This window comes from Oryctolagus cuniculus, chromosome X (genome assembly GCF_051225735.1).
Source record: "Oryctolagus cuniculus isolate XC-2025 breed Fujian yellow rabbit chromosome X, ASM5122573v1, whole genome shotgun sequence".
Classification (NCBI taxonomy): domain Eukaryota; kingdom Metazoa; phylum Chordata; class Mammalia; order Lagomorpha; family Leporidae; genus Oryctolagus; species Oryctolagus cuniculus.
The window spans coordinates 13,835,150-13,907,238 of NC_142888.1; the positions used below are offsets into that span (position 1 = coordinate 13,835,150).

Here is a 72,089-nt window from a genome sequence, read left to right on the forward strand (position 1 = left end):
ATCATAGAGGCTTGCAACTCCCAGGCAGTGCCATCTCTTACTGTGGAACCTCTCTAAAAACCACATTCCCTTTCATAATTTTTCACCCAAACACTGCAGCTTAGAGACCTCTTCAGCTCCCTGGGTGCCTCCACAACACTCTCAAAGTGTTCTCAGATCTGCTAGTTGGGAGAGTCTGACTCAGTACAAAATCTATTGCTATTAAATCTCCAAATACAGATATAATCCTGAAGTAGAGAGGAGGCTTTAGAAAGCAGATACAATTCAAAGCAAGGTGGTTTTAGTCTGATGACCTTTTCAATCTTGCTGCCGAATTCATATACTAATAAAGGAGTGTAAGGAAGTGACAAAAACCAAAGGCAGCCTCTTGTCTTGGAGGAGAAAAGACAGAGGAGATCACATGCAAAAACTGTCTGCAGGGGCTGAATTCTTACAGACCCTGTAGACTTTCCAGGCAGTTGTAGTTGTCTCTGACTTTTGTCACAAATTATTCTCACTGTGGTATGAAGGATGGAATGGTTCTGTCGGATTCTGTACTCAGAGTATCACAAGGCTCAAACCAAGCTTTGAGCTAGTGGTCCCTTTGGAGCCAGACCCTGACATGATTCGGGTTATTGGGAAAACTCCAGCTCCTTGCAGTAATAAGAGTGAGGCCTTATTTCCTTGCTGACTCTTAGCTGCCATAGTTTTTCAAGACTTCTCTCCAGTCTCTGCATATGGGCCCACACACTTTGAATCCTCACCCCACTTGTAGTCTCTCTAACTTCTGCTACAACTCTCCACTGCTCCCAGCCATAGGAACTTATCTGCTTGTAAGTCCCTTATCATATGATTGGGCTCCCCTGGATACTTCCGTATAGTATCTTTATTTTAAGTTATTTCATAACATCACTGCACATTCAAAGTGTCCTTCCCCATGAAACATAACATATTCATGTTTCAGAAATAAGGGTATTAGCATCTTAAAAAATGATTATTTTCACTGAGTTGAAATGCAGAGATTCAGAAAGAGACAGAGCAGACAGTGAGAGATCTTCCATTCACTGCTTCACCTATCAAATAACTACAACATCTGGGGGCTGGGCCAGCCTGAAGCAAGGAGACTGGAACTCAATCTTGGTCTCCACATGTGTAGCAACAGTTAAGCTATCATCCGCTGCCTCCCAGCGTGCACATTAGCAGGAAACTGGAATCAGGAGTGAAGCTGGACTCAAATCCAGGCACTCCAACATAGGATGGAGGAATTCCAAGCAGCACAAAATACCCGCCCTGGTTTGGGCATCCTTAGGGAACAATATTTCAGCATATTATGGATGTAGAAAATGACTTCCTGGCAAGCATGTCAACTTTGACAAGAGAAGAAAAAAATAATTCACCATTATTCTTACTCTTTTTTTCTATCGGCCCCAGAGGAAAATCCTGACATTTTGTTGTGCCTAAGGGCTCCTGTAGGAGTGTGTTCAGGCAGGTCATCAAGTGGTGTGTAACAGAGACTTGAAAGTTGTGATTCAGACCAGATACTAAGTGGAAAAAGAAAATTATCCATCTATGGAGGTTATTACAAAGGCCAGTGGAGAAAGGTGCTATTTAGTGGTAAGAGGCAAACCCTCCCTGCTGAGTAGTTTAAATGGTCTTTTAGAAAATGTTCGTTATACTACATTTGAAAACACCTAAAACACAGTAGACACTAGAAAAAATTTGGCAAATTTTAAGGCTGTTTTATCCTTTGCAGAAAATTCTACAAGAATAAAGAGGTTGTTGTCATAGCAAACGTTTGTAGTTGCTTCTTTAGTGGGCACCTACTATGTAACAGTTTGTAGGAGAGATTGCCAGTATCCATAGATTTCTTGTTTTGTCCTTCTTGGACACATGAAGAAACTACATTCCCAATCTACTTGTTATAAAGGGTCTTGTGAATACCCATGTTACTGACATAGGAACAGGACCAATGTTCGCCATTTCCAGGCCAAGGCATTTGTGTGGCATCACAGGTGGCCGCTTAATCTGCTGTGCCACAACTCCAGCTCCAGAGTCTCTTATTTTTAAGCATATTCTAGACTTTTTCTTACATATATGTGCTAGGAAAACATGTTGTGATTTTTTAAACTTACCTTTATAACAATGTACATGCTGTTTTGTCTCTCACCCTGTTACCAAATAAAGTGAACACATGAGCTTTCTGTGAGAGCACACATAAATCCACACTTTAACTACTACCAGGAATACTAAAGGGCATATATGCTATCATTAATTTAACCATTTTCCTCCTGATGGACACGTAAGTTGTTTCCCATCTGCTACCATGATTAATAAGACTGAAATAAATATCCATGAACATGAATTCATTGGAAAACATGGATGTCTTCTTTGAAGGAAGATGCACAAAGGTGCAAATTTAAAGTAAAAAGAGTGTGATGATTGTAAATTCTAAAAAACAGTACTAACATTTCCTTTCAAAAATGTTTTTAATAAGCATTTAAACTGATCAATTTTTAAAATTGGTGGAAAATTTTTGGAGAATTATATTTTCTTACTGTTATTTCTATTTTTATTTAACTGCTTTCTAAGTAAGTTGAACAGAAAATGAACACAATCCTTCTTCCATACAAAACAGGATATCTGCAGTGGTGTCTTGAGTACCAGAAATCGTCTGGGCACAGGTTTTAAAATTCCATGTAAGTAAAAATTTTCTCTATATTTTGAGAAGAAATAATTTGGTCAGAATGACCAGGAAAAGGAAACAAACATAAACAGGACAAATTGAGTTAATATGGGACCTAAAAAGCTGGGGATAGAAATTTCCAGGATCCACAAGAGAGATCACATGTTAAACCAAGTACAGAAAGGCCAGGGCAGATGGTAGTCAAAGATCTGTATCCAGAGTTCAGCACAAAGTAAAGAAAGGACCAGAAGAAGAAAAGATGGTGACATTGCTGCTGACTTGAGCAACTTTTACAGATAGTTTTGGGAGTCTAAATTCTCATTATTAGCATGAAGTTATAGGGGTATCTGAAGGGGCAGCTTTATTGGATGAAAGGGTAAGAGGCACACCATAGACCCCCACATGCCTTGAGAATTTCCCCTTCTCACTTGTCAGACACACTCTAGCTAGCTCCCCTGCATCACCCACAGTTGGTATTGATGGATCCTGGAAGAGCCTCATCTCTTCACTGCTCTGGTGATTCAGTGCATCCTTTTTCACGTACAAGGGCTGAGAGTTGTCTTGATGTTTGATAAGAAATGGTATTTTGGGGGGACGGCACTGTGGGGTACCTTGTAAAGCTACTGCCTGCAGTGCTGCTCCACTTCAGATCCAGCTCTCTGCTATGGGAAAGCAGTAGAAGATGGCCCAACACTTTGGGCCCCTGCACCCGCGTGGGAGACCTGGAAGAGGCTTCTGGCTCCTGGCTTTGGATCAGCTCAGTGCTGGCCATTGCGGCCATTTGGGGAGTGAGCCAGCAGATGGAAGACTCTCTCTCTCTCTCTTTCTCTCCCCCTCTCTGTAACTCTGCCTTTCAAATAAATAAATAAATCTTTTTAAAAATTGTATTTTCGACTGGTGCTGTGGCTCACTTGGCTAATCCTCTGCCTGTGGTGCCAACACCCTGGGTTCTAGTCCTGGTTGGGGTGCCGGGTACTAGTCCCGGTTGCTCCTCTTCCAGTCCAGCTCTCTGCTGTGGCCAGGGAGTGCAGTGGAGGATGGCCCAGGTCCTTGAGCCCTGCACCCACATGGGAGACCAGGAGGAAGTACCTGGCTCGTGGCTTCGGATCAGTGCAGCGCCGGCAGTAGCAGCCATTAGGGGAGTGAACCGATGAAAGGAAGATCTTTCTCTCTCTCTCTCCCACTGTCAACTATGCCTGGCAAAAATAAAAAAGTAAAAAATTAAAAATTGTATTTTCTTTCCTTCTGTGTATATAGTCCTCCCACCACTAAGATTAAAGCTGTATTTATGGGAGGGATTGGTGATGAGCGACAGTTAAAGCAGGAGAAAGAATATCAAGGAGTGAGGAGGACATTTTTCTTGGCCTGTTGCAATCAGATATTGGGTGGAGTAGAGGATTGCCTACAGTACAGATATTTCCAGGGTGGATCAAGAGCCACTGTAGATGGTATTAAATTTATTCAGGGTGGGGTGATGGATTTATGTGCTGTACAAAGTGATAGCTTCATTGTTGTGATAATCACAACTTGAAAGGAATTAAAATAAGAAATAGATTCTGCTTTAGCCGTTTTCAGTAAAGATGAAGACTCTACGTGGTTATTACAGAAATCACCCGCATGGAAGGCACAGCAGTCCACCCCTGCTGTCAGTTCTGGGAGATTCCTGCATGACTGTGAGGCTTTGAAGCCCTTTCACTTCACCTTCTAGAAACTGAATGGTGAAGTGCTGGAGGGCCTTGGTTTAAGACAGGCTAATTCAAGTTACCACAGGGAGGAGTCCCAGCTAGGAATCAATAAAAGTCCCGTATGTGAGTTCTAATAGAATTACCCGTGTTGGAACTGCGTCAATATCACCAAGCCCCGCCCCTTCCTCAGCCCTGAGGGAACATCCGGGACGGTCTGGCGGAAGTGGTGAACCCGGATGTCCACCTGGACGTCTCTTCGAAGTGAAGGCGTTGATAGGAGAGGCGCGATACCGAGCTGGCTGAGAGAGGAGTTCCAGAACTTGCCTGGAATTAGGTAAGGACAAAATTAGGTGTGAGGGGATTCTCTAGCCCGAAATGGAGGGTTTCCCAACAGTTCGGCCTCTGTTGTTAACTTTACTAGAATCGTCTGACGTGCCGACCTTCGAGAACCTTCTACATTTTTCTGACTGAGGGGATGAGGTTATTTGACAAAGGTGTTGGCTTCAGACTAGCAGAGAGCGGTTCCCAAGTTTTATGAAAGAAGTCCCTGAATGAAATCTGGTAATCACCCGCCGAGAATAGAGGAAGCGTTAGAGAGCCGTTAGTCTGAGGGGCTGCGTCGGGATGAACCGAAATGACACACATTGCCGTGTTGTTTGAAGGAAGGGAGAGATTTGGTAAGGGGGGCAGCATCCGTTCAGTCGAAGGGGCAGCTCTGAACGCTGCCTGGAATTGGGTAAAAACCCAGAGTTAGGAGTGAAGAGACTTCCCAGCCCAGAATGGAGGGGTTCCGGAAATGTTTTCCCTGCTGTCTGTTCTGGCGTCGTGATCTCTAAAAATTTTCTAAATTCTTTCCAAAAAAAAATGGCGGGGGCGGAGAGGGAGGGTGGGTGGTGTGATAGGTGCCCTGGGCATAATGGGGGTGGCGAAGTGCGGGGTTGGTATCAGTATCGGATCCAGGTGTTGGCTTCAGATCGCTACAGGGGACAGGGGTGGCAGGCGCGGATGATTCCAGACTCTATCAGAAGTAAAGCATATACTTTTGGGCCCGCGCTGTTGCACAGTGGGTTAAAGCCCCGGCCTGAAGCGTCGGCATCCTATATGGGTGCCGGTTCTAGTCCCGGATGCGGCCATCTGCGGAGTGAACCAGCAGATGGAAGACCTCTCTCTCTGTCTCTACCTCTCTCTGTAACTCTGTCTTTCAAATAAATAAAATCTTTTTTTAAAAAAGCATATACTTTTGAAAATTTTATTTAACAAAATTTTTGATTAACGTGATATTGGTAAATTTTCATTGGATGCAATGCAATATTTTAAACAGTATAAACCGATTAAATCAAGTGACTAGTCTTTCCGATTTCTTATCTATACTTTGTGTTTAGAATCTTCTTTCTTCTGTCTTCCAGTTCTTTGTGCAGTATATATTGTTGGACTATAGTCACCCCACTGCACTGTGGAACAGAACTTGTTAATTCTGTGCTTTAGTGATTGGTATCCAACCTCCCTCTACCCTCCCTGCTTCCACCCTTACCAAACTCTAATCATCACTATTCTAAGTTCAGATGGATTTTTTTAACTTCCAGTGCTGAAACAGAACATGTGGTATTTGTCTTTCTGTGTCTGGCTTATTTCATTTAATGTATTGATATCCACTTCCATCTATTTGCATAAATGTCAGATTTCATTATTTTTATGGCAAAATAATACTCCACTGTGTATATATACCACATTTTCTATATTTGTTAATCTGTAGATGAACACTTAGGTTGATTCCATATCTAGGTGAACATGAGAGTGCAAGTATTTCTTTCACATGCTGATTTCAATTCCTTGGGTTATATATACCCAGAAATGGTATAGCTGAATCTTATAGTAGATCTGTGTTTAACTGTTAGTTGTTCATAATTGTTGCACAAATGTACATTCCCACAAACAGTGTATAAGGGTTTCCTTTTCTCTACAGCCTTGCTAGCATTTGTTACTTTTTGTCTTTTTTGATACTAACCATTCTAACTGGGGTGAGATAATATTTCATTGTAGCATTTCCCTGTTAGTGATTTTGAGCATTTTTTTCATGTGTTTGTCAGCCATTTGTATTTCTTCTTCTGAGAAGAGCCTGTTCAAATAATTTGCACATTTATTAACTGGATTTGGGCATTTTGTTCAGTTTTTTTTTAAGTTCCTTATATATTCTGGGTACTAATCCTATTTCGGATGAGTAGTTTGCAAATATTTGATTCCAGTCTTTCAGTTTTCTCTTCATTTTCTTTTTTAAAGATTTATTTATTTACTTGAGAGGTGGAGATACAGAGAAGGAGAGAGAAAAAGAGAGGAGAGTGAGAGAGAGAGAGAGAGAGATCTTCTATCCACTGGTTCACTGCCTAAATGGCCACAATGGCCAGGGCTGGGCCAGATGGAACCAGGAACCAGGAGCCAGGAGCTTCCTCTGGGTCTCTCACATGGGTGCAGGGGCCCAAGGACTTGGGCTATCCTCTGCTGCCTTCGAGGTGCATTAGCAAGGAGCCAGATTGGAGGTGGAGCAGCCAGGACTCAAATTGTTGGCACATGGGATGCTGGCACTGAAGACAGTGGCTTAACCCTCTACCCAACAGCACTAACCCCTTCTCATTTTCTTGATCATTTTCTTTTGCTGTGTAGAAGCTTCTTAGTTTGATATAATCCTGTTTGTCTATTTTTACTTCCATTGCTTGTTTTGGGGCATTTTACCTGAAAATTTGTTGCTTATGCCAATGTTTTGAAGTGTTTCCACTGTTTTCTTAGTATTTTCATAGTTTTAGGTCTTACACTTAGGTCTTTGATTTTTGTATAGAGAGGTTGGAGTCAAGCTTGAATATTCTGTATGCAGTTATCCAGTTTTCCCAGCACTATTTATTGAAGAGATTGTCCTTTTGCCAGTATATGTATTCAGCGCCTTTTTCAAAAATCATGTAGCTGGAAACATATAGATTGATATCTGGGGTCTCTATTCTGTTCCATTGGTATAAGTATCTTTTGTGCCACTGCCATATTGTTTTTGGTTACAATAACTCTACACAATGGTTTGAACCCTGGTACATGATGCCTCTAAGCTTTGTTTCTTTTTGTTCAAGACTGCTTTGGCCATGTAGGATCTTTTGTGCTTCTGTTTAAATTTTAAGATTGTCTTGTGTAGTTCTGTGAAGAGCCTCATTGGTATTATGGAGATTGCATTGAATCTAAACTGCTTTGGGTAACATGAACGTTTTAACAATATTAATTCTTTCAAAACATGAGCATGGAAGGTCACCCCATTTTGTGTGTCTTCATTGATTTCTTTTATCAATGTTTTGTATGTTTTCATTGTAGAAGTCTTTTGCACCCTTGGTTAAATTTATTCTAAGAGTTTTTAAAGAGCTCTTACAATTTCTTAGTGAGTTCATCGTTGGTGTATGAAAATGCTACTGATTTTTGCGTGTTGATTTTTTATACTGTGACTTTGGTGGATTCAGTTATCAGTTCTGATACTCTCTTGGAGTCTTCAGGTTTCTCTTCATATAGAATTATGTTTTCTTCAAATACGGATAATTCAACTTCTCCCTTTCTTATTTATATTACTTATATTTCTTTCTTTTGCTTAATGTCTTTGACTAAAACGTCCAGTAATGAGAATGGACTTTATTGTGGGGTTCCAGAACGTAGAGGAAATGCTTTCAGATTTTCCCCATTCAATGTGATGTTGGCTATGGGCTTGTCATATGCAGCCTTTATTACGTTGGGGTATGTTCCTTCTGTATCTAATTTGTTCAAGTTTATTTTAATGGATGTATGTCGAATTTTAGTAAATGTTTTTCTGTATCTATTGAGAGGATTAAATGGTTTATAGTCTGCATTCATTGATAGGACATATTACATTTTTTTGATTTGTGTGTATTGAATTATCCCTGCTTCCCTTGAATAAATCCTCAACAGTCATGAAGAATGAGCTTTTTGATGGGTTTTGGATTTAATTGCTAATATTCTGTTGAGAATTTTTAAATCTATGACCATTAGGGATATTTGTCTATAGTTCTCTTTTTTGCTTGTATCTGTTTCTAGTTTTGGAATAAAGGTGGTGCCAATCCCATAGAAATAGTTTGGAAGGGTTCATTCCTTTCAATTATTTGAAGTAGTTTGAGAATAATTAGTGTTAGCTATTCCTTAAGAGTTTGATGGAATTCAGCAGTGAAGTCATGTGGTCCTTAGCTTATCTCTTTGAGAGACTTTTGATTATTGATTAAATCTCATTACTAAGTAATGATCTGTTAAGATTTTCTATGTCTTCTTGGTTCCATTTTTGTAAGTTATCTGTATCCATTTATCCCCTAGGCTTTCCATTTAGTTGGCATTTCATTGGTCCCTAATTATTTTTTTTCTTAAAAAAGCCCTATTTATTTGAAAGGCAGAATTGCAGAGAGAGAGAGAGAAGGACACACACACACACGGTTGGGGGGGGGGGGACAGGGAGATCTTTCATCTGCTGGTTCACTCTCCAAATGGCTGCAATACCTGGTGCTGGGCCAGGCTGATGTCAGGAGCCTGGAGCATCATCTGGATCTCCCATGTGGGTAGCAAAGGCCCAAGGACTCAGGCCATCTTGCACTGCTTTCCCAGGCACATTATCATGGAAATGGATGAGAAGTACAGTTGATGAGACTCAAACTGGCATTCCAATATGGGATGCTGGCATTGCAAGCAATGGCTTAGTTCACTGCATCCAATGTTGGACCCTTTCTTTTGTATATCTGTGAAATTATTTTATCATTTCTGATTTTATTTATGTGAATCTTCTTTTTTCTTAAATTATCTAAAAGTTTATTGACTTTATTTCTCTTTAAAAAATCAACTCATCATTCCATATATCTTTTGTATTTTTTAGTTTCTATTTCATTTATCTCTGATCTAGTCATTTTTAAAAATTTTTTATTTGTGTGTATCTCATAAATACAGCATTAGGAACATAGTAGTTCTTCCCACCGTATCCACCATCCCACCCCACTTCCTCCTCCCTCTTCTGTTTAGTCCAAGAAAGAAAAAGAAAAAGAAAAAAAGAAAGAATGGAATAAAAAAAAAAGACAACTGTTCCTCAACAGTCTATAAAAGGGCTGTTCTGTTATTGCTTCTTGAAGGTGATTTCATTTTCCCCCTTCTTCTTTTCCCTTCCTTCCTCCCCCTTCTTTCCTTTTAGAAACTTAATTATCTTTAAAGAAGAACCTAAGGATGTTACATCTTTTGCGGGCTCTTAGACATATCTATAACTTTTGAGATTTAATAATATCCTCCATTTAATACACTAAAAGGAATTGATACAGTAAAACTTGATCTAGTCTTAAATTAATTCTTTCCTTCTATTCTAGATTTGATTTGTTCTTGCTTTTCTGGGTCCTTAAGATGTATCATTGTGTTGTTTGTTTGATATCTATTTTATTAATGTAGGTATTTATTCCTATAAACATGGTGGTGCAGTGGGTTAAGCTGCCACCTACGATGTCAGAATTGGATATTGGAATGCTACTTCAAGTCCCAGTTGCTTTGCTTCCAATTCATCTCCTTGCTAATGCACCTGGGAACACATTCAAAAATGGCCCAAGTACTTTGGCCTCTGTCACCCGTGTTGGAGTTCCAACCTCCTGGCTTCAGCCTGGCCAAGGCCTGGCTGTTGCAACCATTTGAGGAGTGAACTAGTGGATGAAAGATCTCATTCTCTGTCTCTCTCTCTTAGTTACTCTGCATTTAAAATAAATAAAAATAAAATGAAAACCTTAAAGATGTATTTATTTGAAAGCCAGAGTGACAGAGAGAGAGCACGTGTGAGAGAGAGACAGAGAGAAACGGACAGAAAGAGGGATCTTGTATCCACTGTTCGCTTCCCAAATGCCTGCAAACACAATGAGTGGGCCTGGCTGAAGCTGGGAGCCTGAAACTCCACCCAGGTCTCCCATGTGTGTGGCAGGGACCCAAGCATTTGGGCTATCATTTGCTGCCTTCCTTCCAGGGGTGTTGGCAGACAGCTGGATGGAAACAGAACAGCCAGGACTTGAACTGGCACTCTGATATGGGATGCCGGCATTCTAAGTGGCAGCTTAACCTGATGCTCCACAACATCAGCCTGTGACTAGGATATTTGAAAAGGCCTGTCTTCAAATTTAGATATTCTTTTTTTTTTCTGCTTGACCTAGTCCATTGTGGCTGTTTCCAACTATATATTTTTTTAATTCGACTTACTGAGTTCTTCATTTTCAAGATTTCTGATTGTTTCTTTTTCAAGATCTCTTTCTTCTGAATTTCTCATTCATATCTTGCATGTTATTGCTGATTTCATTCAAATATGTCTGTATTGTCTTGTATCTTTTTGAACATCCATTTGCCTGATATTTTGAATTATTTATTTTGAATTATTTCATCAATGTCCTTTTCTTTAGAGTTTGTTACTAAAGCATTATTATGTTCCTTTGTGGGTGTCATATTGCCTGCTATTTTCCTACTTCCTATGTCCCTACATTGGCATCTTCACAACTATCTAATTAGATTTTTTATGACTTTTAGTGAGTGGCTTTCATGGTCAAAGACTTTAGACTTTTTCCTGAAGATGTCTCTTCAGTGTTTGTTTGAGAGGCTGTTTTAGCCTTTTTTCCCGGTTGGTGCTATAATATAGTTTCCCTGGATCTTCTTCCACAGTAATTAATAGCAGAAGCAGTGGCATGGGGTGCCCCTTTCAGACCCAGCATGAGTTCCTATGTCTTGACAGCAGACCACGAGGCAGGGTCTGAGAGAGTGGGGACACCAGCCCTCAGTTCATTCTGGCTGGTATTGTGGGGACACCAGCTACAATCCTGGAGGGGTTGCTTGAGTGCCTGTGTTGACAGGGGCTTGGTATTGCAGGAAGAGATGCGTATGTCCCCACAGTGCCAGCCTCAGATTTCTATGCAATGTCTTCTCAACCACTTACCTTTTTTTCCCTCAAGCAGATAAGTACACCGTCTATGTCTATGTTATTATGCCTGTGATTGGAGGAGGAAAGGCGTGAACAACCCTGCCACCTATGTGGTAATGCCAGGTCACATCCAGGGCCCACAGTCTCCCAAGACTGGTGCAGCACAGGATAGGTCCAAGGAATAATTCGCTATGGGCTACCTGTCATTGAGGTGTGCTTATAGCCCAAGGCTGCTGCACTCATTGTCAGGCTAGGATAGACATCGGATGACTGGAGTCACATGTCCCAAGTTGGGATGGGGGCAGGTTCAGGGATTCCATCTATCATCAGTGACCTGGGGACAGAGTCCATTCATATCTGCCAAGTATTGTATAACCAGATCCGGTACACAGTCTTGTGCTCACCTTGGTACCCTATTCTCTAGTGAATGGAGCTTTTCCTTTTGTTATGCTTGCCCATGGCTGAGGGAGCGGTGATGAAGGCAGTTAGTTCCTTGGCTGCCTAGGCTTACATTAAGCTGGGCTGCACCTGAGTCTTGTAACTACAGGGCCTATGCTGTTTTGTGGATGCACACCTGGGCCCTGAGATACTGAGGGTGATGCAGGCTGAAACACTAGTCTAACACACCAGGCACCAGAGCGCAAGTCTCTGCCTGAAGCCAGGATGATCTAGAGGCTGCATCTCTGAGTACTGGCTTGGGGATAGAGACGTTTGGGTTTTATCTTGAGCTGGATCTCACCACAGTGGACTCAGACCTGAGCCTCAGGGCACGGCTCTAAACTCACTTTCCTATACTACTTTCTCCTGACTGGATCCCTGATTTTCTGACTGCCCAAGGTTGGGAGAGGAGCATGGGGACAGTACTGTGGCCACCCAGGTTGATATTAAGCTGAGTCAAAACTGAGTCTCACAGGCACTAGAAACGTCACAGTCTCAGGGTGTATGCTAGACTTGCATGATGCCTGATAAATAATTCAGAATATCGGGCATATGGATGTTCAAAAAGATATAAGAGAATAGACAGATATTAGAATGAAATAAAAGCAATCTTGAAAAAGAAACAATCAGAAATCTTAGAAATGAAGAATTCAGTAAGTCAAATTACAAAAAAAAAAAAAAAAAGTTGGATACAGCCCCAATAGACTGTGATAGAGAAGTCGTAGACTTTGAGTGAAGTCTCAGAACAGAAGAGATCTCACACACCTATGCCCATGCTTTTAGTCCTGAGAGATGGGTGAATGTGCAATTGATGTGAAAAACCCTGACTTCTAACTATGCTATCAGGGAAGTGAGCACCTTCGAATGGGAGCAATGAGGTATCTCCCAGCTGAAATGACCTAACCATTTCACCTTCTATCTTCTAGGTTACAGAGTTAACTTGCCTAAATGCCTCGGGGTCGTAAGAGCAAGCTCCGAGCCCGGGCAAAACGCCGTCAGGCTCAGAAAGAGCCCCAGAACCTGGTGGGTGCTCAGGCCACGGCAGGAGTGACAGAACGGGCCCACTCTTCTTCATCTAATCGTGTCAGGAGTGCTCCCCAGAGATCAACTGCTTCTGGAGCCACCACCACTACTGCTGCAGCTGTTTCACATGCAAGATACAATAACCAAGTGAGAGAAAGGCCAACATCCTCACAGGCCCAGGTTGCCTTTGGGCACTTATGTAGTGCCCCTCTAGATGAGAAGGTAGTTACTTTGGTGCAATACTTGCTGCTCAAGTATCAAATGAAAGAGCGTATTTGGGAGGCAGATGTGATGAGAAATATAATCCGTTTGCCCAAGAGCCACTTCTATGAGATCTTGATGAAAGCTTCTGAATACATGGAGCTGATCTTTGGCCTTGACATAAGGAAGCTGGATCCCAACAGGCATATCTATATCCTCGTCAACAAGTTGGATATAAGCTACGATGCAAAGCTGGGCGATGATGAAGGAATCCCCAAGACTGGCTTGCTAATGACAATCTTGGGTGTGATCTTTGCGAGGGGCAACTGTGCCACTGAGGAGCAAATATGGCAAATTTTAAATATAATGGGGATATATGATGGGAGGAGGCATTTCATTTTTGGGGATCCCAGGAAGCTCATCACCAAGGATTTGGTGAAAGCAAAATACCTGATATACCGGGAGGTTCCCAATACTATTCCTCCACGCCATGAATTCTTATGGGGCCCAAGAGCTCATGCTGAAACAAGTAAGATGAAAGTCCTTGAGTTTTTAGCCAAGGTCCATGATATTGTCCCTACTGCCTTGACATCCTGGTATGCGGAAGCTTTGAGAGATGAGGAAGAGAGGGCCCAAACCAGAGCTGCCGCCAGAGCTCGCATTAGAGCCATAGCTGATGCACGTTCCAGGGCCTTACTCATCAGGCCCTCCCACACTAGTAAAGTTTGATTCATTCCTTGTTTTGTGGTTCATAAAAAAAATCCACATTCTGTGTCAGGGTGGGGGGCTGGAGACAACATAATATATATGACATATTTGCTTTGTTGTTCTGTTCTTTGTTCTTAGATAAGTTTTTAAAAATATTGTTCCCTTTATCAGAAGGTTTAAGTAACTTTAGAATCTAAGTTTATGGATGATATTGCTCAAATATTCATTGCTGTGAATGAAATTTAAGAGTTTTACTATTTTGTAAAACAAACTAGGAAATGGTCCATAATATTTAGTGATTTAGAACAAGATAGTATAACAGTAAATTGAGCATATTGTTGGAAATGTAAAAGAATTCACCATTGTGATGGTTGAGATCAAGAAATGGAGAAAAAACAAAAGATTATAAATTGTTGTTTTCACTTATCACTTTTGGTCCATGAATGTTTTATAACATTCAAACCTGGTTATATTTACTTTATTTAAAAATGTAAGAGAAATAATAATAAAGCAGACCCCTTTTTCAGGAGCTTATTTTTTTAAAACAAATATTGACCATATATTCTTTGGAGAGCTTGTGTTAGTACCTGGAGTGCTAAGATAAACAAGAATCAGACCTCCCACAGAAAATTTAAGTTTTGGAGAATTCATAATGAAAGAAAGATGGTAAGGGACATAGTTCAGGTTTCTATAATGAATTATCATTGACTAGGAGAATTAAACAAGAAGCATTTATTTTCCACAATTCTAGAGGTTGGATGGCTTGAGATCAGGTTGTCAGCTGAAATTCTTGGTGAAAGGCTCTTTCTACTTACCATATCCTTACAAGGTGGAGAGAAAAAAGCTCTGATTTCTTTATCCCTTTCTAGGGACACTAATCCCATTCATGAGGACTCCGTTTTTATGACCTTATTACCAAAGGCTCCACCCCAAATGCCCTCACACAGAGGATTTAGGCTTTACTATATGAATGGAGGGGGCACACAAACATGCAGACTATACAAATGAGATATCTCCTAAACAAACTGATAAGTCAAGAGAAGGTCTGAAGACTTGGAGACTTTAGTTGCAAGAGTGTAACTGCTCTATGGCAAGGTAATTTGGGACTTTGGAAAATGGTAAGGCCTTCAATGTGAGCTAATTGTAAATCAATCTGAATGGTGGGTTAGATGAACCTGTAGGAACGGCAGATAAGGGCCAAAACATCATATGATGTGCCTCATACCAGAAAGAATTCTCTACCCAAGGAAGAAATGGAGAAAGTCCTGTATTCTTGTCTCAGTGCAGGTGAACACAGTGTACAAAAGGATAATTTATATACACCAACACAAGGAAGTGTCTGAGAAATAATGGAGATAATCATATACAGTGGAGGGCTAAGAAACCAGTGTGCTGGAAACTTTTGCAGTAGGCTGAGAGGCACAGTTCACCCATTTAAATGAGGTTACCACGTATGTAACTTGACAAACTCTAAAGCTAAAACTAGGTATTTAAATGGAGGTGAAGTAATTGCAAGTATAAGTAGTTTGGAAGGAAGGGCAGGAAGAAGGGAGGGACTAAGGTAGACCTTGACGCAATTTATAGGAGTTTTGATTTGCATCAAAGTGTGTAAGGCTCCTCCACACTGACCATAAATAACATATCTTCAAAAATGTTCTGCAGTAAATAACTTACATTTTTTTTCCAAATTCACTTGTGAGAAGAGTCAAATTTAACACACTATCTACCGGTTCTTGGGGATATACATTTGAAGTTAGTGATTTTAGAAAACAAATAAGGTTAGAAATGAAGGCAAATTTGGTGATTTATTTGAGACTGGCCACTGAATCCATACCCTGATGAGTGGTCAAGACCCAAAAATTCCCTTAGAAGTGGTAGATGAAGAAGGATCAAGAAGAATATTTAGTGGAGCATTAAGCCTCTGATTTTAATGTAAATTAAAAATATGTAATCTCAGAAACTAGAAGCAAGAAAGGAAAGAAAGAAGGAAAAGGAAGGAATGAAGGAAGGAAGGAAGGGGGAGGGAGGAAAGGTGGGAGGAGAGTGAGGAACAAAATATCATTATATTCTTAGAATTGTATCTATGAACTACATTCTTTTTGTTTCAATACCACACTAATGTGAAAAAACAAAGTATCAAAAAATTAAAAGCAAAGTTACTGTGTAGCAGTCATGTACAGTGGCTGCATTCCAACAAGCCTTGTAATCCTTCTAGGAGGTTACAATAGATTTCTATGGCTGTAGTGACAAATTACCATCAACATCATGTTACAATGGTATACATGTATTATAACACATATGTGGGTGAGAAATGCAGATTGGCTCTGTTAATCTCTGTGCTTGCATTTTACAAGATCCATACCAAGTTATCAGAGCCTGCATCCTTATTGTAAGGCTCTGGGAAGAATCTCTTTTCAAAATCTTTCAAGTTGTTGGTAGATATCAGTCCTTTACAGTCGTAAGATTAAAATAATATTTTCTGGCTGCATTTAGCTGTAGCAACCATGATTTGTCAGTATCTCTCTCCAGTCCTTGCACGGGAATCTAGTTGTCTTGAGTGAGCAATTACATGTTTAATCCTTACCGCTGGAACCTTTATTTTAAAAAAAATTTTAAATGTTTACCTAAATAACTATAAATATGCATGGTTCTGTACCCTTATACAATACCCTTATACAATGTGTGCTGATCAAATCAGGGTTATCAAGATTTCCTGCTGTGACAATACTTTATGATTGGTGAGTTGGAGCTCCTTTCTTCTATTTGCTTATAAAGCATACGATACATTATTGTGAACTATAGTCACCTTATTCTGCTCACTACTGCTTTGATCTAACTCTAATTTGTAACCCATTATTCAAACTCCCTCTATCCCCCTAACGCTCCCAACCTGTATCAATTATTTTTCTTTGTTCAAATTGAGATTTTTTAGCTTCCACATATGAGGGAGAATAAGTGGTATTTGTCCTTCTGTGTCTAGCTTGTTTCACTAAACATGATGCCTTCCAGTTCCATCCATTTTGCTGCATGGAACTGGATTAGCTGGGAGCTGGATCAGAAGTAAATCCACTGAAACTGGAACTTGAGTTGATATATGGGATGCTGATGTCACAAGTGGGATTTAACCTGCTACACCACAATGCCGGCCACTTGTGTCTTAAATATTTTAATTAAAAACTAATAGTTTATATATTTTGACAATATGAATAAATCACAATTTTACTTCCTTACTACATTCTTCCAAAATTCAACCCTCTTCAAGAGTATCCAGAATTGAAAAATGATGTGCATATTGCTTTAAAATATATTCTGAGCTTTTTCTCTGATAGAAGTAGTAGAAAAAAAGGTGTGGAATCTTGGAGGGTCCTGGACAACTTAGATGAAGAAGCTTGAGGAATGTCTGAATTATCACTACTGGTAGGGTAGTCCAAGTGGGCAGATGTACCATATAAAAAGTCTACAGGCATTCCTGATACTCTGCCTTAGAATCTTCTTTACTCACTGTCAGGCAGAGAGTAGCTAGCTCTCCTGTTTTACCAAGTGATGTTTTTATGGAATTTGTGACGGCTACATCTCTTCATTACTCTAGTGGGCTTTACTTCCTTACCAGTGTATTGAAGCCATGAACCATGTTGATGCCTACTTGAGGAAGGTATTTCTTCTCCTGTGTGAGGGTCCTTCCACCACTGTGGTTGATGCTATGTGTATGGGGAAGATGGTGAATGATGACTGTTCAAATGGGCCAGGGAGTACTAGTGAGTGATGGGAGATAGATTGTAGTTACAAGCCGTGAGAAGATGGAGAAGGAATTCCTTAAGGCTCAGTACCTTAGTGACTCTGTAAATGAAGGGCTGATTGTAGATATGTCCTGAAAAAAAGTATCTAGTTGTTAGCCCTGCCTGAGACTATCTCCTTCGGTTCCTCAGTGCTCTGCAGCCATAGGTAAAATGTGCTGTGGTTTTGGTGGTCTGTGTTGCCACCAGATTCTTCCATAGTAGGGCTTTGGCCCAATATAAATATTTTGCAGAATGGGGAGAATTATTGCAGATGGTGCAGTTCATCGTCAAATTGACTGAGGGTGATGGGAATATGTAGGCCAAACCTCTTTATCCCCCACCCCTCACAGCTACCCCCAGTCTCAAGGAGGTGAAGTGACCATCCAGGAGTCAAGTTTAGAAACCTAAGTGAGGACTGAGGCTACTTCCTCCTCCGCAGTAGAAGGGGGGTCGGCATAGAGCCCCACCCCTGCTGTCAGTTCTGGGAAGCTTTAAACAGGAGTGGCAGGAAGTAGCTTTGCAGCACACAATCCACCTCTTGACATTTTAAGGTAGTAAATGAAGGGTTTGGTACGAGTGAGCTGGTGACGAGTTAGCAGCTAGAGAAGTTCAAGCCCTGCAAGTGGCAAAGTAAGAACTTTGCCTTGAGTTTGAGGGGACAGCCCTCAAGATTGCAGGGTGGTGTGGTGGAGGGTGGGGGTGGGGGAAGAGGCCAGGAGGAGTGAGAGGGGCACACCAGACTCCTATCCTTGATTTCAGCTCAGATGGGCCATGGACAGTAATCACTTGATTTAGTGGCTTCTGAATTTGTCCAGCAGGGAATCTGGGAGCCAGGAGTATTGGACAAGGGTGTTGGCCCCAGATCTGTGGGTGTAGTCGTCCAGGGCTTGCCACAGGCCAGATAAGGATCCTGAGTGAGCTCCAAAGGAACTTGCCCCTACAGAACTAAGGGAGCCAACACAACCCTACTCCTCTCAGCTCTTTTTTTTTTTTAATTTAATTAAGTATTTTATTTAAAGCCCTTTATTTATAAATTGATAATTAAAAGTTTTACATTCACAAAAAAGTTGCAAAGATAGTGCAGACTCAGCGTTCATTTCCCCTTATTGTTAATCTCTTACATTAATGATTTATTTTTCATAAGTAATGGCCCAATATTAACACATTTTTATTAACTAATATCCATATATCATTCAGATTTCCTTCAGTGTTCCCAGCATTTTTTCCTTCCTAGGATCCCATTTATGACAACGCATTGCTCTAGTCATCATTTTCCCTAGGTTTCTCCAGGTTGTGACTGTTTTTCAAACGTTGCTTACTTTTAATGACCTTGATAGTTTTAGGGGATAATGGTCAGGTATTTTGTGTACTGTCCTTCACTTGTGATGTGTTTCATATTTTTCTCATTATTAGACTGTCATTATGGCCTCTAGGGAAAAAGACCTCATGAGTAGAGTGCCATTTTTATCATATTAATTTAAGAGTGAACACTATCAACATGACTTATCACTGACAATGTTCACCTTGACCACCTGGCAGAGGTAGTGTTTGACAGATTTTCTGCAATGTAAAGTTATTCTTTTCCTACTCTTTCCATAAAACACTCTTTCAAGAGATGGCACTATCTCAGTCTATAAAGGCTGGGTAGTTTTGCTCCATCTCCTTGAAGGTGGAGTATTCCTCTCCTTGAAGGAGAAATTATTTAGAATTCTTCTTTAGAAAAGATTTTTTTATTCTTCATGTTTTGTTTTTTCACTTATTTATATCAGTATGGACTAATGGATATTAATTTTATGCTTTGGATTATAATCCACTACTAGATTATTTTGTTGTTCAATTTGTTCCCTTGATCCTATAGCCTTGTTGCGTCTCAGTCCACTCAAGAGATAAAGCTTAGAAAATGAAATCTAAACACATGTGTACATATATCTATAATTCATTCTATGTTTGTTCATCTATTGTCTATATTAAGCTAAACATGAGGCTTACTGGTTTCTCCAGGTCTAATATAATACCACATTATTTATTCTATCCCCCCTTTGCTTACCTTTATGATAAAGTTGGCTTCCACTATCCAATATCTGTATACTGATTTTTTTTTCTATTCCATTACATTGATTTCAAATTGTTAACCCATACCCTTGTGAGCAATAACTTTACCAACTACAGTATAGTGCCTATGTACTGTTTCTTTTTTTCTTTAGTCTTAACATTCTTCAATCATTTCCAGAGTTCCAAATGCTTAGGTCATCATCTTTTTTCTCCATCCTCTTTAGTGGCATTACTTCATATAATTGTAACACAGCTAGATCTTTTTTTGTATTCCATCCTGGGATACCCAGCTGTATGAACTTGATTTTTTTCTAATTTGTGTATATTAAGGATCATTATTTATGATGTAATGTTCCATATGCTTTGAAAAAAATGTGTAGTGTCTCATATCTACCATAACAATACTATGCAAAATAGTCTAATCATCCTGAAAAATTCCTGTGCTTCATGTACTCAACCACCCCCTTTCAAACCTCTGCAAACTACTGATCTCTTTTTGTCTCTGTAGTTGTGTCTTTTCCAGAATGTCACATATATTGAATCAGACAGCAAGTAACAATTTTCAGACTGGCTTTTTTCATTTATCAAAATGCACTTAAGATTCATATTATTGGTGCTAGCATTGTTTTGCAACTGGTTAAGCTGCCCCTTCAAATGCCAATTCAAACCCTAGCTGCTCTGCTTCCAATACAGCTTTCTACTAATGCACATAGGAAAGCAGTGGAAGATGGCCCAAGGAGCTCGGCCCCAGCCACCCATCTGGGAGACCCAGATGGAGTTCCTGGCTCCTAGCTTTGGTGGGTTGTGGCCATTTGGGGATGAACCAGTGGATGGAAGTACCCTCTCTCTCTCCCTCTCTTTCCCCTTTCTCTCTGTTACTCTGCCTTTCAAGTAAATAAATACATAAATCTTTAAAAATATTTGTAAAATTGTAGGGATTGATAGTTAATTATTTTTATTGCTGAATAATATTGTATATACCATAGTTTATTTATTCACTCACATATTAAGGACATTTTGGTTTTGAGTCATGATGAATAACGCTGATATAAGCATTAATGTGAGATTTGTGTTGACATAAAGATTTCAGACATGTTGGATAAATATCTAGGAGTACAACTGCTGGATAATGTGATAAAACAATGTTTAGCTTTATAAGAAACTGCCAAATTGTTTCCATAGTGGTTGTATCATTTTGCATCCCCACCTTCAATGTGGGAGTGATCTAGTTGCACCCTCACCAGCAATCAGTAACTTTGCTTCTAATAGGTGTATACCAGCAAGTACTTGTTGCCTTAATTTGTATTTCTTTATGCTCTGCATGCTTTCATATGCTTTTTTGTCATCTGTATATTTTCTTTTGTGAGATATGTGTTCACATATTTTGTCCATTTTTAAAACAGTGATAGATTAGTTTCCTAGGGGGTGCTTACAAGAAAATAAATTCAGGGGTCAGTGCTGTGGCCTGACAGCTTTAGTGCCAGCATCCCTTATGGGTGTTGGTTCAAGTCCCAGCTGCTCCACTTCCAATCCAGCTCTCTGCCATGGCCTGGGAAAGCAGTAGAGGATGGCCCAAGTCCTTGGGCTCCTGCATCCATGTGGGAGACCCAGAGGAAGCTCCTGGCTCTTGGCTTTGGATCAGCGTAGCTTTGGCCATTGTAGCCAATTGGGGAGTGAACCAGCGGATTGAAGACCTCTCTCTCTCTCTCTGTGTGTGTATCTCTCCTTCTCTCTCTGTGTGATTCTGACTTTCAAGTAAATAAATCTTAAAAAAAAAATAAATTCACTCACAGTTTTGGAGACTAGACGTCTGAAATCAGTGTCAGAAGGGTTGATTTCTTTCAGAAAGTCTAGGGGTAAATCCATCCCATGTCTTGCTCCTACCTTCTGGTGGCTATCCAGCAATTGTTGGCAATCCTGGCTTATAAACCCATCACTCCAATCTGCCATATCTTCACATGGCTTCCCCTGTGTGTCTGTTTCAAATATTCTTCTGCCTTAGTCTTATGACACTTGTGATTGGCTTTAGGACCCAGCCTAAATCCAAGATGATCTCAGTTTGAGATTTTAATTTAATTAAATCTGCAGACTCTCCAAATAAGGTCATGTTCACAAGTTGCAGAGGTTACAAAACAGACATACATTTTCAAAAGTCACTATTCAACCCACTAGTAGTTGCTTATTTCATTATTGTTGAGTTCTAATGGTTCTTCATACATTCTAGATACCAGTCATTATTAGATTTGCTATTTGAAAATATTTACTACAATTTGTGTCTTGTCCTTTTCTTAACAGAGTCTTTCCCAGAACCATATTTTTTAATGTTAATAAAACATTAACAGTCCCGGCCATTGTGGCCCTTTGGGGAATGAATCAGAAGATGGAAGATCTTGTTCTCTCTCTGTCACTCTCCCTCTCTCTGTCACTCTTCCTTTCAGATAAACAAATAAATATGCCCTGCCCCCCCCCAATAAAACTCATCACTGAACCTGAAGTCACATGTATTTCACCCTATGTTTTCTTCTAGAGGTTTCAGTTTTGTATTTTACATTTAGGTCTATAATTCATTTTGAGTTAATTTTTGGGTAGATGTGAGGTACTTATGTCTTTTCCATGTGGACAACCAATTTTCTAGCACCATCTGCTAACAAAACCATACCTATCATTTTCTATTTATTTGCCTTTGCACGTTTATAAAAAATTGGCTATATTTATATGGGCCTACATTTTGGTATTCTCTGCTTTATTAGTCTAGTTCACCAACACTATACTGTTTTGATTACTCTAGCTTTATCTTAAAGCTTGCACTTGAGCAATGTGAGCTCTTACACTTTGTCTTTTTAGTTGTATGCTGCCAGTCTAGGACCTTTGCTACTCATATCAGAGTTAGAGTCAGTTTGTTGATATCTTCAAAAAATTTGCTGGGATTTTGATTGTGATTGAGTAGAATCTATAAATCAAGATAGAAAGATCTGGTATTTTAGAAATAGTGAGTCTTCACATCCATGAAGAGGAAATATTGCTCCATTTACTTAAACCTTCCTTGTGAGTAAGTGGTAATTTTCTGTATATGGATCTTGTACCTATCACAGCCTTATGCCTAAGCATTGTTATGTGTGCTATTATAAATGTTTGCATTTTATTTTCTAATTCCAATTGTTTATTTCTAGTACATACGAAAGTGTTTACAATTGCTTATTAGTTTTTTTTTTTTTTTTTGGACAGGTAGAGTTATAGACAGTGAGACAGAGAGACAGAGAGAAAGGTCTTCCTTCCATTGGTTCACTCCCCAAATGGCCCCCATGGCCAGCGCTGTGCCAATCCGAAGCCAGGAGCCAGGTGCCTCTTCCTGGTCTCCCATGCGGGTGCAGGGCCCAAGCACTTGGGCCATCCTCCTCTGCTCTCCCGAGCCACAGCAGAGAGCTAGACTGGAAGAGGAGCAACTGGGACTGGAACCAGCGCCCATATGGGATGCTGGCGCCCACAGGTGGAGGATTAACCAAATGAGCCATGGTGCCGGCCACTGCTTATTAGTTTTTAAGGAAGGATTTTTTTTTTTTTTTGTGGATTTTGGGGGGATTTCTATACAGTCTCTTTCTCTGGCAAAAAAGGACAATTATTATTTATCTTTTACCTATATTACACCATTTGTTTATTTGTTTATAGCTGTGTTGTACTACATAAGACACTCATTATACCAAATAGGTATCATGAGAGGATAACCTTGTCTCATTTTCAGACTTAGGAAAAAACTATTCATTTCTTCATTATTAGATGGAATTTTTACTGTGGGTTTCCTTATACATTCTTTATCAGGTTAAGGAAGTTCCTTTCTACTCTTAATCTCTAAAATGTTTCATCACAAATTGTTATTTAGAATTTCAAATTATTGTTCTACATATATAGATGTAGTAAATTATCTTACATTCAATCTGTTAATGTAAATAATTTCATCAATGGGGCTGGTGTTGTGGCAGAGCAGGTTAAGCCTGTGACACTGGCATCCCATATCAGATCCCTGGTTCAAGTCCCAGCAGCTCCACTTCACATCCAGCTCCCTACTAATGTGCCTGGGAAGGCAACAGAAGATGGCCTAAGTGCTTGCACCCCTCCTTCCCATGTGGGAGACCAGGATGGAGTTCAAGACTCCTGGTTTCAGCCTGGCCAAGCCCTAGCCATAGTAGCCATTTGGAGACTGAACCAGCAGGCATAAGATTTGTTTCTCTCTGTTTCTCCTTCTATCTCTTTCAAATAATTAAAATAAAGCTTTTTTTTAAAAGTTCACTTATTTATTTTTGAATACTGAATCAGTCTTGCATTCTTGGAATTAACCCTTCTTTGACATGATGTATTATTCTCTTTACATATTGCTGAATTCTATTTGCTATTATTTTGTTAAGGATATTTTAATTCATGAGTTATTGGTCTGTAGTAACTTTTCCTGGTAATGTATTTATTTGACTTTGGTATTAGGGTGATGATAGCCTCAAGAAAGAATTGAGAATTCTCCTCTTTTCTATGTTCTGGAAAAGGCTGTGGATTACTGGTAATTTTTCTTCCTTTAATGTTCAACAGTTCACCAAAGAAACCATCTGAGTCAAGTGATTCCTTTATTAGTAAGCCTTAAACTACCAATAAAATATCTTCAAAGAATCGTGGGACAGTCCCACTTGTTATGGCCAACGTGGCCACAGACTCTCTTGTCTTTCTTAGTCCAAAGGAAGGCCACAGCTGTGGACAGGGGCTATTCCAATGCCAGGCTGCCCACACTTGAAGAAATTGCCAGGAGGAAAGTTTGTCACCTTTGAAGGGACCCTGTGGGCATATCTCTTGGTTGTGGGAAAGGATTGAAGGCCAAAAGTTGGAAGGCCTGGGACCGTGCTTGGACCCATTTATTTTTAGTTGGTGTTTTCTCTGTCCCTGTTCTTCCTCTCTATGGTTAAAGATCTTAAAGGCCAGGTCAAGGAGCTCCTTTTGAAGGATTTGAGACCCAGCTTCGAGCTTCTGAAGCTTGAGGTGAATGTCTGGGGCTGACTGAAAGATGAAATGCACATTTATCACAAGAGTGCTCCCTGGGGAGTCAGAGTTTAGTAGGAGCAGGGTCATAAGGTAATTCTATCTTTAATACTTTGAGGTGCCACTAAAATGTTTTCCATAATGTCTACAATTTTGTAATTTCCACCAGCAATATACAAGGGTTCCTATTTCTCCACATCTTCTCCAACACTTAATATTTACCTTAAAAAAAATCAAACACATTCTAGTGTGTGTGAAGTAGTGCTCATTGTGGCTTTGATTTTCATGTCCTTAATGATCAATGATGTTGAATATCTTTGCATATGCTTGCTGACTATTTCTAATCTTCCTTGAAGAACTGTCAATTCAAATATGTTGTCCATTTATTAATTGGGTTGTCTTTTCTTGATTGAGTATAAAGGGTTCTTTATATACCCTTATAAGACAAAGGACTTAAAACATTACTTTCTGCTTTGTGAATTATCTTTTTACATTCTTCATAACATCCTTTCTGTGTAAAAGTGTTTGCTTTATCAACTTTTACAAAGTCCTGTGTATGTATTTTTTTTTCTACTGCAGTTTGTGCTTTGGTGTCTAGTTTTGGTGACTCTAGTTTAGGCTCCAGAATGGCCTCAGAATGTTGTAGGAGAAGCAAATTTCAAAGGCCAGTTTCCTTAAATTGCCAGAGAAAAACTAATTGCCTTCTTAGGTAAATTCTACCAAAACATACAAATTAGGGAAAATTACTAAACTCATTTTAACAGGTGCATTGATCTCAATACAAGACCAAATAAGGATACTCCCTGGAAAAGATCACTTGCGTCAAGCTCTCTCACATAGAGGCATCTATCCTAAATAAAATCATATCATGGTCACACTGCAGCAGTGAATAAGTAGTCTGTCAGAGAAATGCAAAGATGATATATAATAACATTTGGAAAAAACTGTTAATTAGAATTGCTCTAAGTTGATAGATGAAAAGACAGAAGGCATATGATCATTTCCAGGAGTGCAGAAAATGCCTTTGGAAAAACATTTAACACACATTCATGGAGAAAAATAGCTTTTAGCAAAATAGCACTAAAAGCAAATTTCCATTTCCTAAATGTACAGTGAAATTATATAATTGTAAAATGTAATGTATTCCTAATAAAGAAGGACCAGGACACAGATCACAGATGTGTGGGACCATCCCTACTGTTTAGTAATGGGCTGGTATACATAACCATAGCAAGAAAATACATAATAAAGTATATGAGGTAGGAATATTTGAAAAGACAGAGATAATAAATGGTGACAACAGGATCTTCTAGTTTAAAAATCTAAGGGAACCGAGGCATAGACTAGTCAGATGAGTAAGACTTCAGCAGGCTGTTGTATGTATCACTATAGCAAACTCAGGGTGCAGCTGTACAAAATCAATAACTAATTAGGACAAGTAATGGAAAATACCCCAAACACAACAACAGCAAATATCAAAAATTTACCTAAAAGAAACCCAACAAATATGTACACAGTCTTTCGGAGGCGACTATAAAAAAACTTGGGAAAAGGGTATCCCAAAGGATATTGTAAAGATGTCACTTTTCCTTAAATTATTTACAGATTCACTGCCTACTGTGGACTAAGTTGGCCCCCCTTAGAATTCATATATTGAAGCCTTATCCCCCTATGTGATTTTATTGGTGAAATACTTATGGGAAGTAATTGGGGTTAAATGAGGTCCTAATAGTGGAGCTGTAATCCAAACGGACTGGTTTCTTTATATGAAGAGGCAATGAAATCAGAGCTCTCACTCCACAGAGAAGAGGACATGTGAGGGCACAGCAAGAAAGTGGCTGTCTGCAAGTCAGGATAAGAGTTTCTACTGGAACCAACCCTGCTTTTACATTGATCCTGATCCTACCTCCGGAACTGTGAGAAAATGAATTTCTGTCTAAGCCACATTGTCTGTGGTGTCTTGTTATGGCAGCCAGAGTGGACTAATGCATTGCCTTATATGTAGCATGCAAGATGGCAACCAGATGCAGGCTGGTGTTTCCTAAAATCAACCTGGAGAAAACTACATAAAGGAGAATGAAAGAGAACTATTAAGGGGCCAGCATGGTGGTACAGCAAGTTAAGCCACCACCTGCAATGCCAGTATCCTGTATGAATGCTGGTTTGAGTCCCGGCTGCTCCACTTCTGATCTAGATCCCTGCTAATGCACCTGGGAAAACAGTGGAAGATGACCCAAGTGCTTGGGCCCCTGCCACCTATGTGGGACACCAGTTGGAGCTCCTGGCTCTTGCCTTCTGCCTGGCCCAGCCTGGCCATTGTGGTTATTTGGTGACTGAACTAATGGATGGAATCAATTCTCTCTCTCTCTCTGTCTCTCTCTCTCTCTTTCTGTAATTCTGTCTTTAAAATAAATAAATAATCTTTTAGAAAAGAAATTGAATGAATCACACATAACAAGGGTAAGTATTCTTTCATAAAATGTAACAAATACACATACATACTTGTTAGTGATATAAATATCTTTCTAACTATGAAAGAGGGTTAAAACATGAAGTCATTGTCCTGGAGTAGCCAATGCTAGATTAACAGCAAAAAGCAGGCCTTACAAAACCATGCATCTTAGCCTCTTCCCTTATAAAGCACAGCTTTCGGATCAGCAGGTTCCCAAAAGTCTGTTTGCCTGGCAGACAGACTCAATAATTCAATGTATTTTTCTCTCACAAGCCACTACCTACCCTGGGGCCCTGCTTCCTGCGGCAGCTTCCCAATCTCTATCTAGTCTGAAACTTCAACCCATTCTCTGCAAGATTTGCGGTAGGGAAACAGCTAGAATCTTTCGGACAGTTCTTTCCCAGGAAACCATTCAAGAAGCAGACCAAAGGAGGACTCCTTACTCCTCATACCCCATACCCAACCTTGAGGATTGACAGGAAAACTCCTCCCCAACCAACGACCAGCTGGGCGCCCCGTTCTCACTCGCACCCCTGCGAAGCCCAGGGCACAGCTGTGAGCATGACGCACTCTTTGACTTACTCCAAGAGTCTCAGGGAGATGACAGTCTTGGTATGAGGAGGGCTGCCTTAGATCTTTGGAAGAGGGAGGTGATACTGAGTCAATGTGAGGACCCGTAGTTAGAACGGCGCGCGCTCAGCCTGCGCACGCGCCCACAGGAGGCTGTAGAATTCTCCCACGCTGGTCTCGCGCCACCGCGCGCCAGCTGACTGTTAAAGCTGCCGCCCCTACATTCTACAAGCGGGCATTTTGGATTAGCGGACAAAGATCAACAGAGAGAAAAATCCTAAGGATAAAGGAGAGGATCCTGAGTAAGTACTAATGGGACCCTGAACCCTACAACAGAAAGGGACCACACAGACCCCTACCCCTGTGGTCTAAGCGGGGAGGCTCTGGGCGGGGTCCTGAAGCTGAGGAGTTTCCTCTTTCCTTCTGGGAGTTTCAGGGAGGTGAAGGCCTTGTTCTCCCGGAAATTGCTGCAGGTTCTCAGGGGACAGGCTGATGGGTAACACTAAGGTGTTAGCTCTCTGGCGAAGGCACACACACCACTTCCTTGTCCCTCCTTGCAGGTGCCTGCTCTGCTGCCCTGACTCCTTGAGCAGAGTCATCATGCCTCGGGGTCAGAAAAGTAAGCTCCGTTCCCGGGAGAAACGCCGCCAGGCCCGGAGCGAGATTCAGAGGCTCCAGGGTGCTCAGGCCACTGCTGCCGAGGAGGAAGACACCGTCTCTTCCTCCCCTCCCCTAGGCGATAGCGATCCCCAGAGCTCCTTTGCTGCTTCTGGGTCCTGCGGCAAATCCAAGCGGCGGCAGAGAGGCCCAGCCGCCACTACTGCCTGTCGTTCGCGACAAAGATCCAATGGAGGTGCCCAGAGCCAAGATGGGGAAAGAGCAAGCACTTCCCAGGCGCTGTCCACTACTGATAGTTCATTCACAACCCGTCTAGATCAGAAGGCAGTTTTGTTGGTGCAATTTATGTTGCGTAAATACAACAAGAGAGAGCTGATAACAAAGAAAGATTTGCTGAAGTATGTCACTAAAAAGTACAAGATGCACTTCGATGAGATTCTCAGGAAAGCCGCTGAGCTTATGGTGCTAGCTTTTGGTATTGATGTGCAGGAAATTGATTCGGCCAAGCACTACTATGCCCTTGTCCGCCAGTTGGATCATACCGGTGATCCAAGAATGAATGGTGAGATCATGCCCAGGAGTGGCCTCCTGATGACCATCCTGTGTGTGATCTTCATAAAAGGCAACTCTGCTCCTGAGGAAGACATCTGGGAAGTGCTTAATGTGATGGGGATATATGCCGGAGAGAACCACTTCATCCATGGTGAGCCCAAGAAGCTCATCACTCAAGATTTGGTGCAGGAAAGGTACCTGGAATATCGCCAGGTGCTCAACAGTGATCCTCCATGCTATGAGTTCCTGTGGGGCCCAAGAGCACACGCTGAAACCAGCAAAATGAAAGTCCTTGAGTTTTTGGCCAAGATGCACAACACAGTGCCCACTGCCTTCCCAGCCTGGTATGAAGATGCCGTGATAGATGAGGAAGAGAGAATGAGATCCAGATTTGCAGCTCTGTTCCCAGTGCACATCCCAGAGTCAGTTCCAACAGTTTCTCCAACCACTAGTGGAATCTAAGGGGACACTAACCTATCATATCTGGGTTTCTGGTCTACTTAAGTGACCCATAGCATTGTCTTTTGCTGATTTTGAAAGTTTACACATGTTTCTTTGAAAAAAGTTTAATTAGTTTCAGATTCTAAGTTCATGAATGCTGTTGGTTTCATATTTACTGTTATTTAATAGGCTTAAGAGTGTTGTTAATAAAACAAATAGAGAAATTTTCCATGTTATTTAGTGATCTGCAACAAGAAAACATGGCAATAGAATAGGCATTTCCTTAGAAATGTGAAAGAAAGCAGCAGTAAAATAGAATTTAAAAATGGAGAAAAGTAAAAGATGATACATTCTCAGTTTCCTTTATTTCCTTCTATTCTGTTCTGCAAAATAAAAGTTATTTGCCTCATATATTTGCTTCGTATATTTATTTCATATATTCAGAAATGCAGCAAATCATAATAAAATCAATATTTTGTTCTCTGGATTTTTTATTCTTCAAATATTAATTGATTATTTACTCTGGGAAATATTGTGGTAGTATCAGGGTGATAAGTAAAAGAATACGCCACTGTCAGTAGGATTTGAGAGTCGAGTAGTAGCTATCATATAAAAACAAGTGAAAAGGAGTGTGCTGGGGTAGGATGGGGTGAGGTGAGTGGGGTAAGGTGGGATAGAGTGTGCTGGGTGGAGTGGGGTATGCGGGTATGGAGTATGATGGGGTAGACTGGGGTATGGTGTGGGTGGGGTGGAGTGCAGAGGGTGGGATAGAGTATGCTGGGGAGCAGGGTGGGATATGGTGAGGGGGTAGGGTATTGTGGGGTGGGGTGTGCTGGGGTGGGAGGGAGTAGAGTGTGCTGGGTGGGGTGGGGTATGCAGGTATGGAGTATGATGGGGTAGACTGGGGTATGGTGTGGGTGGGGTGGAGTGCAGAGGGGTGGGATAGAGTATGCTGGGGAGCAGGGTGGGATATGGTGAGGGGGTGGGGTATTGTGAGGTGAGGTGTACTGGGGTGGGAGGGAGTGGTGGGGTAGAGTGCGCTGGGTAGGGTGGGGTATGCGGGTATGGAGTATGATGGGGTAGACTGGGGTATGGTGTGGGTGGGGTGGAGTGCGGAGGGTGGGATAGAGTATGCTGGGGAGCAGGGTGGGATATGGTGAGGGGGTAGGGTATTGTGGGGTGGGGTGTGCTGGGGTGCAGTGAGGTGAGGTGGGTTAAGTAGGGAGAGGGAGGTCCAGATGAGAGGAGTCAAGGGCAAGTGCCCTGAAACAAAAGCAATTTGGGGCTTTGGAAAACCCCAAGCCCCTTAATGGGAGGGAATTTTAAATTAAGCTGGGTGGTGGGTCACAAGGGGTATGGGAGTGATGAACAGGGCTGGATTCTCAGCTAGTATATCTGAGATGAGACTCATCCTCCAATGGAGGACCACTTTGGGATCATGGATAAATCGGAGAGAATCTCCACTTGGGCCAGGGCTGGAACATGTCCTGTGTTCTGGTGCAGGTGGACGCGGTGCACGCACTGAGTGTTCTATACACATCACGTCCAGTAACCTCTAGAGAAATAAGGTGATACCCTTAAGGGAGAAGGAATGCCCAAAAGCCATTACATTGGCACCTTTTGCATTGGCTTGAGGAATCCAGAGCCTACTCCATTTAAAAAAGTGCTCAGGTTATCATGACAAACCATAGGCAAAGTCTAGGGTGATGATTAAATTAATGAAAATGTTGAAAAGGTTTACATGTGCAACTGAGAGGGAGAGAAGTTTTAGATTCTTAAAACTAGGTTGTTTTCAGTATATTTTGTCTAAAGGAAGGCATGATTTAGGTAGAGGTTACATGAATGAAAACTGGGATGGTTTGGATAAAATGGCAGCTAAGAGAGAAGGAAGGAGTTGCTTTTGACACACATTCTAGGAACGTTGAGCTGCATCCAGATGGTAAATATTCCTCACCATCCAAAGCAAATAATACAATATGATGCGGGGGGTGGGGTCAGGTTGCAGATGTTTTCCCACCACCACCGATAAGCAGAATTTTTGCCTGACTTGGTGTTCTGTGTTCTATAGTACTGCATATTCATTATCATATCTTGGATTAGAAAACAAAGGAAAAAGACATCCTAGTTGAAGGGTGGTATCATATAGGCTTAAAAAATCATAGTAATAATCATAGTAATAGCTGCCATTCTTTAATGTCTCAATGAATAGCAGTCCATTTGCCAGGTGCTCTATAAGCATTGCATTCCAGCAGTCTTAGAAGACAGGGCTTATCAAACTCACTTCACTAATCACTATCAAAGCTCAGAGAGTTTAAGAATGTGTCTAGTTCACACATCTGTTAAGCAACGGGCTGGGACTATACCCCCGGTCTGCATTCTCTAGAATCCATGATGTTTGCCTTCTCTTAGCCTGAGGCAGATCTTGGATGTATTAATTCATTTCTCTTCTGACTACTCCACAATGTCTCTGAGGGAATGAAAAGGAAGATCCAATGCCCAAGCATCAAAAGCAGATCTAAAGAAGGAAGGTGTAAGTGAGAATCCAACACAGTTTGGGACTTTCTGAGGGCCTTGTTTGTCTAAGGGTCTTGTGCCCCTGGCCCTGGGGTCTTTGAGAGTTGACTCTGTCCTGGTTCTAGCACATATTTAGTCCCTGCATGTTCCTGCATTACAACACCCCTCCCACAACCTTCCTCACTGTGCCCTCCTCCCCTGGAGCCTGCATCCAAGTCCAGAGGAGCCGAAAGTCCATACTCACTTGCCCTATCCCCAGCACAGAGGGTTCCATTTCCTAGTGGGTCTCACCCCTCACAGTAGACCCTCTGTGACAACCACAGTCCCTTCCACCAATTGTTCATGTCAGACACTTGAGCCCCCGGGCACATCCTTCACAATCTCAACGTGTTCTCAGATCTGCTAGTCAGGAAAGTCTGATTTGGTATCGAATCTACTGATTCTTGGATTATAACCCTAAGGCTAGAGGAGAAGTTTTGTAAACCACCCCAATATTTAAGAGTGGATTTTAATGGAGTTAATTATTCAAGTCTGGGGTCAACATTGTGGTGCAATGGCTTAAGCTGCCACCTGCAATGCCAGTATCTTTTATAAATGCCAGTCTGTGTCCCGGATACTCCACTTTCAAAACAACTCCCTGCTGATGTGCCTGGGAAGGCAGTAAAAGATGGTTCAAGTGCTTAGGTCCCTGCCACCCACATGAGAGACCTGGATGGAGTTCCAGGCTCCTAGCTTCGACCTGGCCCAGACCCAGGCGTTGTGACAATTTGGGTAGCGAACCAGCAGATGGGAAGATTATCCCCCCGACTTCACTCTGCCTTTCAAATAAATAAGTAAATCTTTTAAAAATTATTTGAGACTTACCATGGAACACATACACCAATATATGAGCTCATTTAGGTGGTCCAAAAGCAAAGCTTCTCCAAAAAGTAGTCAATGAGGAAAGATTGTGGAGATTACTGTGTAAGTAAATATCTATTGAGGCTAAATTCTAAAATTGCAGGAGTCTTTCAAGTAGATGAACAATGGTTTCATTGTCTATATGCTCCCTTTTATAAGAAAAGAAGAAATAATTCAGCCATTTTCCACTGTCTCTAGTCTCTGCTCACTCCTGAGGGAAATTTTGGATTTAGCTAATAGGTAAGATATTCCTGTTGTCCCTGAATTCTAACAACATGATAAATTATAATTCTCCCTGCTTAGTCACATGCCTCCAGAATTCATCAGAATTCAGCAAAATTAAAAATGTGTGTTTTTTTCATTATTTTAAAATTTATCCTATGCTTTTTCTCCTATATTTGTTTTATAAAAATTACACTGTGCGTTTTAAAAGTACATAGGTAACAGTGTTCCTTTTGCCATTTTCACTGAGTAAAATGAATGCAGCTCTTTCTGACAGCACCTATAAATCCATCTCACCATTTTAACTGCTCCCTGGAATTCTAAAGTGTGTATCTGCTGTAATTAACTTAACCAATTTCCTCCTGATGGACACATAAGTTGTTTTTCGTTTGTTGCTATGCTTAATTGAACTGACAGCAACATCATTGAACACCAATTCTTGGACAAGTAACGCATGTTTTCATATAGTAAAGACATAGCAAAGTGCAAATTGGATTACAGTAGAAAACATGATGATTGTAAATATTTATTAATATTTCTGAAGTTCTGTTCTGATAAAGCTACTCCAATTCATAGTCTTCCATGTTAAAGTCCATGAATAAGCTACACCCTCACAGGCATTTTATTTTAAACTTTGGCCATCCTGTTGGATGAAAATATCTTGTCTTGCTGTTTTTAATTTTCTTATTTTCTAAATAAGTTGAGCATAAAATTAACTTCATCATCCATCCATAGAAAGTGGAGTTTCTTCAGTGATGTCTTAAGTACCACTATTCCTCTGGACGTGTTTTAAAATTCTGAAATGTCACTAAAACATTTCCCTTTTTTTTTTTTTGAGGAAGAAGTATGTGATCAAAATGAGCAGATGCCAAGGAATGGAACCACACAGGACACCCTCAGCTAATGAGGAACATCAGGCGGACCTAGGGGCACAGCAGTTTCCAGAGTCCATGAGAGGGATCACCAAGTTTTGAGAGTGTAAGCCCTAGAAGGCTGGGGTTCCATGACGCACATTGCATCTGTTATACAGTGATTGTCAATATTTTCGACATGGAACCTCGTCTCCTGATTTAAGCCTTCCCCAGCAATCCAATACTTGATTGGAAGACAGCAGTCTGGATCCTGCCCACTCAATGCCACGCCATCTCACTCATGCTGGTGCTCCCTGAGACCCACACATTTCTGACTTCCCTAAGCACTACTGGGAAAGTTTCATGCAAGAAAATTCATCCTCAGATAAGGAGATTATCACATGCCTGCACAGGCATCTTCCTGTGTGGATTCCATTCTGGCCAATACACTGTACTCCGATTTTGCTGCTTGGCTTTCCAGCACTCTGGAAATGTGCTGCCTTTTCCTGAATCCCCAGCATACCTTATCATCTCTTCTCTTGTTTCCAAAACCTGGTTTCCTACTTCACTCCCACCTGGACACACATAAGCACATGGCGTCCTCCTACTCATTCATCTATTCACTATTTTCATCAGGGGGATGGCCACTCTCCCCTCAATCCACCATCCTCATTACTATTTGGCAGGAATTTTCCTTCCTGCTGATCCCAGTCCCTTTCTCTGCCCCTTTTGTAGCACTACAGAGTTTCAAACTCTCCTATGGGGAAGAGACTTTTACTACTCTTTTTACCTGGTAGCGTTTTAGCATCTCAGAGTATAACAGGCATTGTCTGCATTGGTACTCACATTTCCTGCTTTTGAAAATCTCAGTTCATGTACACATATGCCATCCCTCAACAAGGGCAGGGGAGAGGGCTTGGCTTACTTTACTTTCATCTGTTGCCTTTGCTCCCCACATGGCATATAATGCTCACTCATCTTGCTCAATCTTGGCTACTAAAGATGGGCAGCCTAATTTCCTTCTTCGGCATATCTACCTATTTAGATTGCAATCAGTTCTTGACAGGCTCAGTATAGTTCTAAGAATATAATGGTATTTCCTTCCTCCCTCCCTCCTACTGGTTCTTGATTTATAACCCTAAGGCTAGAGAGGAGGCTTTGGAAAAAAAATCTCCCTCCCTCCCCCCTCCCTCCCCTTTCCTTCCTCCTTTCCTTCCTTCCTTCCTTCAGTCCTTCCTTCCTTCTCCCCTCCCTCTCCCCTCCTCTCTCTCTTTCTCTGTGGCTCTCTCTTTTTCTTTATTTCTGTTTTTAGGTTTTGAAGTTTCACCGAATAAGAACTTGAACAAGGGAAAAACAAAAAGGCCCTAGTTTAGTGGGAATATAAACAATAGCTATAAACAATAATTGAATGGAAAAATGACCATTTCACCCAAATATAGTAAATTTAAAGTAATCACAGGTCATTAAAACTATAGTAGTATAAAATTCTTGACCATTGGCTTGACAAAGATATAAAACAAGGCATTTTTAAAGATTTATTTATTTATTTGAAAGTCAATTACTGAGAGAGGGAGACAGAGAGGTCTTCCATCTGCTGGTTCACTCCCCAAGAGGCCACAATGGCCAGGGTGGAGAAAGGTAAAAACCAGAGCTATGAGCTTCTTCCTGGACTCCCATGTGGGTGCAGAATCCCAAGCACATGAGCCACACCTTACACTACTTTTCTCAGGCCATTAGCAGGTAGCTGGTTCAGAAGTAGAGCAGCTGGAACCTGGACCAGTGCCCACATGGGATACTGGCACTGTGGGTGGCAGCTTTACTAACTATACCACAACACTGGCCCCTAAAACAAAGTTTTACAAAACTATATTTGTAGCAACACTGTTACACACAGGCATTTCTTTCTTTCTTTTTATTTATTTTTCCTTTTTTTGTGTAAATTTTAGCTCCCATGTACAAGGGAGAACATGTGGCATTTATCTTTCTGCGTCTAGCTTATTTCACTCAACATAATGTCCTCCAGTTGAATCAATTTTGATATAAATCATAGAATTGCATTTTTTATAGCTGAATACTGTTCCATTGCATATATATGCCACATTTTCTTTATCCATTCATCTGATGATGGACACCTAGGCTGATTCTACATTTCGGCTATTGTGAACAGTGTTGCTACAAACATGGTGGTGCAGGTATCTTTTTGATACGTATTCATGCTTTTTGGATTATCTCCAATAGTGGGATTGCTGGATCATTATGGCAAATCTATTCCTAGTTTTTAAAGAAATTTCCATAATGTTTTCCACAGTGACTGCCCTAATTTACAGTCCGACCAACAGTATATAAGTGTTCCCCTTTCTGTACATCCTTCTAGCATTTGTTACTCTCTGTGTTTTGGGTTTTAACAATTCTGAGAGGGGTGACGTGATAGCTCATTGTGGTTTTGATTTGCATTTCCCTGATGGCTAGTGATATTGAGCATTTTTTTCATATATTTGTTGGCCATTTGTATGTCTTCTTTTGAGAACTGTCTATTAAGGTCCTTGGCCCATTTCTTAACTGGATTGATTTTTTTGTTGGTGTTGAGTGTTTTAAGATGCTCATATATTCTGGGTATTAATCCTTTGTTGGATGGGTAGCTCTCAAATATTTTTCCCATTCTGTTGGATGTCTCTTCCTCTATTGATCATTTCCTTTGCTGTCCAGAAGCTTCTGAGTCTGATAAAATCCCATTTGTTTAGTTTTCTTTTTGTTACTTAATGCTTTAAGGGTGTTGTCCAAGAAATCCTCCCCTACACCAGTGTTTTGGGATGTTAACCCTACATTTTATTCCTGCAACCTCATAGTCTCAGGTCTTAAATGTAGGTCTTTGATCCATCTTGAGTTGATTTTTGTGTATAGTGATGTGTTTTAAAGATTTATGTACTTATTTGTTTATTTTAAAGATGAAGTGACAAGAATGAGAGAGAGAGAGAGAGAGAGAGAGAGAGAGAGAGAAAATCTTCCATTTGCTTGTTCACTCCCTAAATGCCTGTGCTAGATCAGGCTCAAGCTAGGAAGACACTTTGAGACAAGGCAAATATCTTCTCTCTTCAAATTCTTGCTTGCTGATTTTAGCACCCATCAGTGGATCTTGTATGAAATTATCATCACTGTAGCATTTGTCTAATGGTGATTTCTATTTCTTACCTTTTACACAATTATGAACTGTAATTCCACTACAAGGAGAAACTGTCCGGTGTCTTCCACATATTTATTTAATCAATTATCTTTATATCATCATGGGCTTATGGATATGTATTTTATTCTTTGGGTCATAATTAAATATTGTCATTATTTATTTTATTGCTCAAGATTTTGTCCAATTAGGAGTTCCTTCAGGATAGCTTGTGTTTTCTTCAATAACTTGCTCCCATATATTTTGAGAACAATCATTTGTCTGATTCCATAAGATGTTATGACCTTCTTATGATTTGCCCTACTCCTGCCTTGGGATGAGTCACTTCACCAAGGGCCCATGGTTCCTTTCATATAGGAATGGTGCTTAGAAACCAAGATATTTGTGCTAGATATGCTAATGGTTACTGGGGTATCATTGTTTGTAAGTCCTCTTAGCATATAGAGCTATGAAATATTTGTAGGTTAACCCATATCTACACATATATTTATTTTTATATCTTTGTGTATGAATATATAATGAGTTTATGCTGATACCTCAAGGTTCCAATTGAACACCACAGAAATCATTTTAATCTTCCATCTTTCTTTATTTGTAACTGCATTATAAATAGTAAGAAACTTCACTTTTACTATCCACAACATTGTTACTTATTTGCTCAATTCTAGTTTCCACATAAATTAGTTTCAGAGTGTTTTACCAATGCCCCTTTGAGAAAAACATTTCCTGATTAGATAGCCACATTTGTGCATAGTTCGTCATTAGTCTCACAGCATCCAGGCATGTTACTGTTTTCCAAAGGTGTTTACATTAGTTCTTTTCCCCTCTGCCTACCATATGGTTGTGTTATTCATTTTTATTACAAGTAGTTTCATTTGTTAGCGTTTTCATGCTGTATTGGATTTCTCCCACATTCTGTTTGGTTTTGACTGTTCACTCAATAATGATGACAATTCTTAAGTATTTTTATTTACTAATTCCTTAACAACAAATGTCAACATACATATAACCTCATAATATTAGTTATCATAAGAATGTCAGTATGTCTGTAATCATAGAGATGTGCCAAAAATTATGTATCCTGATATTTAAGCTAGAAAAAAAATCTATGTCACTCTTCTGCATTCCAGAGGTGTTTTGTTTATGCATGTGAATGCATCATATTTATTGTTTCTCTTCTACATATTAATTCATATACAACAGTCAAAATGTTTCAAATTACTGCTTTGTCAGGGCTTACCCTGATCAGATACATTGAGTTTGATTCTTGAAAGCAAGGAATTTAATTTCTCCATATGGCCTTTAAAACCAGCTGAGGCACTTCTATTTGTCATGATGTTGAAGATGGGCCCTTTACTGCTTGTGTCTTTTTTATTATTGTTGCCAAGTAACTGAAAAACTCATGCAGCATTGCTGAGGATAAGACCTTTCCCTATTAAGAAGAAAAAGATGACAACCTGCTGTGTGAACAATAGGGAAACTACCCTTATCATTCTCAGCACAAACACTTCATCACTAGGGGTGCTTCTTTACAAAAAAAAAAAAAAAACACTCTTTGAAATTTTTCTGTAAAATATTCTGTTCCTGTTCACTGACATGAAACTTTTAGAGCTTGTAAAGAAAAAAAAATAATATGCTAACCAGCAGAAAAAAATGGAAATAAAATTCAAAAAAATGCATTATGCATCTGTCTTTACCAAGTACTTTTAGTACCTAAAGACTGCATATTAGGAGAGATAGAAGCAGTTATTACTATTGCATAGTGCCTTGCCCTACTTAATTCCAGCAGAAGAAACCTCCTCTCACTGTGTTGTAGAGAAGGATAAAGAATCTCCAGTTAGATCAAAGGCCAACTTGTGATTACTATGAAAAGCAGAGAAGAGGATTGCTTTCACTTTTTTAGATATCTGCCCTCTCAAGATATAACGTCCCATTTGAAATATTTGCTACATGAATGTCAAAAAGTATCAGATGGCAAAATGGTATCAGTCTTTCAACTCTGGGGAAAAAACAGACTTTTTAAAAAATGGAGGTCCATGGATATACAGATATTAAGCTCTTACAAAAGATGTCTTCTTAGTATTCCACAGCAATTCCTCCAAGAATCAAATCACTGACTCTTATCTGACATTTAAACACTTTTTATAAGTAAGAATCAATATTTTTCATATAACAAAGAGATATAAAAAATTCATGTTTTTAGATTTATCTTCATGTCTTGGACTTTGTTAATAGTGAGATAATCATATTCTGTTATTTAATGGACCATTTTATGCATAGGTTTTTTTTATTAAGAAAAGAATATTACAAGAATGTAAAATGTACAGTAAAATTGATGTGCTTCTCTTTAAGATACATGTTCATCTTTAAGTGTTTCTATGTATTAAAAATTAATATTTTGCTATTAAATTATCTGAGTTTCTTATATGCGTTGGATATTAGCCTCCTTATCAGATGTATAATTCAAAAATATTTTCTCCTATTCTGTAGGTTTTCACTGTTTCTTTTATTGCACATAAGCTTTTTTTCATGTGATTCCTTTTGTTTTGTTTTTATTGCCTATACTTTAGCATCATATCCAAAAATTTCTTTACAAAGACCAATGTAAAGAAACATTCCCTTTATGTTTTCTTCTAGTAGTTTTACAGTTTCTGGCCTTATGTTTAATTCTTTAATCCAATTTGAGTTGACTTTTGTATGTTGGGGTTTTATGGATCCAGTTTCGTTCTTCCACACATGGATGTCCAATTTCCCCGACATCGTTTGAAAAACCAATAAGGTTTAGAATTTTTTTCATTTATTTTTTCTTGTTTCTTTTATTTTGGTTATTTTAGCAAACATAAAAAATTGTTGTCAGCACCCTTTTGATCTTAAACCTGTTAAAGTCTTAAAAGAGGGGCCGCAGCTGTGGTGTAGTGGGTTAAAGCTGCCATCTGCAGTGCCCACATTCCATATGGACACCGGTTTGAGTCCTGTTTGCTCCACTTCTGATCCAGCTCCTTGCTAATGCTCCTGAGAAAAGCAGCGGAAGATGACCCAGTGCTTGGGCCCCTGCATTCACATGGGAAACCTGGAAAAAGCTCCTGGCTCCTGACTTCAGATTGGCCCAGTTCCAGCCATTGCATCCAATTGGGAAGTGAACCAGAGGATGGAAAAATCTCTCTTTCTCTCTCTCTAACTCTGCCTTTCAAATCAATAATAAAATAAATCATTTATGTATGTAAAATAAAGTTACATACAGTCTTTTGTACAAGTGGAATATAATGCTTCAGTGAACTGATACTGGCGTGAAACCTTTGTTATTCTTTTATTATAAAAGCATTTCAGCTATTTATTATTTTATTTCTATTTATTTGTTTATATAATTTTTAAATTAGAAGTATAAGATGTAAAGTTATACATATTTATGGGGTACTATGTGATATTTCACTATGTGTATACATTGTGCAATGTTCAATCAGGTAAATAGATCCTTTCAAGCATTTAACATTTATAGTGAAAACATACAGAATACTATCTTCTGATTTTTCTATAGAACACCATGGAGTACATTGGCTTTATCTATGGTCATCTCACTATGCAATAGAACTCCAGACCTTCTTACTCATATCTAGTTACAATCAAAGATTGATTGGTAGTAGATGCATTAATTCATTTTTGGTTCTTCTAATTTGCTTTCTTGGTCTTTGTATCTATTTTTGTGCCAACATCATGCAGTTTTGATTACTATAGCTTTGTGTTAAATTCTGAGATCAGATAGTATGGTGACTTCAATTTTATTCATTTTGCTCAAGACTGTTTTAACTATTGGGGCCTTTTTTTTTTAACTTCTGTTTAAACAGTTGGGGGCAAGTGGGTAAGCATTGTGGCACAACAGGTTAGGGTGCTTCTTGGGACACCTGCATCCCATATCAAAGTGGTGGTTCCTGTGCTGGCTACTCCACTGCTGCTATAGTTCTGTGCTAATGCACCTGGGAAGCAGCAGATGATGGCTCAACTGCTTGGATTCCATGTGGGAGATCTAGATGGAGCTCTAGGATCCTGGCTTCTGCCTATTCCAACCCTGCCTGTTGCAGGCATTTGGGGAATGAACTAGTCAGTGGAAAATCTGTCTCTTGCTCTCACTCTCGATCTCTCACTGTACTTTACAAATAGATAAACTAAACAAGTAAAATGAAGGAAAACCTGTCATTTGTGACAATGTGGGTGAACCTGGAGGGCATTGTACTAAGTAAACTAGGAACAGAAGGACAGATGTCACACAGACTCATTCAGAGAAGTGGAACTCAAAGAATCAGAGGGTGAAAGGACAGTTACCAAGGAGGAGGGTATTAGGGAGCTGTTGGTCAATTAGACAGAGGGAACAAGTTTCAGGGGATCTGTTGTACTACATGGTCATTATCATTAATAACAATCTGTAATATACTTGAAAATCACTAAGAGATTAGATTTCAAATGTTCTTTCTGCAATAAATGGCAACTATGTGAAGTGATGGAATGTTAATTGATTTAATTTAATAATTCACTAATTCCATAATGCATGCATGTATCAAAACATAGTGCTGTATATCATAAATACAATTTTTATTTGCCATTTCAAATAGTACTGACAGCCTTTCTCTTGAATAGCTTAAATTATTCCTTCTCCATCCCTTCTTAAAAGGAAATTGAATACTAAGAAACTAAACTAGCATTAAATAAGAATAGTTTAGAATTTTGAACAATTTTACTATTTTTATCATTTCTGTACAATTTCCTAAATCATAAGAAATGGAATGCTGTTGAATGGACAAAATAGCAGTTACTTTTCCTGCTTGTGTTTATTTCCAATCGTTCACTTGTTGATACGATATAGACAAATTAGTCAGATTTATCATTAATATTTTTATTATTGAGGTTCATGTTATACAACCATGCTGCAAAAGCAACAAAGAATTTTCTATCTCAAGGAAAAGGGTTTTTTTTCCCTTTTCTTCCATTTATTTTTAAGGTAAAGACTTTGTTTACCTAACACATTTTAACTACCTATTATGGAATACAAAGTCAAAAGGTTTGCTTCTCTTATTCAAAATAGTTTAAGGTCAAACCAGTACAAAAGTATATGTGCAAATAATATGAGCAGTTCAAAAGCTTAGGAGGAGAGTTTTTGACAATTAAAATTCCTAGTGTGGATTGATTGATTGATTGTGTGTGTGTGTGTGTATGTATATACACATAAAATACCATATATACAGAACCTAAGAGGGTACTTTAAAAAGCTCATGGAAAATGGAATTTAAAGATAAGCTTATGGCCAGAATTGTGGAACAGCAGGTTAAGCTGCCACTGGTGATGCTGGCATCCTATACTGGAGCTCTGGTTAAAGTCTCAGTTTCTCCACTTCTGATCCAATTCCCCACTAATGTACCTGGAAAAGCAGCAGAAGATGGCCCAAGTACTTGGGCCTCTGCCATCTATAAGGGAGACCCAGATGGAGTTCCTATGGCCATTGTGGGGGTGAACCAACAGATGGAACATCTCTCTCTCTCTCTCTCTCTCTCTCTGCCATTCCAATAAATAAAATATCTTTTCAAAAAGATAAATTCATTTGGAGGCAAATTTTTGAAATCCATGTATACTACGGTCTTCAAAAGGCTCAAGGAACGCACATATTATGAAAAAGCTACAGCTACTTCAATTTTTGCATGAAAATGAATGTATTTTGTAAATCTTCTATGTAGCTATTTTATGAGAGAAAGAGAGATAGACTGGGCTGATCCAAGCTGAAGCCTAAAACCAAGAACTCAGTTCAGCTGTCCTATGTGGATGGCAGGGCCCCAAGTATTTAACCATTCACTTGCTGCTTCCCAGGGTCCATATTTGCAGTAAGCTAGATGCTGGAGTGGAGTTGGACTCAAACCCAGGCACCCTTACATGGGATGCAAACATCTTAACTGGCGGCTTAACGAGTAGGCCATACACCTTCCCCAAACTTATTTTTTAATTCAATTTTCCCACGAACTTTATGAAGTACCCTTATATATGGAATATTCTATTTTTCAATGCTAATCACCTTGACAAAGAAGCCCTGTGTATAAAAATGAGCACATTTGCTTATAAAACAGAGACAAAATTTATCAAATTATCCTAAATTTAAAATATTTATTTAAGAGATAGAAAGACAAACAGAAACAGAAAAATCTCCCATTTGCTAATTTTGTCCCCAAATATCCACAACAACCTGAGCTGGATTGAGGCCTGAGCCAGGAGATGGGAACTCAGTCTAGGTCTCACACATAGGTGTTAGGGAAAGAACGACTTGAGCCATGACCTGTTGCCTCCCAGGATCTGCATCGGCTGGAAACTGGAATTGGGACCTGGAGCTGGGATTGAACCCAGGCACTCTTAAACAGCTTCTTAACTGCTAGGCTAAATGCCTACTTCTCTCCAAATTTTGTTACAGATGTCAAAACTTAAATTTCTGACTTGCTAATGGCATACTTATGTGCTTTGCATATTGTTAACTTGACCTTGATGTCTGTATCAGTGTGCAGTTTTATTATTAGATACTTGAAAAAATTTTATACAATATTTCCAAATGCAACCCACACACACTATTTGTTGTAGGTGTGATGAATGCAAATTAATTCTCTCCTCCATCAGGGCATTTAAGTACACACTCTTTTACATACATCACATATTAATATATACAAGATGAATATCTTTGAAAAGTTCTAACATTAAATACGCAAAAATAAAATAAATCCAGCAATAAAACATATTCAAGTCACACATTCAGGAACACTAGAATGAATGAGCGTATAGTGTGGGGAGCAACTCGGACTAGACTAAGTTACTGGAATTAACACTTATTCTATGCATCTGCTCTCCCACACTATGGCGCTGAGAAGGGAGAAACAGCTTCTACACAGCTGCCTCCAGTTCAACCAATAAACTGTAGGACCTGCTCCTGATTGGAGGAGAGCAGTGTACTCAGTGTGTGGGTAGCAGAGTTGGGATTGGTGGAAGAGGACTATAAAGGAGGAGAGAGACAACATGCACCAGGAACATCTATCTGAAGGAACACCTGTGCAGCCCCCAAGAGAGCCGGCCGGCGGTGTGCCGCTCCCCCGCGGAAGTGGGGAAAGTGGCAGGGGGAACCGCCCTTCCACGAAGGTGGAAGGGACGGTAGCCAACCCGGGAAGAACCAGCAGCAAACCCGGGAAGGGCCGAGCAGACGAAAGAACAGCGCAGGGTCCTGTGTCGTTCCTCCACGAAGACGGGGAGCGACAGTATAGTTGTTTCTGAAGCAATATTTCATTTCTCCAAGCCAACATTTCAAATCAAAAACTTGAAGATAGATTCTTCCCCACTGAAGAATAGAGATATCTGTTAGCTCTATTTAAAATGTCATAAATGATGCTCATTAACATCAGTGAGTTTTATTTCTTCAACTATATTTTCCTAATGAATAAATGATACCTGTATCAGATATTGACATCACTCAGTCTGAGAAATCAGAAGGGTTGTTCAAATTCTGTATGCATTGTTGTATTGTATGGTGTTCCTACATGGGAAGCAGTCAGTGCCTTTCATTATATTTAATAAAAAGAATTTAGTGACATATTGCACAACATGAAGATTATGGTTAATAATAATGTACTGCATATTTCAAAATTGCTGAAAGAGTAGATTTTAAATGTCCTTATCACAAAAATCGATAAGTAAGTGAGGCGATGAGTATGTTAGTTAACTTGGTTTAATTATTCCCTAGTTTGTGTACGTCTTTGTGCATCAAAACATCATAGTGTATCCAGTAAATATAAATTATTACTACTTGCACATTGAATAAAATGCGAAATGATTTAAGAAACAGTTAATGATTCTAAGATAATTAAGAACTTTTGCTCTAGTATGTATCATACTACTACAATCTTAAGCTGAATTCTAAAATTTGTCAAATGTATTTTGTTAACATTCCTGAAGCAAAAGTTGACTTACTTGTGTGTGTCTTGGACATATACAAAGAGGAATAATGATCAATTCAAATATAAAGAAAATTTGGTTTTCAACGCTAAAATATGAAGTGAAATGGTACAAATCCTTTCATTAAGCTAAAATTCTGTTAAAACCAAATTTGGCACAGCTGATTAAGCCACTGCTTAGGACACCTGACCCATACCAGAGTGCAGACTTGAGTCTTGTCTATCCCACTTCTGATACAACTTCCTGCTATTGCGTATCTGATAGATAAAAATAAAGAATAAACATTTAATAAAAATAATACTACAGGTCAGATCTTGTTACATGAGACGATGAATAGATACAGCATACAGATTTTTATGTGGGGATTTTCTTAATATTTATTAGCATCTTAAATGTTTAAAATAATATACACATAGTTAAGAATGTGTAAATGTTACAAGGTTGGGAAGTAATACACACACACACACACACACACACTTGGTTCATTGACTTAAGACGGTTTGGCATTATCAATTTATATCACTTGCCCATTTTTTTCCAGTCTGCAGCAAATAATATGTACCAATTAGCTCGGTCCAATCAAGCTTGCACCTCTGAGATTTGTGGGATCAGTTTCCCTTCAGGCACATAGAATCAGAGTATAGAGGAAATATGGCTGCAACCAGAGACAAAGAAAGAAAAGCCGACCCTTCCTCCCAACACAGACCTTGAAAAGTGGCTGCATGCAATTAAGTAGTGAAGCAGCTGCCCACTGTTATCTTGTCTATGGAGGGAAGAAGTCCTAAGTTCTGCTTCTGTAAACTCCAGCCATAAAGCTGTCCTAATAAATCTGTCCCTGGTATCTCTTTAACAAACATACTAGGCCCACCGACCATTGGAAATGTGGTCCCAAGTCACGTAGGCTGCAATTTAAACTCACCATTGCTGTAACAGCTAAGGTATGACACTGATGAACCTATAAATATTGTGAGAAACTTGGGATTGTTGCTCCGTTCTCAGGAAATGATTCCAGCTGAGCCCGCTGGTGTAAGAAACTGTTTGATCCTCCACTAGCTCTGGTGCCTGTTAGAATGGAGGGAGTTTTCCCACCCCAGGTTTCTGTAATAAGAGCATTAAATGATTAAATGTTTCACCTAAATCAGGATACTTTTAGGGTTCAGAAAATGAGGAATGGATGCTGTGAGACCTTTAACAATGCCCACCACAATTGTGTTCTGTTGTATATTTTACCATACTGATAATACTTGAAAATTTTGATCAACTAGCATCTGTAGCAACGTAAGTGATGAAACTATATTTTACATGCATCTATCTACATCTCATTTCATTACTATTCCATATCTTTTAAAAAATGAAAAATTCACCAAGTCAAAAAGAAGAAAATAATTAGAAATAAAATGAGTTTTAAATCTTCCATAGATGTATTCTGTGCAGGGAATTCTTGATGATTTCCTGTATTATGAGAGATAATATCAAGTCCAATTATTTCAAGTCAGGCTAAGTCTTTCTACATTGAAAGTGCTGAGATAAAAGCTCTTCAGTTTATAGGTGTTTTACCTAGAGCATAGGCCTTAGTCTTTGAAATGTTTAAGTGAAATTCTTTTTTTTGCATTAGGCATTGCAGTTTTACAGAGTTTCTCACATGGGGCTTCCAATTTGATTTGGCTTTGCAAGATCGTCAAGTTAAAAAAGAACTTGTTCACATGTATATTCCTCTCCTTTTTCCAATTTGTGCCACTTGGGGGCTGACCCTAGGAGAGATACTCGTAGATTACATTGTCACCTGGCTTCTGTAACCGGGTAACACTGTCAGAATAGGGAAGAAGAAAGGGTATTTTTCACCTCTGCCTGCCAAGGAGGCATGTTCAGCAGCTGCTGATTCTCCTCCGTGGCTCTAGTTCCTACAAGGTTTCCAACTTCCTCCAGGAGACCCAGGTGTTGTGGTGACTTGCCATGTTATGATTCTTGTGAATCTAAGTGAATTGGTATTTCAATTACAATGAATGCGACTATGCTTTCATGGAACCAGCTCCATTTTGAGCTTTTTCTTGTAACACAGCTGTAACTGAGCCAAGTGACTGGCTGAGAGTCACCTTACATTGGCGGACTGACAAATCACATAGACAACTGTGTACTGATATGCAAAAGAGATAGTTTGGGTTCAGGACTTTTCCCTCAGAGGTTGGCATCTGGGAGCTGAGATAATACACCTTCTGGGATGATAAACATCAGTGGCTTCAGACCACTGTTTGAGTTACATCTTGCTGTGACTCCACCCTCCATGAGTATTCACTCTGAAAAGGCATTGGCTGCCAGAGGCTAGGCTTGAAGGAAAAGTCCTTTACCTCCTTGCTGACAACTTGATAACATTCAGGACCCATTTGAGTGTCTCCTTAAAGTGGCTTCTCTCCTAGGCCAGTTGAACAATTTCCTTTTGCATGCATTATTAGCCCTCTGTGTGTTTGGTTCATTATTAGTCCTCTGTGTCTGAGTAATTTTATTTTACCTAATTTTTGCCTATTTTTTCATAGAGTACTTTTAAAAGTTCATGGAAAATTTAAAAGTAAGCTTAATGTAAAAATGTTGAAATCCATACATAATTTTTCATCATATATGTTTTCAATGAACATTTTCGAATATTTCTCTTATTCCAAAAACATAGTATATTTCAACTGAAAAAATAAAGACACTAACACATTGATAAATGATAGTGTGTGTATTTGATTCAGACGTGGTAGGCTGGAGTCAGAATTTTTAAGTGAAAAATATCATGTTGAAAATGAATATGTACTATGTACCATGAAGAATCATGGGTGGTTATTATATTGTTGTAGATCTTCATTATCAATATAACTGTAAGTTATTGCAGCCAGGACTACATCAGCAAGCTTGTAAAGAGGTAATTATCTGGTCGTGTTTGTAATGCTACAAATACAGCATTTCATTTTATTCTCAGTGCTAAATCAAAGATGAAGAACCCAGATAGAATTTGCCTTTACATGTACAATTAAATTAGAAAATTCAGAGCTGGAGTACCCCAGATCAGACTAGAATCCACATTGTGGATTCTAAGACTTCTCTTTCCAGGACTGTGACTGTTGCTTCCAGACATTTTGTATTCGGTACTATGCCTATAGAGCCTCACCCTCACTGGCTGCTGCCACCATACTTTTTCCTTCTTCAGTTGTACTGAGCTAATTTGCTGTCATATGAGGTTGTAAATGTGACTCTGACCCCAGACAGATTTGGAATAGATTTTTATTTCTATTCTTGTCTCATTTGGGGGAGATTTTAAAGTGCTATTTAAATACTTATTAAATTAAATGTGCCAAAATAATATGATGTTAGAAATTTTTTAAATGAATGGTAATTATAAGTGATCAAACACATTAGGAAAAATAGACCAGGTCATATTGCACAGTCTAAAGTGCAAGAACTCAAAGTATCTAATTTAACGTTTAGTCTTCTTAAAACGTGTCTATAATGGAATTAGTCCTTTGCTTCCTTTGCCCCCCTTACACTATTTCCTCTCCACCCTAGACTAAACAGTCATATGTTAAGATAGCCCAGGGCATTGTCAATGAGCATCTTTAATTGATTCGGGTAATCTTGGAGACAGGTTGCCTAAAGAAGGACCAATATTCCACCAGGAATAGTCAGACTTAAAGGTAGTGGTCTAGAGGGTGCTCTTTTTTTTAAAAAAATTACTTTATTTATTTTCATGCATTTCATAAATACAACTTTAGGAACATAGTAATTATTCCCACCATACCTGCCCTCCCACCCACACTGCCACCCCTCTTCCTATTCCCTCTTCTGTTCCCAGTCTTGTTTGTCTGAAGTCATTTTTGTTGTCCTAAGTGAGGGAGACAGGTGCTTTTGTCACCTAGGGGATGAAGACCAGGAGAATGCACAAGACAATCCTTCTCTGGTATGCATGCACACATCCAAATGTATAACAAAGAATTATCCAACCCAAATGTCAACATGCTGATACTGGAAAATCTGATCTAGGTGGGCCTGCATCTCATTTTTCTTTATGATAATATTGCAAACTACTTTGTATAATTGACTTCCTTGCAAGCTCTCATCTATTTGCAATAAGATAGATTTACGATTGATATTATCTAATGCACTATCCAGTACAGTAGTTACTAGCCCCCTGTGGTTAATTACATTTCACTAAAAATTATCTCAGAATAAAGATGAAATTTCCATTCCTTGATTTCCCTGCCAGATTTTATATGCCTCATAGCCACATACAGCTAGAGTTCACTGCCTTAGAATATTTCCATCATTTTAGAAAGTGTTATTGTATACTGCTAATCTACAGACTCTGGTATACAAACTCCTGTGATCATAACAAAACTAGACATCTGTGGGGAGCAACTGAGACTAGACTAAGTTACTGGAATTAAGACTTACTCTATGCATCTGCTCTCCCACAATATGGCGCTGGGGAGGAGTAAACTTCTACGCAGCTGCCTCTCGCCAATTTGACTGATAAGCTGCAGGAGCTGATCCTGCTCCTGATTGGAGGAGAGCAGCGTACTCAGCGTGTGGGTAGCAGAGTTGGGATTGGTGGAAGAGGACTATAAAGGAGGAGAGAGACAACATGCACCAGGAACATCTATCTGAAGGAACACCTGTGCAGCCCCCGAGAGAGCCGGCCGGCGGTGTGCCGCTCCTCCGCGGAAGCGGAGAAAGTGGCAGGGGGTGCCGCCCCTCCACGGAGGTGGAGGGGTCGACAGCCAACCCGGGAAGAACCAGCAGCAAACCCGGGAAGGGCCGAGCAGACAAAAGAACAGCGCAGGGTTTAGTGTCGTTCCTCTGCGAGATGGGGGAGCGACAGACATCAATATCTATTTCCTTCTTAATGAATTGGGATAACAGTTAAGCAGTTGGTTTCCCCTTCTAAATATCAAAAGGTAAAAAAAACAAAACAGAACAAAAAGTTACTTGGGGCCTAGCCCTGTGAAATGTATACTGAGGTGTTACCGTTGTTTCACAGCTCTGATTGGGTAGAATTTACTGGGTTTTCCAAGGATAGAATTTAATCATGAGATCTATGTAATTTCTCCTTATGAAAAGCATTGCATTCCTTGATGTGTTTGCCTTAACCTTGATTATGGTCCCTAGTATTACTGCAACAACTCATCTTATTCTTCATAACATCAAGGAAGTTTTCTACACTCTAAAAGCAAAATTGGCTGGGGCCATTTAACCAGGAAAGGAAGATTGTATTCAAGATTTTTACAATAGAGGAGAAAGATTAAACTTAACTGTCCTGAAACAAAAGGTAAATAAAGATTTATTTATTTGAAAGTCATAGTTACATGGCCGGCGCTGCGGCTCACTAGGCTAATCCTCCGGCTTGCGGCGCCGGCACACCGGGTTCTAGTCCCGGTCGGGGTGCCGGATTCTGTCCCGGTTGCCCCTCTTCCAGGCCAGCTCTCTGCTGTGGCCCGGAAGTGCAGTGGAGGATGGCCCAGGTACTTGGGCCCTGCACCCCATGGGAGACCAGGATAAGTACCTGGTTCCTGCCATCGGATCAGCGCGGTGCACCGGCCGCAGCGCGCTGGCAGCGGCGGCCATTGGAGGGTGAACCAATGGCCAAAGGAAGACCTTTCTCTCTGTCTCTCTCTCTCACTATCCACTCTGCCTGTCAAAAAAAAAAAAAAAAGAGTCATATTTACAGAGAGGGAAAGTCAGATGTTCCGCAGTCTGGTTCACTCTGCAGATGGCCTCAACAGTTGGCAGGGGCTGGGCCAGGGGTTGGTGGGGGTCTGAACCCATGGGCCATCTTCTGCTGCTTTTCCCAGGCCATTAGCAGGGAGCTGGATAGGAAGTGGAGCAACCTGGACCAGTGCCTATAGAGGAAGCAGGGGCTCCAGGCAGCAAGGTTAGCAGCTGGGCCCCATAGCTGGCCTGACTCTTTGTTTCTTGATGATTATATTTCAAAGGGATGATTCCCAAATTTTTGAGAAAGACATTCCCAGTTTGTACAAAATTTACATATCAAAGAGCCAGAGAAAGAATTTACAATCGAAAGCTTTCAGAAGAGAATACTCTAAGAATAGGAGATTGGGGCCTACAGTCAGGAAAATACCTGTCTAAAGTTCAATCAGACTGGGAGAAACTTTAAGGCCATCTTGGTCAACGTACAGTGAACTATGCTATTTTAAACTTTAATTGTTAGAATAATTTCTGATATGGATTTCAGTCAGAAAATAGAATCTTCCAATGAGCAGTGTGTGCCCCCCTAACTGTAAGCAAATTCAAGTTACACATTTTATCTCCCTAAGACTTGAAATAGCGCAATTTTTTTTTTTAAGTTTCGCAAGTTAGCTACTAGAGGAAACCCAATAGTGACTAATGGAAATAAGAGTGGAGAGTAGAAAGAGCAATTGCACCTGATTACGGACTCAAAAGATTTAGAACAAGAGGATTCATTCATTTTGAGATTTTCTAAGAGTGTCTTCTGAGTGCATTGCTGTGCCATAGTGAATAAATTTGAAGATCAATACTCCATTTCAGGAACTCCGAAAAGAAGGAGTTCCTAGACAATTTGGTCAGCTCAGAGAGAATTTGCATGGTGCAGACATGCAGGGTCACCTTGTTTCTGATTAATATTTTCATTTTAACCTCATGTGCTATTCTTCTCTTACATCCAACCATATGAGTTCTGACTTTTCCTTCATGTCCAGAATGAGACAAGTCTCCACATTTAATTTGTCCATAACATGTTAGACTGGACTCGGATCACACTCAATTAACCCCATGAGAGACTTTGGTGATGCGAAAGCAAAGAGGTTTATCGTTCAAGCTTGAGCTAGGGTCCACGCCTCCAACCGACGCAGCGGTCTTCTGACAAGGACTCCTCCCGTTTCCTTTGCAGGGTTTATATAGGGTTTTCAGAGACATTCTATACAGTATGGCACCATTCAGCAAATCATCTCATTCTGCGGGGAATTTAAGGAACATCTCTTAAAATTGATTAGTGCATCCAGCGGCAGGAGTGGACCTAGTAAAAGTGGTTGGATGGCTTTTGGGGTTGGCTAAAGTATAGGGCCCGAGTCGCTAGGGTGCACGTGCCAAACTGCAGGTTTTCGGGATGTTATCAATCACCTTAACTGCCTGAAAAGACACCTGGAACTTTAGATACTTCCCTGCTATCTGCTGATTGGCTGTTGCTAGGGGAGTTTATTTTGCTTCTTTCAGGAACTTTTGGCTCAGGGTTCAGGAGCCGGTCAGGTCCGAGTTACAAGATGGAGGCCTAGCCTAAAATAGCTGTGCCTTGATCCAGGTGCAGGTCTCTCAATCACCACATTTTATTTTTTAACATTTTTTTTTCAAAATATTTTAAATGTATTTTCATTTTATTTGAAAGACAAAAAGACAAAGGGAAAGAATGGAGAGAGTAAATCCCCATCTGTTCATTCACTCCCCAAATACCAACAATAACCAGGGCTGAGCCAGGCCACAGCCAGGAGCCTGGAACTCAACCCCAGGGCCTCATGCTCAGGTGGCAGGGACCCAACCATTTGAGCCATTACTTTCTGCCTCCCATGGAGTGCATCAGCAGGAAGCTAGAATCAGAAGCAGAACCAGAACTTGAACCTGGGCACTCCAATGTGGGACCTGACTTCCCAAGCAGCATTTGCAAAGCCTCTATTTTAAAACGTTAATCACAATTACAACTATTTAATTGTCTACATACTATTTATTTTAAAATGACTTGCACTAATGTCCTGTGAATTCTACAAACACATCAATGCTCAGAGCTGTCCTTTTCATTACTCTAGCTCAGCATCAATTATACTAATTAGTTTACATTCAGTATATTTGTATTGATACTGTTTCATAGATTCTTTACTTTTTTAAAAAAAAGCTATTGCCTCTTTACTCATAATATTTCATAAGGAAGTATTCTAAAATGTTCTATTTATTTCTTCAAAATAATAGGCATACTCAAAACAATCAACAGCACAGTGGAGCATTTTGCAAGCTGTGGCCATGGACTTTTCTCCATGCTACATGTCACAGCATATATATTCAAATTTCACCATGAAGAATAAATCAAACTCAATAATACCTTTTATAACAAAAGTGACATAATCTAAATGTACCACACAAGATTTAAAGAATATTCAAAAAATATCTATCAAACATGGTTGGTTTGACTTTCCACTGATGATGGAAAGACCATTCTAGATTTTTAAAAATAATGATATAATAATGAAAACAATTATGATATTGAAACACAAGAAGGAAAATGATATTATCCTATACAAATATAGATGCCACTTGACTTAAGATAGGGTCATGTCTGATAAACCTGCTATAAATCAAATGTATCACAAGTCCGAAATGCATTTAATACATCTAACCCACCAGACATTCTGGCTCAGCCACACTGCACATTGTAGAGCTTTGGTTGTTCATGGTCAAGATCATATGGCTAACTGGGAGCTGTGGCTGGGTACCACTGCCCAGCATCTGAAGAGTATAATACTGCTTGCCAGCCCAGGAAGTGATCAAAATTCAAAATTTGAATTGTGGTTTCCACTGAATATGTATCATTTTCCCACCATTATAAAATCAAAAAAATCACAGGTTGAACCAACTTGAGGACTGTATAATCAAAACGCATTGTGTGCTCAATATATCTTATACACATTATGTGTTATATTTAATAAAATTTTTAAAATGATTGACTAAATATATCCTGAGAAGGATAAGTAGTGAATATTCAGAGAAACTAAGAGAATGGAAAATGACTCTTTGAATCTTATCCCTAAACCCTAACCAGAGGGAGGGAGGGAGAGATCTTCTATCCACTGGTTCACTCCCCAAATGGCCTAATGGCTGGGGCTGAGCCAGACCTAAGCCAAGAGCCAGGAACTGCACTGGGGTCTCTCACGTAAATGGCAGCTACCCAAGCAGTCAGGCCTTTGCTCCAACTGGTGCTCATTTGGGATATCAGTGTTGCAGGCAGTGGCTTAACCTGCTGTGCCACAAGGCTGGCCCCACTTTTACATTTTTACATAATCCTTTGCCAACAACTTAATAAGGGCCCAATAAAAAATGATATAAAAGAATTATATTTTAATTTTAATCTCTTCCCAATTACTTTATGTTAGGATGATGTTCAAATCTTCACCAGTCTTATAATCTGTTATTTGACTGTAAGTGTCTTGGAGTTACTTTTAAAATAACATTTTGATTTAAATTGTGTGTATTCATTTTTGTATAAAGGATTTTGACCTCAAATTATTTCTGAAATGACTTTTATCAAAATTTGCTTAAGAGCAGCTTTACTTGTCATAAAGAGAATAGTCCTCCCACATCAATTTTAGATGGTCAATTAAATTTGAAATTATATTTGTAATTTCTTTCTTAAAAATCTTTTTCTGTTAAATTCTATTTTCATTTTCATAGCTTACTGTATTATGTGTTATGTGTGAGGTCATTTTTTTCTTAAAAGGAATCTTTAATGTTCTGTTTTAATATATTTAATGTATAATATGTTAATTTTAAGTTTTAGAGAAAACCACAATATTCTTTTTTATAAAATGTATTTATTTATTTAAAAGGCAGAGTTACAGAGAGGCAGAGGCAGAAAGAGAGAGAGAGGTCTTCCATCTGCTGGTTCATTCCCCAGATGGCCACAACCACCGGAGCTGCGCCATTCTGAAGCCAGGAGCCAGGAGCCAGGAGCTTCTTCCAGGGCTCCCATGTGGGTGCAGGGCCCCAAGGACTTGGGCCATCTCCTACTGCTTTCCCAGGCCATAGCAGAGAGCTGGATTGGAAGTGGAGCAGCCAAGACTCAAATTGGTGCCCATATGGGATGTTGGCACTGCAGGAAGAGGCTTTACCAGCTACACCACAGCACCGGCCTCCACAATATTTTTATATTAACAATCACACTCACTCTCATTCTTGCTCTCACTCTTTGTCTTCTTCTGTGATTCTGGCTGAAATATGAATATACTACCTTAACAACTCTCTATCCACATGTAGAATTCTTAACCAACTACCAAAAGCTTTTCTTCTTGCTTGCTTAAATTTTTCTATTATCACATATATACCTGTAATTATATTTGCTTACAATGCACCATTTAGTGTTTCTTATAGTCCAAGACTCAATTATTAATGTTTGTAAAGAACATTTAATTTCAAATCAGAAGAGTATATTAATTTTTCATTGCCTCCAGTTCTTAAAAGAACTACTGGGCACTCAGTAAGATCATCAAGTGTGGTTAAGTTCACTGTTATCTAATTCAAGAAATTTTCATATCTCCTTATGTATCTTGAAGTAATTTCATTGTTACTTCTACCTTCACTGTGAATCTCTTAATTAGTCAAAACTGGAAATTAGCAGTCCTAATGAATTTCTTTCTAAAGGCTGCTCTCAGATTCTGAAAATAGAAGAGCTTGTAATAGTTAGGGGATTTAAAAAATCATATTATCTTTTAGTCCTCTGAAATTCGGTTAAATAAGTGTTGGATGGTGATGATGATGATGGTGATGATGAGATTCGTTCTTGAAGCTTAATTTCTTGGATTTCTCAAACAGAGAGATTGTGGCCTGTAGAGTTTCCAGAGAAGAGGTTAGAGACCAGAAATTTCTATGGTTGGTTAGAAATACATTTTTTTGGTCATCTCTGAAGCAATCTTGAGGATGGGTAAATGTACTATTTAATGAGACTGCCAGCCTTGATGTTTAAATCTTATTGCTTTTGTGGATTTAAAGCAGGTTTATAGTTTTATATTATATCTAGTATAAAAACAGAATGTATAATTGGATTCTTCAAAAACAGAAATGACATTTATATCTCATTTCCACTCTCAGAATTCCTGATTTCATTTTTTTCATTTAGATTATCTGTGTCATGCTGTTTTACATTCTTTTTATCTGCTGTTTTATTTATATTTATCTTTTCTATGAAGATAGAAAAATGCATAATAAAGGCTGTGGTTGGCAATAAATAAGCTGTGAGACTGCATATTTTCTAACAGTGGAAGCTTGGGCATGAAACAGAAGCCCTGAGTGTTCGACTTTCCCTCTCTCTGGCCGCAGGGGACCAATGCATTACCTCCTGAATAAAAGAAGACCTGGCTACAGAGCTGTGAGGACTAGAAACATTTCTCCTTGCAAGCATAGTGCCCAATTTGCAAGTTAAAGTGGAATATAGCTGGACAATACATTTCAGAAGCAAATATGCCTGCCATAAAAAGTGTTACTGCTATTCAGTCAAAGGGCCAGAAAAAAGTAACAGTTGGGAAAGTCCTGATCTTAGAAATCAGCATTTTGAATACAAATGTTTAACATACTACCATAGTCAACCATCTGGTTTGATGGATGAAGATCTCTGCCACATCTGGACATAGGACATTTGCAGGACAAAAGGCAGAATGTCAACCTATTGTTAGAGTTTCTTCCATTCTCGCTCAAACGGTAGGGTATGAGACTGAAGAGACCTCACAAATGAGGGAAATGAGACTCAGACATGGAAAACAGCTTACAACAGATTTCCTTCCTGCCTACCTTCCTCCCTCCCTTCCTCCCTCTCCCCCTTCTTCTCTTTCTTTTATTTTCCTCTCCCTCTTCCTTCTTTTTTTTCATTTATTTAAGGATTTATTCAATTAACACATGTTGAGTACCAATTAGAATTTGCTGCAATAAATAGTGAAGGTAAATGATATATAATAAAAAACATAGTAAATTGTAGCAAAAATAGCACAAATGAGTACACACAGTATTACTGGATGCCTAGAAGCAGCTATAACATCATTTAAGATGAGGAGTTCCAAAAAAAAGTGTCCTGTATAGTGCATCATGTCATGAGTAAGCATTGGTTATGGAATAGGGGTAAGAAAAAGATGAGGTAGAGACTGGGAAGAAGATATTCTTGAGCATTAGTATATTATAATAAAAGTCTTTGTAAAGCAAAATTACAGAGTGTAATTTTTTGTAATTTTTGTAATTTTGGAAGCATTTTAAGAAGCTGAGTTATTTGGAATATTACTTTTTAAATTGAACATTAGTGACTTTTTACAGGATGAATTTACACAGTTTGGATGAGGGGGAATTAATTCTTATTTTAAAAAAACTGGACCTATAGTTGAACTGTACTTTTTTGAAATTTTATTTTATTTTAAATTTTATTTATTATTTTTAAGTTTGAATTTATTTTTATAAAAGGAACAGAGTTCATGTATTTCATTTATGTAGTTTTTAAGAACATGCTACTTTCCATTGTCCTTCCCTTCCTCCCACCATCTTTCCTTCCATTCTTATTTTTCTTTTGGTTTCATTACTCATCCACAAGCATTCTTAGGCAGATGTTATAATAACGATGTGTTATAATTTGAAAGTAGAAAGAAGTGAGCTATTATGAGAATGAATAGAAAGGGGCTTATTCAAAATATTTGCAGGGTTAGATGACAGAATGCTGTAACAAATAATTGTCTGTTGGGACAAAGAGCGATTTATTGATGAGCCTTGTCTTCCTTTCCAGTTCTCTTTCCTGTCTATTTCTCTTTCCTGTCTAGTTGCTCTGGCTAGAACTGGCAGTACTATGTTGAGTAGAAATAGTGAGAGCAGGCACCCTTGCCTTGTTGCTTCTCTTAGAGGAAAAGCTTTTAGTTTTTCACTGATGACTATGATGTTAGCTATGCCTTTTTTATATGGCCTTTATCATTTTGAGGTAATTTCCTTGTATTTTTAATTTATTGAGAGATTTTAATAGGAAAGAGTGTTGAATTTTATCAAATGCCATAAATGTGATAATTATTTCACCATGTGCACATGTATTAAAACATCAAACTGTGTAACTTAAATGTACATAATTTTTATTTGTCAATCGCATCTGAATAAAGTTGACGAAAATGAGCCCCAAGTATCTAGCTGGAATGATTGTGTGGATGGTGATATAACTAAATGTAAAATAATCTAGAAGGAAAAACAAAGGGATTCTAAGGGTCTTTGGTGGGAGTTATAACCTAGGCAACATCACTATCATTTGTTGGAGGAAGTAGCATGACAGAAATCAGAGGGAATGCTATACAACAGGATTCTGCTAATTTTAGTTTCCTCTCTTTTTACCATTTTATTTAAGCCTAGAGAGCTGATCCGGAATTTCCCAAGATTGTGGAACTGGCTGGTGTTTAAACATATACTTTCCTGGTGAAAGAATGAATGTTTTGGAGGCTAAAAATGGAGATTTAGGGGATAGTCTCAGCATCAACTATGCCCCAAAGTAGTGAATATTATCCTAGTGAGGTGATTGTCTCTTAATGCTCTTTCTTTAAGAAGCACTTTACTTAGTCAAAGATTCAAAATACATGGTATTTTCATTTCTGCTCAGTAAACTTTGCCACAATAATCCCGCATGCTTTAAAAACAGAAGACGAGCTCTTTTAAAACAGCAGGTCACAATCCTTCCTCTCAGAGCCCTTCGCTCTTCGTTCAGGGCACACAGCGAATCATCCCGGGTGATGTGGAGGTGCCCTCGGAGAAGCAGGGCGTCCTGCTGTGCTCTACAAGGAGGGGGTGGCAGGAAGCCAGGCATGAGCACATAGCCACGGTCTCTGACGTGATAGGATGGCATGTAGCAGCTCCTTTGCTCTGCACAGAGCCGAAGTATTCACTGTACACTAGTTGGAATATTGCGTCCTTCAGTGCTGATGTGCAGGGCGCTATAAAGACAGCTCAGGAGGAGAACGAAGGCCATTTGTAGGACAGTGATGTGTACAGATGAAAGCAAGTCGTCCACGGCTTCCATTAGCTTGGCTATAATAATCAGCCCCGGGGAGTCAGGCTTCTGGTGGGAAAACTCACAGATCTCTTTGGCATGCCTGTGAACGTCAACCTAGCCATAGTGTATCTCCAAAGAAGGCCAAAACCTTCCTGGCACCATCTTCACAGGCCTTTACATGTTTGAGTCAGGACACTAAAGTACGCTGCAGTTCAGCTGTTGTGTATAGCACCAGAAGAACATCCTTGGAAACCCAGGACATTAGGCACCTGGTTCTTCGCAACTTGTTCTGGTGGGTTCTTTTGAGTGTTAATGGTCAGGATCCAAGCAGGGTCTCCTTATGATTAGGCCAAAGAGATTGCACATTATGTGTGACTTTTGAGTTCCCAAAATGTTGAACTCATCCTCTCAGTGCAGTAGTTAACAGAAGTGATTTCCAAGTTATGTTGTAGTAGCTTTACTGTGGACCACGAATGCTAATCTCTTCACATTGCAACATGAAGCTCCTCTAGAACATTTTTTTTTTCTGAACCTAGGCACTGTCAACATTTTGGGTCAAATAATTTTTTTGTTGTTGGGGGACTATCCTGTCCACCATAGGATATATTTCTGTGTCTTTGGCCTCTGCCTACTATATGCCAGTAGTAAACACCCCCCCCCCACACACACACATATACCACCTCCAGTTATGATAACCCAAAATGTCTCCAGATATTGCCAAATATCCCCCTTTAGGCAAAATTGGCCACAGTTGGGAACCAATGTTGCAGAATTCTGTTGGTAAATGTATTCCAATGAGTATATTTTGGTTGCTTTCATTAAATCAACCCACACTTTATTTAATAAATTTTCTAATATTGATATTTTCAAAAATTTTATTATCTATAAACATTTAATTCTTAATCCAATTTAGCAAAAATTAATTAATAATTCCATGGATACTAAGCTTAACTAACTTTCCTCTGGGGGTTGGGGAAGACATAGTAACATAGTGGGCTAAGTCTCCTCCTGCAGTGCTGGCATCCAATATGGGCACTGGTTTGAGTCCCAGCTACTCCTCTTCCTATCCACCTCTCTGCTATGGCCAGGGAAAACAGTAGAAGACGGCCCAAGTGTTGTACCAATGCGGGAGACCCAGAAAAAGCTCCTGGGTCCTTGCTTCAGATAGACTCAGCTCCAGCCATTGCAGAGTGAACCAGCGAATGGAAGCTATTTCTCTCTGTCTCTCCCTCTTTTGGTAAATCTACCTCTCAAATAAATAAGTAAAATCTTAAAAAAGATATAAGCAAACAGAATAGGACTCAGGAAGCAGTCGTTATTACATGGAAATAAATATGTTACTATATGTGTAATAACAAAATAAATTATGTAATTGTATTTAATAACAAAATGTGCTAGGAAATATTTATTACATATGTGTATATAATAACATGTAAAAGAGCAGAAACCATTCAAAATGTACCAGTTTCAATATGTTGCTGAAAACCACTTAGTCTTCTAGGAATGTTGGGCATCTTTTTAAGACTGAAATTTATGAGTATTACCTTAACATTTGTCTTCTGATTTCTTTAAGGTTCCTATATATATCATAAGGTTCCTATATAATATCATTTCTTACTGATGGCAGAATGCTTTTGGCACAAACTGTATAGATCCAGCTGTGTTTTGGCAATGAAGTTTCCCTTCCTTCCTTCTTTCCTTCCTTTCTTTTTTCTTTCAAGATTTATTTATTATTTGAAAGGCAAAGTTACAGAGAGAGAGAGAGAGAGAGAGAGAGAGAGTTCATCCATGTGCTGGTTCACTCCCCAGATGGCCTCAACTGCTGGAGCTGGGTCCGTTCAAAGCCAGGAGGTTCATTTGGGCTTCCATGGGGAGTGGTAGGGACCCAAACACTTGGGCCATTCTCTGCTGCTTTCCCAGGCCATTAGCCGGGAGCTGGATCAGAAGTGGAGCAGCTGGGACTCCAACTGGTGCCTTATCTGCTATGCCACAATGCTGGCCCCTGGCAATGGAATTTTCAAAAAATAATAAACACCTCATTTTAAAAACATATTATCTACCATGGCCTTGTCTAAATATGATCAGAGTCAGTGAATTCAGGGGGCTTCCATAGCCTTGGCAGCTCATGACAAGAGCCTAGGGTGATTACTGAGGCCATAAACAAGAGTGTCAATTTGTTAAGTCAACAACAGGAGTCACTGTGCACTTACTCCTCATGTAGGATCTTTGTCCTTAGTGTGCTGTACATTGAGATTTAATGCTATAACTGTCGCTCCCCCTCTTCGTGGAGGAACGACACTAAACCCTGCCTAGGCTTCATATCCGAGTCACGGCACCATTATGTCGCTCCCCGTCTTCGTGGAGGAACAACACAGGACCCTGCGCTGCTCTTTCGTCTGCTCGGCCCTCCCCGGGTTTGCTGCTGGTTCTTCCCGGGTTGGTTACTGTCCCTTCCACCTCCATGGAAGGGCGGTTCCCCCTGGCCACTTTCCCCACTTCCGCAGGGGAGCGGCACACCGCCGGCCGGCTCTCTCGGGGGCTGCACAGGTGTTCCTTCAGATAGATGTTCCTGGTGCATGTTGTCTCTCTCCTCCTTTATAGTCCTCTTCCACCAATCCCAACTCTGCTACCCACACACCGAGCACGCTGCTCTCCTCCAATCAGGAGCAGGTCCCATAGTTTATTGGTTGAACTGGAGGCAGCTGTGTAGAAGCTGTTTCCCTTCTCAGCGCCATATTGTGGGAGAGCAGATGCATAGAATAAGTCTTAATTCCAGTAACTTAGTTTAGTCCGAGTTGCTCCCCACAATAACTAGTACTCAAACAGTATTTTTCACTTTATGTTTCTGTGTGGCAGCAAACTGTGAAATCTTTACTTAATGTATGCTAAACTGATCTTCTGTATATAAAGAGAATCGAAAATGAATCTTGATGTGAATGGAAGGGGAGAGGGGAGGGTTGCGGGTGGGAGGGACGTTATGGGGGGGAAGCCATTGTAATCCATAAGCTGTACTTTGGAAATTTATATTCATTAAATAAAAGTTTGAAAGCAAAAAAAATATTATCTAGATTATAGTACAATAAATAATATTAGCACACTGCTTTACATTTAATTGGTAATAGTCTTTAGATCTCAATAAATTTTCACCTAGAGTTTTTCAGAGTCACTGATACTGGAGAAAATTTAGGAAAGAAGATTTTAGTGATATTTCTATTTATGCTTTAACATTAAATATGTAACCCTTAATTCAGATTTTTCCTTAGTGGCATCTGAATTATAGCAGCATAAATATTTAATAAAATAATTATGTTTTATAAAATTCATAGATTTATAATGTATGATATAAAAGTAGTAGCTATATAATTAAATTCTAGAGGGCTTCAAAATTTCATGAAAATAAATATTATGAAAAAACTGTGCATAGATTTTACACATTTTGCAGCCAAACAAACTTACTTGTTAATTCCATTTTTCATAGTTTTTGAAGTCTCCTCATATATCACAGTTAAAATATAATTATAATAATAGCAATTAATTCTTGACAAAATAATGCCAGTTTCTAAAATATTTTCAAAATTTTGGTAATACATGATATTTACTATCTTAACCATTTTTACATATACATTTAATTAATGTTAAGTACATTCACATTGTTGAGTAGCCAATCTCCAGAAACTCTTCATCTTGCAAACCTGAAATTCTATACTTTTTAAATGATAACTCCCAATCTACCCTTCTCTGGCTCCAGTCCATAGCAACTACCATTCTAGTCTTTTGTCTCTATGAATTTGATTACAAAGACCTTATTGTATATGGAATCATGCAGTCTTTTTGGACTGGTTCATTTATCTTAGCATATTATCTTCAAGGTTCATCCATGTTGCAGAATGTGTTAGAGTATCCTTACTTTCAAGACTGATTAAAATTCAATTATATTTACATTTCACATTCTGTCTACCCCTGTAGCTATTGATGTACACTTGTGTTGTTTCAATTTTTTTAATTTTTATGAATAATGCTGCTGTAAACACTGGTATAGAATGTTTCTTTGATACCCAACTTTCCATTATTTTGATATATACCCAGAAATGGAACTGTTGGGTCATATGGTAATTCTGTTAAATTTTTAAATTGTTATTTGTTTAAAGGTTTATTTATTCATTTATTTGAAAGGCAGAGTTACAGAGGTGGCAGAGGCAGAGAGAGAGAGAGAGAGAGAGAGAGAGAGAGAAAGAGGTCTTTCAACTGTTGGTTCACTCCCCAAATGGCCAATATGCTTGGAGCTGGGCTGATCTGAAGCCAAGAGCCAGGAGCTTCTTCTGGGTGTTCCACGTAGGCACAGAGGCCCAAGGACTTGGGACATCTTCTACTGCTTTCCCAGGACATAGCAGAGAGCTGGATTGGAATTAGAGCAGTCAGGATTCGAACTGGTGCCCATATGGGATGCCAGTACTGCAGTCCGTGGCTTTACCTGCTAAGCCACACCACCATCCCCTCTATGTTAAATTTTGTGAGGAACTGCCACACTGTTTTCCTAGTGACTGAACCAATGCCACACAAATTTCTAATTCCCGCACATACTCACCAACATTGGTAGGGGTTTTTGTGACAGTGGTTATCTTTTTTGTTTGTTTGTTTCCTCAAGCCCTTCCTCATTTTATTTATTTCTTTTTATTTTTTCTTTTTATTTTTTAACTTTTATTTAATAAATATACATTTCCAAAGTACAACTTTTGGATTATAGTGGCTTTTTCCCCCTAACTTCCCTCCCACCCACAACCATCCCATCTCCCACCCCCTCTCCCATCCCATTCACATTCGTGGTTATCTTAATAACTATTAGGTGGTATTTCTCTGGTTTTAATTAGTGTTTCCATAATTATTATTAATATTTCTTTGGAGAAATGTCCGTCCAAGTGCTTTACTCACTTTTTTTCATGACTGGTAACTTTTACTTTATTTATTTATTAGTTTACTTTTATTTAAATGTTTTAACAGACACATAAAAATTGTACATATTTATAGGGTAGCACATGGTGTTTGACACATGTATACATCATGTAATGTATAATCAGGGTAAATGCATCCATCCTCAAACTTATTTTTGAATTGGGTTATTTCCTCTTTCATTGAGTTGCAGGGGTTCTTTATATGGTATAAATATGAATTCCATATTAAATTTGCAAAAATTTTCTTTCATTCCATAGGCTGTTTTTTCACTGTGTTGACTTTGTCCTTTTGTGCAAAGAAGCTTTTTTATTTTGATGGAGATCAATCTTTGTATTTCCAGCTTTTATTTTCTGAGTCAAATCTAAGTACAATGACTTCCATCACTGATATTCAAGCTGTGTCATGAAAAGGCTTAGTCTGGGATGGAAAACTAGTATATGGATATCTAGTTTGCCTAACTGTAATATAGTTCTTAAAAAATGTTGTCTTGAGGCCCTGGCTAGAGACCAATCAGTTCTCCACCTTGAACTACTTCCCTTATCAGCTTTCATACTCTGGGCCACTATACACCAGCTTCAGTCACCTTGGAATTAGATACCAGACAACCATGCCTCCCAACCCTTGAAAGTACTCAAATTATCCAATCAACAAGGTCCTTGCAAAATCTAGATAACCCATCCTTCTTGAACTATATAAATTGCTCCCTACAGCTCCAGCTTGCTGTCACTCTGTTCCCATGCAACCTTCTGTGTGGCCCTGCCTAGCAGCCGTCTCTCATTTGAAACTATAGTTAGCAAAGATTTCTACCTTTCAGAACTATTCAAGTAGCTTTGTGTTGTGTCCTGTCATCAAAGGAATATTTAAATCTTATACAACACTAACTGAGAGAAAGTAGGGTGGCATCAAACCAAAATTAATTATACAACGGTAAAGATGTGAATTCTGGCCAAGATGACAGAAAGAGAACATTCTGATTTGTCCTTACTACTTCAAACAGATAGAGTAATAGATAATATAAAAATAGAAAACAAAAACAGCAGACCCGAAATAAAGATGAATATCTTCATGGACCAAAAACAAAATAGAGATCATAAACCTCAAATAAATATTTGCCAGTCTATAAGTCTGGAAGCAAGAAATAAGTATTCACATTTTGTGAGATAGTGGTATCAAAATATGTTCCACCTAGATGGATCAAATTCTAGTAAGGGCAATAAGAAAAAAATATGTATTTCTAATGAATATGGTCACAAGAATCTTTAGTATCATATTAGCAAGTTGACCTCAAGCCTTTAAAAATAAAATGTTATTTATACCAGGAATAGTCAAAAGGGAGATGAAAAGAGTCCAAAATCATTAGTCACTCAGCAAATGAAAATTAACATCACAATTAAATACCATTACACCCACCATGATAGTTAAATTAAGAGTAACAACACCAAATACTGGCAGAAGTGTGCAACAGCTAAAACTCTCATTCATTGTTGGGTGAGTGTGTGAGATAACATGATTACCTTGGAGGAAAAGGTTTCATGTAAGTTTTGGATAAGACTAAAGATATACCTACATTGCAACCAGCAAGTATTCTAGGTAGTTTTTCAAGGTATATGCAAAAATACTTTTATACGATATGATGTACAAATACGATATGATGTACAAAATTTATTCATGGAAAGTAAACTGGAAACACAGCTCAGGTGTCTGCCAATGGGGGAATAGATAAACAAGGTATGGTATATTAATATAATGGAATACTGCTTCACATTACAGAACAGTAAGCTGTATACACATGGAATGACATGGATGAATATTAAAAAAAATCATGCTGGAAGAGACCCAACAGAAAAGAGTACATAGTCGTAATTCCATTCATGGGAATTTCTGGAACAACCAGAGAAAGACTAATTTGTGATGGAAGAACATCAGAATAGTGGTTTCCTCTGAGGAGGGGGAGGAGAGGGAGCTGACTGGAGAGGGGCAGAGGAAAATTCTCTTGTGTATTGGCAATGTTCTACATTGTGATAAGAATCTGGGTTATTTGTCAAAACTCATCAAACCATATGTTTAAAATCGGTAGATATTGTAACTAAGCTATCTTGAATTTCCATGTGAAGTTAAAGAACTCTAACAAAATCCCACCTAATTTACATGCTGAAATGTTTAGGACTGAAGTGTACTGCTATGTGTAACTTGCTTTAAAGTACTATAAAAATAAGATCAATTGGTGAATGAGTAGCGGGATGCATTATAAGTATGTATGTAATAAATCAAGCAAAGTAGAATGTGAATTTTAGAATACTGGTATGGACTATGTGAGAATGCACTGTAACTTTTTAAGATTTATTTATTTATGTATGTATTTGAAAGGCAGAGCTTGAGAGAGAGAAAGATCTTCCATCTGCTGGTTCACTCCCAAATGGCCACAACAGCTAGGGCTGGGCCAGGGCAAAACCAGGAGCCAAGACTCCATCCTAGTCTCCCCCATGGATGGCAGGGGCCCAAGTACTTTTGCCATCTTCTACAACCTTCTCAGGTGCATTAAGAGTAAGTTGGATAGAAAGCAGAGCAGCTGGGACTGGAATCGGCACTCTCACATGGAATGGTGGCTTAACCAGCTGTACCACAATGCCTGCTCCTGTAAAAATATTTTTGCATGCATAAAATACTTTAGATATAATGTTGGGTAATAAATGTTGGTCTAAGGCTTTGGAAGGATTTGTATACACACATCTATAAATGCATTTATTTATTCATTTATTTATATGAGAATGCTTCAAAATATTTGTAAAAAACAAAAAAAGATTACAAGCTGAAGATGGCACAAGTACTTGGGTTCCTGCCACCCATGGGGGAAACCTGAATGGAGTTCCTGGCTCTTGACTTTGGCCTGGCCCAGGCCAGGCTGTTGTAGCCATTTAGGAAGTGAACCAGAGATTAGAAGATTCTCTATCTATCTATCTCTCCATCTCTCTATCTCTCCATCTCTTTCTGTAGTTCTGCCTTTCAAATACATAAATGAATAAACAAACAAAAGGTATGCTTGTTTTGGTGCAAAAAAATTTGAAAACCGTACATAACTTTTTCAGGATACACATTCCCATGAACTTTATGATGAACACATGAGCATGTGTATGTATATGTGTGTGTGTGTGTGTGTGTGTGTGTGTCTGGATTCTGGCTTTATCACTAGTTTTGTATTACTCCCCATCATTTTGGGAGCAGGAACACTGAATGGTTAATATGATGGATAATTTCTGAGGAGGCCCTGAGATGGCAATTATAAATAGTCTAAAAGGAAAGAGAGAAAAAGAAAAAAATATCATTCAAAATGAAACATTTTATCCAAAACAAAACAACAAAATTGTATTAAAATCAACCAACAATCACCATTCAAATATTAGTTTAATCAAATTAATGAGGGAGACTGCAAAGCCCTAATGAAAGAAAGTCAGATACTCTAGTGGTGTTAATTGCTTCTAAGGAAAAGAAAGTATAAATTAAACACTAAATTGTTATTTTATAACATAATGAGTCCCTGGTGGGACCTTGGATTGGTACATACTATTTTAAGTATATATGAAGAAAGGTCCTATAGAAACAAGTACAACCAATTCTTAACAGTTATGACTTGGCCTTTGAATACTTCAGAGTATATTCAGCTCTTAATGTACTAAATTAATGCATTTTGTTCATTCAACAAATATTTATGAAACACTTACAATATTCCAGGTACTGTCTTTGGTGCTGGGAAGTATAAATATAAATAACAGCTAATAGCAAGGCTTGCAAAGAGAATACTTACTGAAGACTCGTTTTTACTCCTGAGGCATGGTGGTAGAGAAAAACTTGGAATAATGAGGTCAAGGCTAGAAATAAAATACTTCTTGGATTTCCAGGAATATCTAATTGAGTTAGCAAGAATAATATATGCAAGTTACACGTGTTGGATGTTCTTTATTATTTTGTCTCTATAAGTATTTGATGCTAAAAGGATATATATTGTGGTGGACTTCTGACTGCCACTGCATTAAAAAATTTATTGGAAGATCTTAAGTTAGTGATTTCTTACATGAGAGCCAGGAAAAATTTTTAGGAGTGAGGAAGAAGTTTCATAAATAGTTCAAAAGTTACAGAGTTCACCAAGGTTAGAGATTCTATTAATTTAACTGAGCTGTATTTTTGGTTAAAAATTCTAGTGTACATGTTGAAAGAGAAATGTAATGCTATTTCCTCAATTATCTTTAATGCCAACCTCAGCATAACCTTATCTCCACGTGCCAAAATAATGTACTAATATCAAAATAATTTTATTTGTTGAAAAATATTATTGAGGGGATGGCATGTTGGCGCAGCAGGTTAAGCCACCACCTGCAATTCCATATCAGGGTGCTAGTTTGAGCCCAGCTGCTCTGCTTTCTGATCCAGCCCCTGCTAATGCACCTGGGAAAGCAGCAAAAGATTCCAGAAGTGGTTGGACCCCTGATACCTATATGGGAGACCCGGATGGAGTTCCAGGCTGGCCCAGCCCCAGCAATTGCAGCCATTTGGGTAATGAACTAGTGGATGAACCTCTCTTTGTCTCTGTCTTCTCTCTCATGGTCACTCTGCCTTTCCAATAAATAAAGTAAAATTTTAGGAAATATTATTGAACTTAAAGTATATGGAAATCTTTCTGCCATGTGACTGGAATACTGATGTGATCAAAATATTATGATTCCTGACTTTATGGGGCTTTTATACTTAAGAGGAGGACTGTCAATAATTAAAGAAACAAAATGCTTATGATACAGAATAATTGCTATGTAAGAAATAAATTGTATGTTTATTGAATCTAGGGACTTTCTTACCTTGATTCAGAGTTAATCCAGTGGGAGATTTTTGAGGTCCCTAATTTACAGAGAAATTCATGTTAACTAAACTGTGTTCTTTACATCTTTGATGATTTAAGTAACATTTTGCTAAGCATATTAAATGTGAAATAATATTTCACTGTGCTTTAAATTCGCATTTTATTGGAATTTAATTCACATTTATGCAGTAACTAGTGAGTTTCAGCATATCATCATATGTTTACTGGCTGTTTGACTTTCCATTCTGTAAACTCTCTCATTTTAAGGTTTGTAATTATTTTATCTCTGGACAGTTTTAGTATGTTTTTAATTTTTTTTAACACCAAACAGTTTCCTTTCTCATCTTGTTTATAGACATCAATTTTGACTTTGTCCAAGATGCTTAAATATTTTGAAATATTCAATACATGAAAGGCACTCTAGTCTGGAATCTATACATTTTAGGAGATGTTGAGTTTTAAATTTTAAAATAAATCGGTTACATAGAATTTTTTATTATATATATACAGACATGCAGTCTATAATAAAATATATTTTGTGTGAATTTATTCACTGCAGAGACACTGTAAACAGTATTCCACAGGAAACAAAACAAGAGGTTGAATTTCAAGTTGGAGAAACTATGGAGAGGCTATTCTATAGAATAGATATATCATTATTTCCTTTTAATTTTTCTTTGTAACTCTCATAAATTCGCTTAAATGCCCCCATATTTTAAAAAAATTCGCTATTAAAAAGATCTTTTGTGTAGACAAAAAAATGAGCTGAGTTCTGTATCTATGCTAGCTTGACACAGAACAGGGAAAGCATAAATGACTCTTTAGATCAGGGAAACTCCAGACTTGGTTTTTCACGTTCAGTTTTTTACTACTAAGATCACAGAGGAGTGTGGATACCCAAGTAATGTGGTAGAGTAGCTGAGTGTTTAGAGCCACTCAAGTAAAGCTACTAAATAGCATATTCATATTGTGTGGGTGTATTTGGGCAACAATCAATGCATTTGACATATACTTAGTCAAATATGCTTTTTCTAGCAGTAAATATGCTATCCAAGTTTAATGACAAGAATATACCTCACAGGCCTGGTGGGCCTCTCAGGAAAGATCTGAGAGCCCAGTTTGCATTAAGACTGGAGTTTTGATGGGTATGGGTATAGCCCACAATTTTCCCCCATTCCAGATCCCCTCTTCTGGGATAATTGCTAGCTGGAGGGCTTCCCAGATTTGGAATCAATGAAATTCCTCCCAGGACTTTATCAGCGCAGTGTCAATGTACCTAATAGCTCCTCTGGTGCAGGGTAGGGAAGACTCCCCTAAGCTGCCCCTCAGGGAGGCCTGGGACCCAACTAACAAGACTATCAACCAAGAGTCAGAAAATTGATGTGCAAAAGCACATTGATGTGCAAATCTTATCCAAGATTCTATATTTCTTCTCTCATTCAACTGCACAAAATTCCTATTTTTGATCCACAGCTCCTCTCACACAGTTAGGCTAATGTCTTGCTAGCTAACATTTCTTCCTCAAGAAGAATAATAGCCCATAATCTTATGGGGCAGAACGGGTGAAGGTCTGTCTTCTGTAGATTCTTCAAGCTGGCATATGGGTGTAGAACTGGTTATGGGTATTCTTTAGCTGCCTGTCCTATAGCGTTTTTTTTAATTAATTAATTTATTTGAAAGACAGAAATACAAAGAGAGAGAGAAGATAGATAGAGAGAGAGAGAGAGAGGGAGGGAGAGAGAGAGTTGATCTGTAAATCTATCTCTTCACATGGGCTACTGTAAGAGATATCACAAGAGAGGTGTGAATCTCCTTAGGGAAGGCACCCCATTGACTTCCATTACCTGGCTGGACCAAATAGGAGTTAGCATATAGTAGGTCAAATCTTCTTTAACTAAAAAATTTTATTGAGGAAAGAGTAAAGAGGCTGAATTCCACATTTAATTTGGATAGAAATTCAGAGAGGAAAAACGTTAAGGCATAGTGTAAAGAACAAAAAGTTACTAAAAGGGAAAACTGGTAAAATATAACCAAGAAAAAATTAAGTTCAAACCTACCCCATCCACCCCACTCAACAAAGAAGCAAATTTTTGTAAATATTGAAGGGAGAATGGGAAGTAGGTTTGAGCTATTGCATTTTACATCTGATGGGACAATGAGATTGCTAAACTCATATTCTTTAAAGAGTACAACACATTAGCTAAAAATTGCAACTGGCTATTGTGATTCTCAAATCTGGTTTCATGTTAGAACCTTATAGGAGGTTTCAAAAATTCAAATAATGAGGTTAAAAAATTAAATTATTTAATTTAATATTATATAATTAAATAATGTCCTCTGGTATTTGTTCTTATGCTTTTTTTTGCTTCTCAAGTGATTATAATATGAAGCATTGAGAAAATCTACAAACTGAGTCTACCAGCCTGATATAATCTGAGCAAGAATATAACTATTCTAGCTTTTTCTTTGCAGTTGAATATTTTGTGATTTTTTGCATAAGTCGTTTTACAGGAACAGAGCTCACTGATGGCACTCAGCTGATACCTATGTGTCCCATGCCTAGAGTGAAAGACATAATTTGAGTATGGTGTTTCTCAAACTTAGGTTGCCATAACAGTAGAAAGCATGCTCATTTGGGGAGCTTGTTAAAAATACATTAAGTGGCCCACCCAGAATCTACTAAATAAAAATCTTTAGGAATCTTCTGGAGAGGATCCCAGAACTTGTATCTTTAAAAAATGTACTAGGTGATCCTTAGGGCAAAGTAAATTTGCTAGATACTTCTATATTAGTATATGTTATATACTAATATATTATTAGTCTATATTACAGACTTAGTTATTGAACTTTCAATATTTCTTGTCTTTCCAAGGAGGCATCTGTTATCACACAGAAAAACAGACAAAGGCTACCTTACATAAAATTTGTTGAATTTTTGAGGTAATGCTAAGACATATAGTCAAAAGGCAAATGGGATATCACATTCTGGTTGGAACTTAGCAATCTTTTCAGACTTGGTATACACAATATGATTAATTCCATTTGTGACACCAATTATAAAAAACACAGACCAGGCTAGTTTTATTTCTAAACACTACTGAAAAATTCATTTATGTGCTTATAACTTGTGTACTGCCGGTAACAATTAAATGTCAAAAATGGTTTCAGGATGATCAAAATAAAAATGCTTAATTTTCCCCCAATTTTTCAAAACCAGGGTGATTTGCATAGCCACACATCAGGAGATCTTCCTTCAATGCTGAAGATTTTACTAGGTCTAATTGTGGATAAGTTTCTTACTCTTGATCTAGTGATAAATTGAAGCTAAATACCCAGCTAGGACTCATCACCAACATGAGTGACTACATTTAGCCAATGATAAACTCACATGGGAGAGTGGGGAGGAGTTTTAAACACGTGGATACCTGAGCTATGAGAAAATCAATAAGAATAAAAACTAGAATTAAGAAGGCAAAAACTGATACTACTAATTTCTTTAAAAATCTTTAAATATACACAGAGAAATTAGTATATTATACCTAGTCTTGGGTTTAAGAATAGTCCATTATTTGATCTCCAAAATTTTAGAAAATGAAAAATTTTTCATAAATTCCAGACATTTTGTCTATCACTTTACATGTGAGTACTTTTTTATGTCTGTACTAATGATAGACATTTTAACATGACACTTATGTTATTTTCATTCATATAAGAATTTAAAATATGCTTTTAATGACATTTAGTAACCAGACAAC

At 38.9% G+C, this 72,089-nt stretch overlaps 2 protein-coding genes across 3 annotated transcripts; both read left to right on the plus strand.

Moving 5' to 3' along the window:
* The first annotated feature begins 4,542 nt into the window (after positions 1 to 4,542).
* On the plus strand, positions 4,543 to 13,778 carry LOC100352291 (melanoma-associated antigen B10). The gene is made up of 2 exons (XM_008272478.4): positions 4,543 to 4,681; positions 12,661 to 13,778. The coding sequence occupies exon 2, from the start codon at positions 12,683 to 12,685 to the stop codon at positions 13,685 to 13,687; it is 1,005 nt and encodes a 334-aa protein (XP_008270700.1). The 5' UTR covers positions 4,543 to 4,681; positions 12,661 to 12,682; the 3' UTR covers positions 13,688 to 13,778.
* Positions 4,544 to 29,545, plus strand: LOC103351782 (melanoma-associated antigen B10). Of its 2 annotated transcripts, none has more exons than XM_089324694.1 (2): positions 4,544 to 4,681; positions 28,093 to 29,545. In XM_089324694.1, the coding sequence occupies exons 1-2, from the start codon at positions 4,584 to 4,586 to the stop codon at positions 29,162 to 29,164; spliced, it is 1,170 nt and encodes a 389-aa protein (XP_089180820.1). In that variant the 5' UTR covers positions 4,544 to 4,583; the 3' UTR covers positions 29,165 to 29,545. The 2 variants fall into 2 exon arrangements, with proteins under 2 accessions (XP_089180820.1, XP_008270702.4); XM_008272480.4 differs by lacking the exon at positions 4,544 to 4,681 and adding an exon at positions 27,015 to 27,834.
* The last annotated feature ends 42,544 nt before the right edge of the window (positions 29,546 to 72,089 follow it).

Coding starts and splice junctions, on each gene's coding strand:
- LOC103351782 (XM_089324694.1), top strand. CDS start 4,584: ATGTCCACCTGGACGTCTCTTCGAAGTGAAGGCGTTGATAGGAGAGGC. Junction 4,682..28,092: donor CAGAACTTGCCTGGAATTAG/GTAAGGACAAAA, acceptor CCCTCCTTGCAG/GTGCCTGCTCTGCTGCCCTG.
- LOC100352291 (XM_008272478.4), top strand. CDS start 12,683: ATGCCTCGGGGTCGTAAGAGCAAGCTCCGAGCCCGGGCAAAACGCCGT.